Source organism: Dryobates pubescens, chromosome 14 (genome assembly GCF_014839835.1).
Source record: "Dryobates pubescens isolate bDryPub1 chromosome 14, bDryPub1.pri, whole genome shotgun sequence".
NCBI lineage: Eukaryota > Metazoa > Chordata > Aves > Piciformes > Picidae > Dryobates > Dryobates pubescens.
In genome coordinates, this window is record NC_071625.1 from 23,782,559 (window position 1) to 23,853,494 (window position 70,936).

The 70,936-nt window shown below is 47.0% G+C and overlaps 1 protein-coding gene across 1 annotated transcript; it reads left to right on the forward strand.

Annotated features, from left to right (window-relative positions):
• Positions 1–12,678: 12,678 nt before the first annotated feature.
• CRISPLD1 (cysteine rich secretory protein LCCL domain containing 1) lies at positions 12,679–43,477 on the forward strand. The gene is made up of 15 exons (XM_054167411.1): positions 12,679–12,895; positions 13,829–14,151; positions 26,903–27,021; positions 27,315–27,447; positions 29,522–29,637; positions 31,160–31,260; positions 33,864–34,046; positions 34,140–34,200; positions 34,327–34,393; positions 35,423–35,553; positions 37,450–37,493; positions 37,583–37,655; positions 39,070–39,145; positions 41,393–41,523; positions 42,741–43,477. The coding sequence occupies exons 2-15, from the start codon at positions 13,894–13,896 to the stop codon at positions 42,790–42,792; spliced, it is 1,545 nt and encodes a 514-aa protein (XP_054023386.1). The 5' UTR covers positions 12,679–12,895; positions 13,829–13,893; the 3' UTR covers positions 42,793–43,477.
• The last annotated feature ends 27,459 nt before the right edge of the window (positions 43,478–70,936 follow it).

A 70,936-nucleotide genomic window follows, 5' to 3' on the forward strand; every position in this document is an offset into this window, starting at 1 on the left:
GACTTAGTTTCCTTACACCAATCTCTGTAGACATTACCAATGCCAAACCATCTTCCCTGCACTTAACACTGTTTCCTTTCTGTGCCTTTGCCCCTTAATTTGTCTTAAAATCTTGGAAGAAAACTGCTTTCTTAGCATTTTTTTTTTCTTCTAAAGGAACCATGCTATTTATTCTACATCTGGAAATACTGCATTCTATAGCTCCCTCAGAGCATTTTTCTCTAACTCATATTTTGGGACCCTTAGAAATGCCAGTTATGTTGCTAATGATTAGTTAGGGGTAGCTGTGAGCCTTGCTGACAGATCATTTTTCCAAAGCTTTATTGTATGTCAAGGAATGGGTGGTCCTGATGTCAGGAAGTGATTCTGAAGGGAAAGCCTGGCTGAGGAGAGAAAGCATAGAGAGGTGGAATTTGCCCAGTGTCAGGTGGGTCACCACCACAGGCTGGGTGCAGAGTGGGTTGAGAGCAGCCCTGAAGAAAAAGACTTGAACTCCCCAGGAACCAGCAATGCCCTTGTGCAGCCCAGAGGCAGCTGTGTGCTGGGCTGCAGCCAGAGGAGTGTGGCTTCAGAGGTATGGGGAGAAAATTAACCAGTTTTATAATAAATACTCCAAAACACAGAAGATTTTCCTGCATCTTTCTCTTAAAATGTATCTTCAAAGTCATTTAAATAGTGCCATTTTTCTTGTGGATAGTAACCTGCCTGCCATTCACCCCAGGTTCCCAGTGGTTCAGTTGCACAATTATGCTCTGCCAGCCACAGCTTCCCTGGCATCCTCTTTGATTGTGTGCCAGAAGAATATGAGGAAGCCTTCTAAGTCCCTGTCCCCTCAAAATGCCGGCTGTGATTCCAGCAGCCCTCTTGCAGACTGAACATTTCACAGTGCACTTCTTGCATGGCAGCAACCAAACTGAAGCCATATGGAATTTCTTTTCCCAAGGAAGCAAACTTTGAGCAAACATTGTTGCTTCCACTTGGTCGCACTGAATTTTATAGCATGCTCAGCAGGACTGGTCAAAAAGGTCATAGGGCTTTGCAAAATCTATCCTCAGGTTGACCTGCAAACATAACCAGATTCCAAGGCTCTCATCTGCATCAGGAAAGACCTGTTCCTTTACTTCATTTTACAAGGCAAGAAGGAATGGAGAGCTTTGAGGATGATGAAGTGCCTGGAGCATCTCTCGTATGAAGGGAAGACTGAGAGACCTGGGGCTGTTTAGTCATGTGAAGAGAAGGCTGAGAGGGGGTCTGATCAACGTCTACAACTCTTTGAAGGGTGGCTGTCAGGAGGATACAGCCAGGCTTATTCAGTGATACACATGGATAGGAGGAGGGGCAATGGATGGAAATTCGCTCACAGGAGATTCCACCTTAACATGAGGAGAAACTTCTTTAGTGTGGGGGTGACAGAGTCCTGGAGCAGGCTGCCCAGGGAGATTGTGGAGTCTCCTCTGGAGATCTTCAAGACCCATCTGGATGCGTTCTTGTGTGAGCTGCCCTGGGTGATCTGCAAGGGGGTTGGACTGGATGATCCCTGCAGGTCCCTTCCAACCCCTAGGATTCTGTGATTCTGTGAACTGCAGAGCAGAAATACTGCAGTCCATCCCCTCTGAACCTGGCTGTTTTGCATATACAAATATTGGTGCTTTAGGAACAGCAGACACTGGCAGCAGTGTCAGGATGTATGTTTGCACACATACAGATATGGGTCTGTGTGGAGCAGGAGGGCTGAGGAACAGGCACACACCACTGGCACAAAAGGGGAGCTGACCTTTCAGTATTTACCCTGCTGTGTTTTCAGTGGCACCCGCCCGGCTGACGTTGGTGACGCTGCTTTGGGAAGTGCCAGCAGGCTCTGCAAATCTGAAAGCTTCTTTACTAAGCCTTGGCTACAGTGCTGCTTGCCTGAACTTCCTTTGCTGGGGCCTCACATTCTGTAAGCAATTAATTATGTTTGCTAACATAAGCATTCAGAGAAGCAGGCCCAGTGTTTTGATGGGTATAACCTGCACTCCTCTCAAGGTGCTGTTCCTTCACAGCAGCGACTCAAACCCTCCTGCAGCTGAAGTGTAGCTGTGTGGGTTTGCCATCCTTCAACACCTCTTGGCAGCAGGGCTCTGTTTTAACTGTGGGGCAGAGGAAAGAGTTGGGATTATTGGATGCAGAACAGCCGAGTATGGAAGACATGAAATGGGAGATGCTGAGGAGGAAGGAGTTCTCTAATAAACATCCCTTTATATCTTTCAGCCACATACCCATGCCCACACTGCTGACAAATGGAGGAATTATTAAGGCATAATCCACACTACAAGCAGACAAAGCTACTCAGTACTGGTGAGGCTGCACCTCAAATCCTGTGTTTGGTTTTGGGGCCCTCACTCCAGGAAGAACACTGAGGTGCTAGAGTGTGTCCAGAGAAGGGCAAAGAAGCTGGTGAAAGGTCTGGAGAACAGGGCTGGTGAGGAGCAGCTGAGGGACCTGGGGGTGTTTAGTCTGGAGAAGAGGAGGCTGAGGGGAGACCTCATTGCTTTCTACAGCTCCCTGAAAGAAGGTTGCAGTGAGGTAGGGGTTGGTCTCTTCTCCCTAGTCCCAGGGGTTAGAAGGAGAGGAAATGGCCTGAAATTGTGCCAGGGAAGGCTTAGGTTGGAGATTAGGAAAAATTTCTTTGCTGCAAGGGTCAGGGATTGAAACAGGTTGCCCAGGGAGGTGATGGAGTCACCATCCTTGGAGGTGTTCAAGACACGTGTGGCCATGGCACTTGGGGACATGGTTTAATGACCATGGTGGTGTTGGGTTGCTGGTTGGACTGGATGATTTAGAGGGTTTTTCCAACTGAAACAATTCTATGATTCTCATAGGAGAATGTGCCATGTGGATCGATTCCCAAAGCCATCTCTGGCTCAAAAAAAGATCCTGTGCCACAGACCTTTCCCTGATACTGGGAAATAATTTACCCACTGTGAGGAATGAATATTTAGAGGTGCTAACAGTCAAGGCTACGCACTGAATTGTAAATGACTGGCAAATAAGCTATTAATTAAAATAGAAATTGATTCCATCTTGTGGGATTTAAGGAGAAATAAGATTCTCACAAGGTCTCCTCTGAGTGCTCTTTTAGTACAGCTAAAGGCAGCCTTTTAATTTTCAAATAATCCAGCCCTATAATTAAAGTTACATTTTTTTTGCCATATATTTTCAAATATTAATGACACTTGAATAAGCCTGGCTGGAGTGCTCCTGGGCAAAATATAGTAATATGCTAACGAGCACCTTCTTCAAAGATCTGCTTATGAGAGAGTCATATTCCCACTGACAAAGTTCATTGTTTTTCCTTCTCCTTTGTAATGCTAATTAAATCTTCCTGCTGAATGTATTTTTCAAGTGTTCCTTTCTTTCACTTTCTTGGAGAATCCTGGAGGTAATTACATTTGTCTGGAAACTTCCAGGATATATAACAACAACAAAAGGTAACCATCCGAGGACCTTTGTTTTAAACATGGTGTTGATTTTTTTTGGCCATCTAGAACAAGTTGCTATTGCAAACTGAGGTGACATATATTAATGCTTCATAAGTGGATCTCACTCCAAGAAGGACATTGAGGGGCTGAAGCATGTCCAGAGAAGGGCAACAAAGCTGTTGAAGGGCCTGGAGAACAGGGCTGGTGAGGAGCAGCTGAGGAAGCTCAGGGTGTTTAGTCTGGAGAAGAGGAGGCTGAGGGGAAACCTCCTTGCTCTCTATAGCTCCCTGGAAGGAGGCTGGAGCCAGGTGGGGTCTGGGCTCTTCTCCCTAGTCTCAGGTGACAGGAGGAAATGGCCTGAAACTGTGCCAGGGGAGGGTTAGGTTGGAGATTAGGAAAAAATTCTTTACTGCAAGAATGGTCAGGGATTGGAACAGGCTGCCCAGGGAGTCCCCATCCCTGGAGGTGTTAAATATATGTTTGGCCATGGCACTTGGGGCCATGGTTTAATGGGTATGGTGGTGTTACGTCGATGGTTGAACTCAATGATCTTAGAGGGCTTTTCCAATCAAAACAACTGTCTGATTCTATTCTATAACTATCCATAGTGGTGCAATTTGTAAAGACACCAGGGTGTAATTTATCTAGAAGAAGAAAAGAACTTCTAACAACCTGTAAGAAGAATCAGCATTCTGAGTCATGCCAGCCTAACATCAGAACAAATATTCTTCCTGATCCTTGAAGACTGCTGCTTCAGAGTGTTCCAGGTGGAGTGTGGATAAAAGGTAATTTCACCTCACCTTTCAGGTGTGGCAGAATGAGATATTAAAGGACTCCCAGGACTGAATCAGAATTGTAATAATACCACCACCATTTTCCTGCCTGCTCTGTATGCCTGCAGTAGTTCATATTTATTCAGGAAAAAGAAAGAGCTGGCTGAGTAAGAAGTTATTCTGTGTTATCTGAACCTGTCCTGAGTTCTGGATGATCTCTATACCTCCTTTGCTCCTTTGGCTTCTGGTGCTTCTGGAGGCCACTGCTCCCCTCACTCCTTAAAAGCATTGACTTGCTATGATCAGAGGATCAGTGGAATTGTGATGGCTCTTTCAGATTTTGTCCACATTGCAATGACATGTGCTTCAGCTGAAGAAGGCCTGCAAGACTTTATAGGGCCTAAGACTTGTAAATGGAGAACTGGGAAGGGTGGCTGCCACCCCACCAGGCTGTGCTGCCATTCAGCCAGCCCTGGATAGGCTGGAGAATTGGGGAGAAGAACCTCATGAAGTTCAACAAGGGCAAGTATGAGATCCTGCACCTGTGGGGGAACAACCTCCTGCACCAGAACAGGTGCGGGGCTGACCTGCTGGGAAGCAGCTCTGTGGAGAAGGACCTGGGAGTGCTGGTGGACAAGAAGTTCCCCATGAGCCAGCAATGTGCTCTTGTGGCCAAGAAGGCCAGTGCTTTCCTGGGTTGCATGTGTAGAGCATAGTGAGCAGGTCAAGAGAGGTTCTCCTCTCCCTTTACACTACCCTAATGAGGACACATCTGGAGTACTGTGTCCAGTTCTGGGCTCCCCAGTTCAAGAAGGGCAAAGAACTACTGGAGAGAGTCCAGCAGAAAGTCACTAAGATGATGAGGGGACTGGAACATCTACAAGGAAAGGCTGAGAGACCTGGAGCTGTTCCAGTGTTTGACTAGTCTTTCGCTACAGAAATACATTAGACCATTGGTAACTGCAGCTGAGGAGAACCCTATCCTCTTAGTGCCCGTGTGGCTCTCAGACATCATCAATGAGGGTAAAAATCTGCCTTAAGATCCTCCCTCCAAAACCAACCAACTAACAAATTACCTAGATCCTCAGGAAGAGCAAAAGGAAAAGGTGAAGCAAGAAGAGAAATGGGCAGAGGTCAGTGGGAAGGACTTTTTTCTCTTCCTTCCCTTTCAAGGAAGGGATGCACAACCATCTAGGTGTAGCAGGAGATATCATTCCTGGCAATAGCAGCAGTTTAGGTGGTAAATGCTTGATTCTTCTCCTCAGGCTGCAATGACGTAGTAGAGGTTACCACAGCCAGCAGGACCTGCCAGGAGCACTGTCCTTCTACCCTGGCTGGCCTCTGGTGGGCACCAGCTCAGTCTCCAAGGGGAACAGACCACAAACCATGGCTGGCTCACCTGTGCTCCCCATGCAGCCTTCTATGTGGCTGGCATTGGAGACAGGGCACTGGGCTGGATGGACCATTGGTCGGACCCAGTGGGTCCTTCATTTATTCTCACTGTTCAAAGACTTCCCATGCTCAGATTTAGATATTCAGAAGCAAAAAATAAAGTTCTACTAAGAGCTTAAACTCCATAACATCCCTGTGATACTGTTTCTGTGCCAGTCAACTCAGACAAGCAATGAGGATGCCTGGGGACAGGGAATATATTTATCACAGGAAACAAAAAACAACCACAACCAAGCAAACAGAAAAAACCCAACCAACCAACCAACCCCAACAATCCTAAACAAACCAAAACCAAACAACAACAATAAACCCAAAACAAACAAAAAAAATAATCATCATTTCCACTGGAAATGTCTTTATCTGGAGATAAACTTCTCTATGAATTCTCATTTTCAAACACTTTTCTTCTTTTCTGTCTTGATACATGTTGATGAAGATGCAACTTTTACCAGCTGCTGTTCCCACCTTGCTTTAGTAAAAACTGATGAAGATGAACAGGGGGCTGGAGCAGCTCTGCTATGAGGACAGGCTCAGGGAGCTGGGGTTGTTCAGCCTGGAAAAGGCTCCAGGGAGACTTTAGAGCAGCATTTCAATACCTGCAGGGGCTATAAGGCAGCCACAGAGGACTGTTTACAAAGGCCTGCAGTTACAGGACAAGGGCCAATGGTTTGAAATGAGAGAAGAGCAGACTGAGATTGGATGTTACGAACAAGTTCTGCACCATGAGGGTGATGGACCACTGAAATAAGTTGCCCAGGGAGGTGGTTGGGGCCCTATCCCTGCAGATATTCAAGATGAGGCTTGACAGGGCTCTGGGCAACCTGATCTAGTGGAGAAGGTTAGACTAGATGACCTCTGGAGTTCCCTTCCAACCCACGCCATGGGGCTAAGTCAAGCCATACTTTTTCCAGGGAGTAAATAAGGACTTGATGACTCTCACAGGGCAAGATTGAATAGGATTGCACCACTACAATTAAACTATTAAATGTTAAGCCAGTCCAGTATTAAATGCTCTGTTTTAACTGGCAAGAAGGGATTCAGACTTTGGTGTGGTCCTTCATACATGCAGCTCAAATGGTTATGAGACCTAAATTTATAACTAAATTGTCAGCCACATTTAATTGAAAAAACTAAGGAAAAATAGATGCAAATGATTACTAGGTGTTCAAAACTTACCATAACAAACACACACCCCCCACCCCCCATCTTGGAATAGAAATTGGTTTGGGGCAAAATGTTCTAGTTATGTCTCTGTAGCAACATTGAGCACAAGAGCAACATTAAATTTGATTAATTTCATGGGACAAATAGCTGGAGACAATAAAAACCACCAGCCAACTTCTCAGTCCTACTCCAAATCAATCAGCAGCAAAGGGACTTGGAACAAAGTTTTTCTGTGCTTAGGGCTTGAATTTGCTGGAGCTCTCTGGGTATATCTCTTCAGGCAGAAAAAAATACCCAGCCTGCTCAGAAGTCCCTTACCCCCCTAAAACAAAAAAATAAATGAGAGAAGCATATCATAGAATCATGGTTTGGGTTGGAAGGGACCTTAAAGATCATCCAGTTCCAACCCCCCTGCCATGGGCAGGAACACATTCTACTAGATCAGATTGCCTAAGGCCTCATGCAACCTGTCCCTGAACACCTCCAGGGAGGGAGCATCCACAACCTCTCTGGGCAACCTGTTCCAGAGTTTCACCACCCTCATACTGAAGAGCTTCTTCCTAAGATCCAGTCTAAAATTACTCTCCCTCAGCTTCAAACCATTCCCCCTTGTCCTGTTGCTATCAAAAGTCCCTCTCTAACCTTCCTGCAGGTTCCCTTCAGGCATTGGAAGGCAGCTCTAAGGGCACTCCAGCTCTTCTCCAGGCTCACCAACCCCAGCTCTCTCAGCTTATCCTCACAGCAGAGGTGCTCCAGCACTTGGATCATCTTTGTGGCCACCTCTGAACTCACTCCAAGAGCTCTGTGTCCTTCTTAGGTTCTTGTGAACAAACTGCACATTGCACAAACCACTACAAAATGCATAGTGGTGCTTCTTAATAACAGCACTGCTGAGATGCGGTTCAGTTTTGGGGCCCTCACTCCAAGAAGGACATTGAGGGGCTGGAGTGGGTCCAAAGAAGGGCAACAAAGCTGGGGAAGGGTCTGGAGAACAGGGCTAGGAAGGAGCAACTGATTATTTAGTCTGGAGGAGGCTGAGGGGAGACCTCATTGCTCTCTACAACTCCCTGACAGGAGGTTGGAACAAGGTGCGGTCAGTCCAGTCCCTCAAATAACAAGTGATAGGATGAGAGTTTATGGCCTGAAACTGGGGAAGTTTAGGTTGAATATTGGGAAGAACTGCTTTGCTGCAAGAGTGGCCAGAGATTGGAACAGGCTGCCCAGGGAGGTGGTGGAGTCACCATCCCTGGAGGTGTTCAAAAAACATGTGGCCATGGTACTCTGGGACATGGTTCAGTGGTCATGGAGGTGTTGGGTTGACAGTTGGACTTGATGATCTTAGAAGGCTTTTCCAATCTTAATCATTCCATGACTTTATAAAAAGCCAGGCTACCTGATGCATGCAGATTTCCCAGCCATTTCTAGGACTTTGGATACACAACATGGGATCTTTACTAATCTTTTTAACTCTGGTAAATGAGCCATAGGAAAGCCAGGTCCCACTGCTTGTTTTCTTGAGTTCTGTCTCTGATTGACCAACACTGCCGTGCTCCTTGAGCACAAAACAGTTTGTGAGGCCCTCAACAATGGATGTGGCCAAGACATCTTCAGCTGGAGGAGTACATCAATAAAAGATTTTGCAACATTGGAGTAATTTTACTTTGGATACAGGTTTCCACCACACCCAGCACAGCCCCCATGATCATTTCATTTTTTATCCTTGCCAGAAACCTTTTGTAAGAGTTTTTTAAAACTGACCATGCAGAAAAGCAAAAAGCTGCAGAGGATGTTTGGGGAAAAGCTTGAAACCAATTGAACACAATTCCTCCACTTCAGCCAGGGATGGGGATTCAACCACCTCCCTGAGGAGGTTCCAGTGCTATGTTTACATGTCTGTCTGTCTCTCTATCCTTCTTACTTGGTTGCTCTCACTCTTTCTTAATTCAATTCTTCATGCCTGGTGGCCCTGTGAATTATTTCCATTATGAAAACAAATTGAGCATCCAGGGGTGTTTTAGAAGAGCTGTGGTTAGTAAGTCAAGAGAGGTTCTCCTGCCCCTCAACTCTGCCCTGATGAGGCCACATCTGGAATATTGTGTCCAGCTCTGGGCCCCTCAGTTCAAGAAGGACCTCAGGGAACTGATTGAACGAGTCCAGAGCAGAGCCACAAAGCTGCTGCAGGCAGTGGAACATCTCCCTGTGAGGACAGGCTTAGGAAGCTGGGGCTTTGGAGCTTGGAGCAGAGCAGCCTGAGGGCTGCCCTCATTGCTGGTGATAAAGACGTGCAGGGCAGTGTCAGGAGGACAGAGCCAGGCTCTGCTCAGAGATGTCCAAGGATAGGACAAGGGGCACTGGGGGCAAGCTGGAGCAGAGGAGGTGCCACAGGAACAGAAGGCAGAACTTTGTCCCTGTGGGGGTGCTGGAGGCCTGGAGCAGGCTGCCCAAGAGAGGCTGTGGAGTCTCCGTCTCTGGAAACATTCAAAACCCTCCTGGATGTGTTCCTGTGAGACTGCTCTAAGTGATTCTGCTCTGGCAGAGGGGTTGCACTGGATGAGCTTTTGAGGTTGCTTCCAACTGCAAATATGATTCTGTGATTCTGAAGTAAATATTCTTTCCTTGATGACATTGGGGTTTTTTACAGTGATTGCTGGAATCCTTCTCATCATGCCCAGAAAAGATGCACAGATGTGATGCTAAGGGTAGAGTTAGAGAACGGTTGGACTTGAAGATCTTGAAGGTCTTTTCCAACCAAAACAATTCTGTGATTCTTTGAAAACACAAACAGAAGAAGATAGTTTCCCCCTCATATTTAAAATTGTTTAGCCAAATTTTAGGCTAAAAATCTTCTTTTCTAGGATGCTGTCTGTGCCAGATTCTCAGAGCAAGGCTGGTGATCCCTTATGGGTTTCTAAGTGGAACTTTGTTGTTGTTGCTGTCATTGCTGCTGCTACAGGTATTCAGAACAGTGGCTCTGGGAAAGGAGGACAGTTAGTTGTAGTGTCAGGAGATGGAATGGTGTCTATTTATTTCAATTAAGGTCTCACAGGTGACAAGTGGTGTCCCTCAAGGGTCTGTACTGCAACCAGTGCTGTTCAGTATTTCCATCAATGCTATAACCAGGCAGAATGAGGCACCCTCAACAAGCGTGCAGATGATACCAACCCAAGTGCTGTGGCTGATAAGACTGAAGGACAGGATGGTTACTATCCAGCGGGACGTGGACAGGCTGGAGAGGTGGCTGAGGAGAACCTCATGAAGTTCAATAAGGCAAACTGCAAGGTCCTGCACCCAGGTCAGGGCAACCTTCAATATCAATCCAGGCTGGGGGATGATGAGACTGAGAGCAGTCCTGCAAAGAAGGGCTTTGGGGTGCTGGTGGATGAGAAGCTGGACAGGAGCAGTGATGGGCACTGGCAGCCCAGAAGGCCAATGGCAGCCTGGGGTGTATCAAAAGCAGCGAGTTCAGAGATAGAGAGAGGGGATCCTGCCCCTCTGCTCTGGTGAAACCTTACCTGCAGTGCTGTGTCCATCTATGGGACACAGAGAGACATGGCCCTGCTGGAGTGGGTCCAGAGGAGGCCACAAAGATGATCAGAGGACTGGAGCACCTCTGCTGTGGGGACAAGCTGAAAGAATTGGGGCTGTTCAGCTTGGAGAAGAGAAGGCTCTGGGTAGACCTTAGAGCTGCATTTCAGTATCTGAAGGGGACCTACAGGAAGGCTGGGGAGGGACTGTTCAGAAGGGCCTGTGGGAACAGGACAAGGGGCAATGCTTTGAAACTGGAGAGGTAGGCTGGACATCAGGAGGAAGTTCTTCACAAAGAGGATGGTAAAATACTTGAACAGGTTGCCCAGGAATATGATTGAAGTTCTGTCCCTAAAGACATTCATGATCAGACTTGATGTGGCCCTGGGCAATCTGCTTTAGCTAGAGATTTCCCTGCAGATTGCGGGGTGGGGGTGGACAAGATAACCTTTGGGGGTCCCTTCCAACCCAATGCAATCTGTGAGTGTGAATCTGGCCCGCATGCGATGATCTTGAAGGTCTCTTCCAACCTGGTTTATTCTATGTATGTATGTATGTATGTACCTAGAAGTATGGTGGCAATTTACCTCAGCCAGGTGGTTTTAGTGCTTGACACTTGGGAACAGAAACTCACTTCCCAGTGTTGCAAAGGAAAATAAAGATCAGCCAATATAGAGCACAACAAGTTTTGCATGTCACAGTGCCTAAGAGACAAACTGCCTACAGCATCCTGCAAGACAGGCCAGTTCCAAAGTCTTGAAGGACAGTAAGTGGGGGACTTTTGTTTGCTGGGAGGTTGTAGGGAGAGAGCAGGGAGTTGTGTCTTTCAACTGGGATACTTCAGCAGAGCTTTTCATGGTTTAATGGCCATGGTGGTCTTAGGTTGAAAGTTGGACTCAATCTCAGTGGTCTCATCTATGATTCTAAGGAGCCACTCCAAGTAGCTTGTAGATGCTGAGCACAGCTGCCACAGGAGCCACCTTCATGGGTTGCAGCTTCCAAATGGATGGGAGAACATATCTTCCGCGGTAGCATGTAATGGCTGTTCAGTGCTTTGCCTCTTCTTGTAGTCATGGAAGTTGGATTACAGTTAGACTTGATGATCTTAAAGGTCTTTTCCAGCCTTCATGATTCTATGATTCTCTGTGATTCCAGCTGAGGAAGAGAGAGCACAGTAAGAAGCAGTGTGTTACGTGCACAGCATTGTTTCTCTTGGGCCCATGAAACTGGAAGCATTCATAGAGCCAGTCTGAAGCCAAATGGATTCTGATGAATTTTAACCTCAGCCTCTGAAAATGAAAAGGTTTGTAGGCAGGGACAGCAGTCCTGTGAAGACTGGAACCCAGTCAATCCTGCCCTTAGCTCAATGTACCTACTTGAACTAAATAAATGTAAGATTGTCCCCAACAGTATGCCTAAAAAAAACCAGACTACAAAGCTTCTATGAAAATACAACAACAACAAAAAAGCATATATGACAAGAAAAAATGGCCCCAAGTCAGAGCAGAGGTTTAGGTGAATATTACAAGAAACTTCTTCACGGCAAGGGTTCTCAACCACTGAAACAGGCTGCCCAGGGAGGGGGTTGAAAAGAAGCAGAGAGGTGGTGCTGAGGGACATGGTTTAGCACCAGAGACTCGGTAGAGAACAGTCAGACTCAATGACCTTCAAGGTCTTTTCCAAGCAACACAACTCTATGATTCTATGGTACCTAGCCTTGTTGGAAACAGAAATGAGTGGTTACAAGCTTTTGAATTCTACTTCATGAAGAGAAGTGTCATGTGGCTGGTGTAAATCCACAATAGCATTCCAGCCACACAATCCCAGCATCGTGGGGGTTGGAAAGGACCTCTGCAGGTCATCCACTCCAACTCCACTGCTAAACCAGGGTCACCCACAGCAGCTTGCCCAGGATCACAACGTCCAAGTGGGTTTGGGATCACTGCAGGGAAGAAGACTCCACAACCTTTCTGGGCATCCTGCTCCAGGGCTCAGCACCCTTACACCAAAGCAGTTCAGATGGCACCTCCTGGATTCCAGGTTGAGCCCCTTGTCCTACGGCTGGGCACCACTGAAAATAGTCCAGCCCCACCCTCTTTCCCCCCACAGGCCCTTTAGACCCGCAGAAGGTCCGGGGTGCGGCGCGGGGTCCGCGGCGCGGGGCGAACCTCGCCGCCAGCGGCTCCTGCCGCTGCGTCCCAGGCGAGGTGGGGGCGCCGCAGCTACTGCGGGGGGCGGGGGCGGTGCGGCTGCCGGGAGGGGTGGCCGAGGAGCGTCACCGCCGCCCGCGATAAATGCCCGGAGGCGCGGTAGCCGAGAGGAGAAGTGGGGTGGTGCTCGTGGCGGTAGCCGAAGATCAGTGTGGGAGGCAGCCCCCCGGCGCCGCAGCCCCTGCACCGGCTGGACACGTCTGCAAGCGCCGCGCCGCTCCCCCCTCCACCGCCGCGGGCCTGGCGAGGAGGTGGGCGGCGGAGCGAAGCTGGCTGCGGAAAGAGGAGCGAGCAGCCGCCGCCGGAGGGGGTAAGGGCAAGGTGGGGCCCGGCCGTGCCCCGTGGCGGGGGGTGGAGGGAGGTCAGCGGCTTGGAGGCCCCTGAGGGGGCTATTCGGGGCGGACACCCCACGAGCAGAGGGGCCGAGGCTGGGTCGCCGGCCCGGGGTGGTGGCGGCGGCGGGCTGAAAGGGAGCCCGGTTCTGACTCGTCGCGATCGTTTTATGTCCCTGCCAGAGGCTGGGTCCAGCGCGGTCGGTGTGGCGGGATCCAGCGGGATGAGAGAGGGAAGGAGGGAGCGTTTCTTTCAGTGTGAAACCCTCGGTCATGTAGTAAGCGATGCTGGAATACAGTGTTGGAAGTGGTGCCGCTTTCCCTGGGAGTTGTATGTGCTTTCCTTTGTTCGGTGAAGAGAATAACTCCATCGCCTCCCATTTTCTTCTCCCGGGTTGAAAACTTTTAGCTTCATTAGATTTCTTTGCAAATCTCAACCCAAAAGCTTGAATCCAAGTTTTGAGACGTGCCACAAAGGGAGATTTCATACCAACTTCATCGTGGTTTGCATTTCACTTTTGGGCAAAGAATGCAAGCCTTTTAACTTTTGTTCTTAAATTCCAGTACTGCAAGACCTTATCTGCAGCCTAATCTTCACTGCTGGCCGGCTGCTTTTAAGTAGCTCTGCAAAGCATTCTTTCTTGCTTGCATGCAGGCAGTGAAACATGCATGCATGCCAGCCCGCTCTAGAAAACCCCTGGAAGAAGCTGAAGTTCTTAAGGTTGAAAATGAGCTCTCTCTAAATCAACAGTGTAACCTGAGAGCAAGAAATAAAGTAAAAATCCTGGTTTACCCCCTAAAATGACAGTGACAGACTTCAGTTGGTTGCTTAGTAAGATTCGTCCAGACAAGTATTTCAAACCAGTATTTGAGCCTCCCAAGTTACATTACTCTCTCTTCTACATTTACAGCCAACAGACCTGGAAGAAAGACTTTGCCTTGGAACTAACTCCTGAGCATTTTGAGATCATTCATCATGAAGTACGTAGTAGAGGAATGGCTCAGAGTAACCACCTTGCTATTCCTAACTCAAGCAGTTTCTGCCATGGTTCTTCCCAATGCCACGCTCTTAGAGGAACTGTTGGAAAAGTACATGGATGAAGATGGTGAGTGGTGGATCGCCAAGCAGAGAGGGAAAAGGGCTATCACAGACAGTGATATGCAGAGTATCTTGGATCTTCATAATAAATTACGGGGTCAGGTGTATCCACCAGCTTCCAATATGGAATATATGGTAAGGAAAACCTGATAGTGACATGCAGAAAGAAATGTGCTTAGAATAGTTACTGTCACTTTATAAACCAGCAGACTGTCAGTCTTGGCTTGCTTGTTTTCCCATTTAAAGCACTTGTTACTTGTCTGAATTTCGTGTGTACAGGGGTCAACTGGGAGAGAAAAAATGCCATTTGTGGATGGAGTGCCATGTTCTGCTGATATTAATGGCTTTCACCTCTTATAGCTCTCCCAAATTTAAGTGACAATTCCTCAGTGTTAGGGTTTTGCAGGATGCATTACTCAGGGTAGCTGATTGTGGCCTAAGAAGTTGCCATCTAAGAAGAGTACTGAGCGATGAAGTTTCCAAATAACATGGATTCTCTCCTGTGCTTCTAGGTTGGATGGAATTCCTGAGCAAAATGAGGCTCCTATAACAAGAAAGTCTTCTATTTATCTTGGCATGTGTTTAATAGATGAATAATGTCATACATAATTTAATGTTTTTTTTTTCTTTCTTAAAAATCTCTATATTTGGTAGACTTAAATCTTCCATGGTTTGGACTTTGATTTCGTGCCATAGTTCAAGGCTGACTCTCTCACTCCTTGCTAATTAGATCAAATCAGGTCATGAGAGCTCTTAAGAAGTCCAGAAATCTGACAGGAATGGGCAGTTTTTCTTCTGTATTGCAGTTTCTGCAGCAAAGTTCAACAGTTGTTTCCTGTGTCCATGCTGTCCAAGCAGTTTTTTATCTGTCCAGTCAACCCAGGAAGTTGTTTACCAGGAAATCTGTGTTGGATTTGGTATACTTTCCACTGCAGGGTTGTGTAGTTCAAGCAGTAGAGATCGTGCCCAGCTTGGAGTGATGTCTCTCAGCTTGGAGATCTGATTGAATTGAGCATGAAGACAGGCTCCAAGAGTTGGATTGGTCAGCCTAGAGAAGAGAAGGCTTTGGGGAGACCTTAGAGCAGCCTTCCAGTATTTGAAGGGGGCTGCAGGAGAGCTGGAGAGGAACCTTTTACAAAGGCATGGAGTGATAGGATGAGAGGTGATAGCTTCAAACCAGAAGAAGCTGTATTTAAATGAGACCTTAGGAAGAGACTCTTCCCCGTGAGGGCATTGAGGCACTGGAACAGGTTGCCCAGGGAGGTAGGTGTGGAGGCTCCAAGCCTTGAAGTGTTGAAAGCCAAGTTGGCTGGGGCCTTGAGCAGCCTGGTCTAGTGGAAGGTCTCCCTGCCCAAGGCAGAGGGTTGGAACTGGATGGTCTTTAAGATCCCTTCTGACCCAAACTGTTGTATAATTCTGTACATGTGTCCCAGAGAAACCATACTTGCTTAAACCAGCAATAAAGGTTAAGCTTAAGTTTCCCCACTGAAGTTTTACTATATTAGACCAAGAGCCATCAGATAATTAATTCCCACATTTCCCCTCCAAAAAAAATGAAACTCCTTTAACCCTTCCAGTTACAATTGTCTGCACATGCTTAAACTTCACTGTCTGGCTTTTTCAGACCTTAAAGGTGAAGGGTCTGGAGGAGAGGTCTTGTGAGGAGCAGATGAGGGAAGTGAGTTTTTCAGTTTGGAGAAGACTGATGGGAGGCCTTCTGGCTCTCTACAACTCCCTGAAAACAGGGCGTTGGTCTGTTCTCCCTAGTAGCAAGTGATAGGTCAGGATGAAAAGGCCTCAACTTGCAGTAGGAGAGGTTTAAATTTGCCATTAGAAGAAACTCCTTGACTGATAAAGTTCTCAGCCACTGAAACAGGCTCTTCAGGGAGATGATTGAGACCCCATCCCTGGAGGTGTTTCAAAGAAGCAGAGATGTGGTGCTGAGGGCCATGGTTTAGCCCCAGCCTTGCTAGAGTTAAAGAATGGTTGATCTGGATGATCTTTAAAAGCTTTTCCAACCCAAATTATTCCCATTAGTCAGAACAGGACAGCAGCATTTTGGCATAACATCTAAGGGAATTAGGGTCTTAGATGGGCAAGAATTTGGGATTTGTAAATGCAAAAGGGTCTGTGTAAAGGCCTGGAAAAGAAAGAGTGTGACCAGCAGGAACAGGGAACTGACCATGCCCTTGTACTCAATACAGAGAGTGCACCTTGAATCCTGGGTTTGGTTTTGGGCCTCTCACTCCAGGAAGGACATTAAGGGACTAGAGCAGGTCTAGAGAAGGGCAAAGAAGCTGGTGAAGGGTCTGGAGAACAGGGCTGGTGAGGAGCAGCTGAGGGACCTGGGGGTGTTTAGTCTGGAGAAGTGGAGGGTATAGGGAGACCTCATTGCTCCCTGAAAGGAGGTTGCAGTGAGGTAGGGGTTGGTCTCTTCTCCCTAGTCCCAAGTGATAGAAGGAGAGGAAATGGCCTGAAATTGTGCCAGGGAAGGCTTAGGTTGGAGATGAGGAAAAACTTCTTTGTTGCCAGAGGGGTCAGAGATTGGAACAGGTTGCCCATAGAGGTGGTGGAGTCTCCATCCCTGGAGGTGTTCAAGAAATCTCTGGACATGGCACTTGGGGATGTGGTTTGGTGGTCATAATGGTGTTGGGTTAATGGCTGGACTCAATGATCTTGGAGGTCTTTTCCAACCAAAGCAATTCTGTGATTCTGAATAACGTGCCACATATCTGAGTTGATGATGACCCTGATCCAAGTACTTGAAGAATCGAATTTGATTCTTTCACATCTCATTATTTTTTGCTCCAGTCTGAGTCATGAAACTGGCTGAGCCAGGTGAGTGCCAGTGCTGGTATAAGAAGGTGAGGAGTGGGAGTGATGAAGAACCACACTTTGGGTGGGAGCTATTGTTCTATGCCATGCCTGTGATGTCCAGCCTTAGGTTGGGGAGGATCAGAGGGCAATGCCACATTTTGGGTTAAGTTGTGCATATGCAAAAAGCTTTTGAGGATGGAAAAAAAAAAAGGAACCCCAAAAAGATTAATTTCTGTACAGATGGACACCATCCCCTCATGCCTTGATAAAGAGAAAAGGTCCTGGACTGTAACAGTTCAGAGACTTACATTTCCCAGCTGCAGTCAAATCCCCAGTGACTCTCTAATGACAGCGTGTTCTCCTGGCTGGCTGAACTTCACAGATGGAAAAGTTCATCTTCCCAAGTCCTGCAGCTCTGGTGCTGAGCAGTGATGCATTCCTAGGGTTAGAGGGCAGGAAAAGAGCATGTGAACAGAGAAATTCCTGCTTCCAGCACATAGCTTAGGGGCTTCCCCAAGCTGCTGTTGTACTTCTTGTGTTCAGTGGTCTTAGAGGGACATTGAACATCTCTCTTAAGAGAGACTGAGAGCCCTGGAGCTGTTCAGTCTGGAGAATAGAAGGCTGAGAAGGGACCTTATCAATGTCAATAAATATCTGAGGGGTGGGTGTCAGGATGAAGGTGCCAGGCTCTTTTTGAAGGTGCCCTGTGATAGCACAGTGGGTACAAGGTAGAACAAAGGAGGTTCCACCTCAACACAGGGAGACATTTCTTTACTGTGAGGGTGCTGGAGCCCTACAACAGGCTGCCCAGAGAGGTTGTGGAGTATCCTCTGGAGACTTTGAAAACCTTCCTACTTGTGTTCCTGTGTGACTTGCCCTGGGTGATCCTGCTCTGACTGGGGAGTTGGATGAGGCCTTGAGCAACAAAGTCTAGTTGTGAGGTGTCCCTTCCCCTGCACGTGGCAGAGCAGTTGGAGTAGATGATCTTGATGTTCCTTCCAACCTAAGCCATTTTGTGATAATTCTGTGAATCAACATTTCCCACCCTGGGCCCCTGACACCAGCATGGCCTTCACACCACGTCTGAATCAGAGTACCTCTGTGTGGGAAAGATTTCTGAAGCCAGCTGCTGCTGGCAGCAGTCAGTCTGATGGGAGCAGTGTACTGGGGCTCTGCAGCACTGAGGCTGCTCTGGTGTCCTCGCTTCTTTCTCCACTGCTCTGGAGTGTCGCTGTGGGGTTCAGGGCAGCACCCACAGCGACGAGGGTGGAATTCAAGCAGGGGGTAGGGAGCGCCCAGGTCAAGAGCTCCTGCCCATGGCAGCAAGCCCACGAGACTAACAACTGCCTTCATGCAGCTTGCATTCATAACTCTCCTCTTGGTGTGGCTCCAGGGGATTGGTTAACCCCCCCTTCTTACTGGCTGGCAATACTTACTAGGGTAGTGCAGCTGGCTCCTTTCTTATTTGTTAAGCTACCACAGGTGGTTCTTTTCTCATCTCTCCTAGCAGTTTCTCATCTTTTATCATCCAGTCCTGTGCCTGCCCAACTTCCTTTGGCAAAGAATCTTATCACAGAATCATAGATTGGCCTAGGGGTTTGGACTCGATGGTCTTAAAGGGCTTTTCCAACCAAAATGATGCTGTGGTTCTATGCTGTTGAGAGTCCTGGTCCCATACAGTTTCTTTCCAAAGCATGACTGTTTGATGGCTTTTGTGTAGCTCTTGATTTTGAGGGGCACGAAGCTTTGCCTCTCCTTTTCAGTAACTTCACAAAGGCTTCAGGAGAAAGAAATGAAGACAACTGCAAATGTTTCTCATTTAGATTTATTCCTATTAGTTTTCCTCAGGCAAATTCCTGCTGTGTTTAATCCATTGGGCATTGGATTGTGTGGCAGCAGCAGTCAGTTGAGTTCCTGGATGTGAAATGCTCATGTCATCAGAGTGTCTGAGGAAGGACTGAAAGACTTTTCTTGCTCTTTTGTGATGCTTTTAGATCCTCTGATCTGCACAAGCCTGGAAGCTGCAGAGCAGTTTCTTGCTCTATCAGTGCCCCACTGAACTTTTTTTTCTGTAGTATACTTAGGAGAATTGAAAGAGCATTGGAAAACTTAAGGGAAGATCTTGTAGCGGCCTTCTACATTGTGGGGAGTTTTTTCTGGGCTGAATGGCTCACTGGAGAGGTCCCAGAAGACTGGAAGCTGGCCAACGTGGTGCCCATCCACAAGAAGGGCCAGTTGGATGACCAAGGGAATTACAGACCTGTCAGCCTGACCTCAGTGCCAGGCAAGATTATGGAACAGGTCATCTTGAGTACAATTACACAGCACTTACAGGATGGCCAAGGGATCAGGCCCAGCCAGCATGGGTTTAGGAAGGGCAGGTCCTGCCTGACCAACCTGATCTCCTTCTATGATCAGGTGACTGCCTGGTGGATGTGGGGAGGCCTGTGGATGGAGTCTACCTGGACCTCAGCAAGGCCTTTGACACTGTCCCCCATAGCAAACTGCTGGCCAAGCTGTCAGCCCATGGCTTGGATGGGAGCACACTGAGATGGGTTAGGAACTGGCTGGAGGGCCGAGCCCAGAGAGTGGTGGTGAATGGTGCCACATCCAGCTGGCAGCCAGTCACTAGTGGTGTGCCCCAGGGATCAGTGCTGGGCCCCATGCTCTTTAACATCTTTATTGATGATCTGGACGAGGGCATCGAGTCCATCATCAGTAAATTTGCTGACGACACCAAGCTGGGGGCAGGAGTTGATCTGCTGGAGGGTAGAGAGGCTCTGCAGAGGGACCTCGACAGGCTGGGCAGATGGGCAGAGTCCAAGGGCAGGAGACTGAACACATCCAAGTGCCGGGTTCTGCACATTGGCCACAACAACCCCATGCAGAGCTACAGGCTGGGGGCAGAGTGGCTGGAGAGCAGTCAGGCTGAGAGGGACCTGGGGGTGCTGGTCGATGGTAGGCTGCCTGCAGTGTGCCCAGGCAGTCAAGAGGGCCAGTGGCATCCTGGCCTGCATCAGGAGCAGTGTGGCCAGCAGGAGCAGGGAGGTCATTGTGCCCCTGTACACTGCACTGGTTAGGCCGCACCTCGAGTACTGTGTCCAGTTCTGGGCCCCTCAGTTTAGGAAGGAGGTTGACTTGCTGGAACGAGTCCAGAGAAGGGCAACGAAGTTGGTGAGGGGTTTGGAGCACAAGCCCTATGAAGAGAGGCTGAGGGAGCTGGGGTTGCTTAGCCTGGAGAAGAGGAGACTCAGGGGTGACCTTATTGTTCTCTACAACTACCTGAAGGGAGGTTGTAGACAGGCAGAGGTTGGTCTCTTCTCCCAGGCACCCAGTACCAGAACAAGAGGACACAGTCTCAGGCTGCACCAGGGGAGTTTTAGGCTGGATGTTAGGAAGAAGTTCTATACAGAGAGAGTGATTGCCCATTGGAATGGGCTGCCTGGGGAGGTGGTGGAGTCACCATCATTGGAGGTGTTCAGGAGAAGACTTGATGGGGTGCTTGTTTGCATGGGTTAGTTGTTTAGGTGGGTTGGACGCGATGATCTTGAAGGTCTCTTCCAACCTGGTCTATTCTAGTCTAGTCTAGTCCAATAGAAGTGTCCTTGACCTTTCAGACAAAAGTTCTTCATATCTCTGTTTAGTGTTTCCCTTTTGCCAAAACTCTTCAGGGATGCTTGGTTAAAAACAATTCCTGTTCCTTTCAAGCAGAGGACTTCGGTTTGTGGAATCCCTGAAGTGGCTGGAGAGCACTTTGGGTGCCAAGAACAGAGCAGCTCTTGTGAGAGGGAGCCTGCCTGCTTTCCCTCTGCTTTTTCCACTTTTCTGCTCCACTTCAAAGATTGGTGGAAGTGCTTCAGCTCCTTTGCCTGTGTGCAGAGGCCGCTGACACTGCATCAAAGAGCATGGTGACGTTGACTTATCCTCTTATTCTCCCTGGCAGCTTTAGCAAAGGATTCTGCAATGTGAAGTGGCCAAGAAAGCAAGTGGATAAGTCCTCAGTATGACTTCTATTGATGTGATGCCAACAGCAACAACCAAGCAACTCCAAGTACAGAAACTGAAAGTGGAAAGCAGCAGAAAAGGCTCAGTGTCTGCCTGAGAGCTAAGGGGAGCCTTCCCAAAAGGAAACAGGAACACAGACACTCTTCATCTTTTGTTTGTGCTGTCAGAGAACTCCTTCGTCCCCCATATCAAAAAGATCATTAAATATTAATCAGTAGCAGCAGAATCAGAGTTCAAAAGCAAAATGTGAGCTGACCATAGAAAAAAATCAAGGAGATTCACAAAAGTAACACCATGTAGCTCGTTGTCTGTCTGATACCTGCCTGGAAATCTTCCTTAACTGAAGATTTTTTTTGACTGAGAAAAATTATTTCTTTCTTAACATGTGCTATATAGGAATTTATCCTCTTATCTCTAAATGTAGGCTACAAAATTGGATGTAAGTGTAGTGACTATCAGGAGAGTGTGATTCAGTAAGAAGGTTATCTTCTGCCCACATGGAGGACATGATTGGGCCAGTTCTCTTTAATGTCTTTATCAATGATCTGGATGAGGGGATAGATGCACCCTACATAAGTTTCCAGATGACAACAACCTGGGAGGGAGTGTTGATGTGCAGGAGGGTAGGAAGGCTCTGCAGAGGGACCTGAACATGCTGGATTGGAGGCCAGTGGGCTGAGGTTCAACAAGACCAAGTGCTGGGTCCTGCACCTAGATCACAACAATCCCACAAATGCTCCAGGCTGGACACTGCCCAGCAGAGAAAGACCTGGGGATGCTGGTTGACAGCAGCTGAAGATGAGCCAGGGTGTGCCCATGTGGCCAGGAAGGCCGCTGCTGGTGGCCTGGGGCAGCAATGGTGTGGCCAGCAGGAGTAGCACAGTGATTGTGCCCTTGTAACTGAACACTGGTGAGGCTGCACCTCAAGTACTGGGTTCAGTTTTGGGCCCCTCCACTCCAAGAAGAACTTTGAAGGGCTGGAGCAGTTCCAGAGAAGGGCAACAAAGCTGGGGAAGGGTCTGGAGAACAGGGCTGGTGAGGAGCAACTGAGGGACCTGGGGGTGCTTAGTCTTGAGAAAAGGAGGCTGAGGGGAGACCTCATTGCTCTCCACAACTCCCTGAAAGGAGGTTGGAGTGAGGTGAGGACTGGTCTCTTCTGCCTAGTATCAGGTGAAGAAAGGAGAGGAAATGGCCTGAAACTGTGCCAGGGAAGGGTTAGGTTGGAGATTAGGAAAAAATTCTTTCCTGCAAATGTGGTCAGGGATTGGAACAGGCTGCCCAGGGAGGTGGTGGAGTCACCATCCCTGGAGGTGTTCAACATACATGTAAATATGGCACTCTGGGACATGGTACAGTGGTCCTGGAGGTGTTGGGCTTGATCTTTGAAGTCTTCTCTAACCTTTATGATTCTATGACATTGTAAACTGTCATAGATAAAGGAAGATAACAGTTTCTTAAAATGAAGCTGCTTCACTTTTGAAGTCCTGAGACATCTAATTGTTTGTTCTGAGATCCCTGTTGGATCTCCAAATGGTCAAGAACCCCTCTCAGACATTTTCCCAACTCTCTTTTTGGATGTTTTGAGCAACCTGGTCCAGTGGGAGGTGTCCCTGCCTATGGCAGGGGAGTTGGAACTGAATGATCTTCAGGCTGCCTTCCAGTCCAAACCATTCTGGGAATTGATGAATCCATGAACATGATGAAAATTAGAAGAGCTTGACAAGTAGAAGTAATGACCAGGAATCAACAGGATGAAATTGAACTGCATGGGCAGGAGTTTTAGGTTGTATACCAAGGAGATGCTCTTTCTTACAATCAGAGAGCTCCAGAAGTAAATATTCTTCTGACAGTAAATACTCTTCTGAAAGGGCTGGGTTTATCTTTTAAAATGGTAATAATTGGATTCTCTCTCAGTGCCAGAGAGGAATCACTGAGATCAGTCTCTTGAAGTTGTTTCTGGCTGTACCTTGCTGGTGTTTTGTGCTGCTTCTGTGTAGCTGATTTCAGAGATTCGCAGAATGGTTCAGGTCAGAAGGGACCTTAAAGATGATCAGTTCCAAGCCCCCTGCCATTGCAGGGACACCTCCCACCAGCCCAGGTTGCTCAAGGCCTCATGCAGCCTGGCCTTGAACACCAGGAAGGGGACATCCACAGCCTCTCTGAGCAACCTGTTCCAGAGTCTCACCACTCTCACTAAAGAGTTTCTTCCTCATCTCCAGTCTCAGCCTCCCCTCTTCCAGCTCAAAGCCATCACCTCTTGTCCTGCCACTCCCATCCATTGCCAAAAGTCCCTCCCCAGCTCTCCTGGAGCCCCTTCAGGTACTGGAAGGCTGCTGTAAGGTCTCCCTGGAGCCTTCTCTTCTCCAGGCTGAACAGCCCCAACTTTCCCAGCCTGTCCCCACAGGGGAGGTTCTGCACCCTCTGATCATCTTTGTGGCCTTCTGGATGTGCTCCAACAATTTGATCTTCTTCTTTTGGGGGAATTGGAGCTGGATGCATTTCTCAGCAGAGCAGAGATTGCTAGTTCTCAGCTGTCTTTCTGGCTTATTTGCTGCTGGAATTTCTCACTCTGTGTTTCATACTTCCTTTTTTTCCTCCTTACTGTCATTGGTCTGAAAGAATACAGTGTATTGTGTTCCCAAGTAAATAAATGCCCACACTGTGCTGTGGTGTTTGCTCTGCCACTCTCCCCATATATTTAGAGTGCATGCAGCAGTGAGGTATTGATACCATGCCATGGTAAATGTTTGCTTTCAGTGCTCCCCACTGGACTGACTTTTCCAACTCTACTGAGCTTACATTTGTGCTATTTTTTTTTTTCCCTTTCCATAGAGTCCCATTCCACCTGGGGTTTTCCTGCCTTCCCCAATTAAAATGTTATTACTGGATTTTATTTTATTTTTAATTACTGGAAAACATTTTTTGAGCTGCTGCCCCTACCGGTTCGCTTGCAGTGCTGGGTGATATACTTGGTGGATCTCACCTGCTGTGCTGTGTCCAGCTCTGGAGCCCTCAGCACTGGAAGGACGTGGACCGGACAGAGTGGGTCCAGAGAAAGCCATGAAGATGACCAGGGGGCTGGAGCGCCTCTGCTATGAGGACAGGCTGAGGGAGCTGAGGTTGTTCAGCCTGGAGAAGAGAAGGCTCCAGGCAGATCCAATAGCGACCTTCCAGTACAAGGCAGCTACCGAGGGACTGTTTACAAAGGCCTGCAGTGACAGGACAAGGGCCAATGGTTTGAAATGAGAGAAGAGCAGGTACACATTGGATGTTAGGAACAAGTTCTGCACCATGAGGGTGATGCAACACTGGAACAGGTTGCCTGAGGAGGTGGTTGGGGCCCTATCCCTGCAGATATTCAAGGTCAGGCTTAAAAAGGCTCTGAGCAACCTGATCTAGTGGAGGATGTCCCTGCTTACTGCAGGGGCGTTGGACTAGATGACTTTTGGAGGTCCCTTCCAACCCAAACCATTCTATCATGCTATGTCTCACTTATTCTTGTGCTCTTTTGCTTTACAATTCACACAACACAAATGGTGGGATTCATCTCAGCAAGCTTTTGATGTCTTTGGTGTAGATGGCTATGTCCAAGCCCATCTCCTTTCTAATTAGTAGAGAAAAATTAGACTTTCTAAGACACAGTTTATCTTAATTAAAGGTGAGTAGCTAAAATTACCTCCCTCTATAGATGCTTTTTTGTCTGTGTAGCTGCAGAGGTAATTTAGATAATTAGCTCAGAGGTAGGTATCTGCCTTGAAGCTGTTTAAATTCAAGGGAGGTTAATCCCATCTGATTAGTTTGGCTGGTAAGGGATCGTAATTGGAGCTGTGGTATCCTCTGTGAATCATCCTCTCCTCCACAAGCAGAACACTGGTTTCAGTCTGCATGCTACCTGAAGCCCATGTTGACAGAGGTTAAATCCCACAGCTCCTGGTCCAGTCGGTGAAGTTAAAGTGGTGTTAGTTGTGGTTTGGTTTAAGGTGGTATCTTGTACACCAGAGGCTTTCAGAAGATCCATGTTGCGTGCAGCATCCCTGCAGCAAAACTTGTAAGCTTCTGGGCTAGAATCACTGAATCCCAGAATGCCAGGTTGGGAGGGATTCCAAGGATCATCTGCCCCAACCTTTCTAGGTGATGGTGTGGTTGAAATGAGCTGGCCCAGCACCCTATGTCCAGCTAACTGTTCCTATGGGGAAACATTTTCTTCTGGAGTGCAATGGGAGTGTAACCAGCAGCAACTTGTTCCCATCACCCCTTGTCTTGTCCATGGGACTTCTTGTTACAAGGGGAGTCTCCCATCCTCCTGGTAGCCTCCCTTTCTGTACTGATCCATGGCAATAAGCTCTCTCCTGAGCCTCCTCCAGGCTGAACAACCCTAGGTCTGTCAGTCCTTCCTCACATGGCAGGGCTGCCAGCCCTGTGAGTCAGCTGCCGGAGTCAGTAACTGCTCCTGCCCTTGGCTTCAATCTGCCATTTGGATTTTAGCTTCAGCTGGCCTGGTGTGTTTGGAACATCTGTGAATTGCTGGTAGTGCCCTGCCTGTGTGAATGCCTGTGGTGCACTGGGCTTCAGCAGGATCCTCAAGGCAGTGCCTGTGTTGTCAAGTTTTGTGGTGCAGCAGGAGGACGTTGATAGGGCAAAGGAATTGGTGCTGAGGACCATCCATTTATGCTGCCTGCATTTCAAGGGAGTTATTTTGCACTAGGTCTGCTCTGTGTGCACTGTATACCCAGGAACAACTGCAAAGTGTTGAATACACTCCTGAAGCACAGCTTCTGGTATTTTACCTGGGAAGGGTCCAGCTTGTACTGCAAGAGTGTTCTGCAACAGGCAGTGAGTGGCAGTGAGCAGGACCTGGGTTTCAAAAGCATGTTCTACATCTAAATTTAGAAACCCCCACCCTATTCCACTTTGACTTCAGCCATGGTGGTATTGCAACTAGTCTGAAAGATCAGCATTGGGATCTTCTCAAAAGGTGGAGGTCAACAGGATGGGGCTGGGCTCTTCTCAGTGGTGCCCAGTGATAGGGGCACCAACCAGAACCAACTTTGGCCAGCAGGTCAAGGGAGGCTCTCCTGCCCCTCTACTCTGCTCTGGTGAGGCCACATCTGGAGTATTGTGTACAGTTCTAGGCTCCCAAGTTCAAGAGGGTCAGGCAGCTTCTGGAGAGAGGTCAACTGAGATCTGTGAGGATGGTGAGGGCCCTGAAGTTTCCCTAATGAGGAAAGACTGAGAGACCTGGGGCTGTTTAGTCTGGAGAAGAGAAGGCTGAGAGAGGACCATATCAACGTGTACAACTATCTGAAGGGTGGCTGTCAGGAGCATGCAGCCAGGCTCTTTTCAGTGATACCCAGGGATAGGATGAGAGGCAATGGATGGAAACTCAGTCCCAGGAAATTCCATCTCAACATGACGAGAAACTTCTTTAGTGTGAGGTTGCTGGAGGCCTGGAGCAGGCTGCCCAGAGAGGTTGTGGAGTCTCCTTCTCTGGAGACTTTCAAGACCCATCTGGATGTGTTCCTGTGTGAGCTGCCCTGGGTGATCCTGCTTTGGCACAGAGGTTGAACTGGAGGTACCTTCCAACCCCTAGCATTCTGTGATTCTGTGAAAAGGGAAAGAAAATAGCTTTCATTTCAGCTAACTGGTGGTTCTGAGGAGGTAAAGCCTTATGTTGAGAGTGTGCTGGACAAGAGTGTTTATGCTAAAAGAAGTGTGTATGAATAAAACATCTCAGAAGGTAGAAAATTGACATCATTTAGGGTGGGGTGCTGGACTGAGCCTTTCAGCAGGCTTGTGCTTTATTCACTGCAGTGTGGCTGGCCCTGCCTTCCACAGGGAATGCCTTGAAGGGATCACAACTTGTTGTGGGTGGTTTTTTGCCTTGATGAAAAACTCTTCTTCTTCCTCATGTAACACAAATGGGGCACACAGGTGTCAAGTTTCTTCATTCTAGGAGCCTGGTAGCAGAAGCTTTACAAATGGGCAATCCTGTGTTTGTTTGTTTGTAAGTCTGAGCTACACCCTGGGTGGTTCTTAGATCTCCCTTTCTCTTCTCTCGTTTCAGACATGGGACACAGAACTGGAGAGATCTGCAGAGTCATGGGCTGAAACCTGTCTCTGGGAGCACGGCCCTGCCAGCCTTCTTCCATCAATTGGACAGAATCTGGGGGCACACTGGGGAAGGTAGTCAAAGATGATTGTTTTTTTAATATACTATGTAACCCCCTCCCTGGAGGTGTTCAAGGTCAGCTTGAATGAGGCCTTGAGCAGCCTGGTCTAGTGGAAGGTGTTCCTGCCCATGGCAGGGGGATTGGAATTGGATGATCTTTCAGGTCCCTTCCAACCCAAACCATTCTATGAATCTATGATATCTGGGTTTCTTTTTAATCTTACAAAAGTCTGCTTGTTATTTAAAGGAAGAATGATACAAGCTCCAACTTTTGAATGATCTAATAGACCACTACTGGCTTTCATAGGTACAGACCTCCAACATTTCATGTCCAAGCATGGTATGATGAAGTGAGAGATTTCACCTATCCCCATCCTCATGAGTGCAACCCATATTGTCCTTACAAATGCTCTGGTCCAGTTTGCACACATTACACACAGGTATGTAGGTGGCTTTGGGGTTTTGTCAGCTAGGAAAAGGAATGGTCAAGACCTCCAGTTAGGTTGCTGTATGATGAAGGGACCTGAACATCTCTCCTGTGAAGAAAGACTGAGAGATGTGTGGCTGGACAGGAGAAGGCTGAGAGGGGTGTCAAGATGAAGGTGCCAGGCTGTTTTCAGTGGTGCCCAGTGATAGGTCAAGGAACAACAGGCACAAGCTGGAACACAGGAGGTTCCACCTCAACATGAGGAGAAACTTCTTTGGTGTGAGGGTGCTGGAGCCCTGGAGCAGGCTGCCCAGAGAGGTTGTGGAGTCTCCTTCTCTGGAGACTTTCCAAACCCACCTGGATGCATTCCTGTGTGACCTGCCCTGGGTGACCCTGCTTTAGCAGTGGGGTTGGACTGGATGATCTCTGGAGATCCCTTCCAACCCCAACCATTCTGTGATTCTGTGATGCACAGACCAGATGAGTCTTGCAGTCTACGCCACAGCACCAAAGCACCGATGGGTCTGCTTGGTGTTAGGCTGCATAGTTACAAGCACTGAGCACTGGTGTCACAGAGCAAGGTTGCCACACAAATCTATAGGTTCCCTCCTCACAAATACAACTTCTTGAACAGGAGTGAGGAGAAAAGGTCCCAGAGCAGTGTGGAACTGAGCACTGCCGCTCACTGCATTTGGCAGAATCCGTGCTGTAGTATGCTGAAGAAACAGCACATTGGGAACAAATTACATGGGATTTTCCTGGGTGAATTCCTCTTATCAAAACACTTTGCTTTCACTTCAGCAAGGCTTGGAAACTTCTTAAGAACTAATTTCTTTGGTATCTGGCCTGAATTATTCCAAAGAGGCACCAGTCAGGTCTGAAGGAAGTGGGAAGTAGGTAATCATCAGAGTGTCCTAAAATCCACATGGAATTGTTCAACAGAAAACTAATCTAAATGGGTTCATTTGTAAACATTTACTTTTTCTGCTCAACAATTTCCAGTTGTATCTAATTGATTCTATTCTATGATTCTAATTTGAAGACTGAGTCACCTCCAGATTGTTAATTCCCATTCCTGAGAGAATACCTCACTAGTTACACTTCTCCACTCCATCTCAGACCTCCAATACACACATAGAGCTCTTTGTGGTGATAATTTTCCACACTACTTATCTCTTTCAACTTCTGAATCCTACAGGAACTACACTGTTGGCCTATTATGAATGAATACAAACTTAGCATCTTGCATCACAGAGTCACAGAATGGTAGGGGTTGAAAGGGATCTTCAGAGATCATCCAGCCCAATCCCCCTGCCAGAGCAGGATCACCTAGGGCAGGTCACACAGCAATGCATCCAGGAGGGTTTTGAAAGCCTCCAGAGAAGGAGACTCCAGGTGTGGCCTCACCAGGGTAGAGTAGGGGCATATTTGTCTAATCTGAACGTTCCAGCCTGTGTGGTTCAGTTTATTTTGAGATCTGCAAAGAAAATTGTTTCAGCAGAGGAAGAGAGAAGCACAGCCACCCTGGATTGCAGTGACATGAAAGTGTCTTAATTTCAAATCTGTGCCTTGAGTCTTTGTGGTGTGTGAGATTTTTGTGAATAGTCTTATTTTTTCTGTTACCAAATATCTTTTCTCTCGCTCTGACCAATCTAAACCCCTTTGGGTCATTAGGTTGTGCTGGGAACTGCAGGGCAGAGGAACCTGATTTCTCCTGATCTGTATCTGTTACATTGAATACCAAGAACTGGTCCTTCAGGTCATGTTCTGTAAATATTTTGCTATGCTTTCAAATGCTTGCTCAGGCCATGCATCTAAAATCAGAGGCAGATCTTTTGTATCAAGGTGAAGCTTTTCTTTCTTATAAGGAAAAGATAATAAAACTAACCCCATAATAAAATATATCTGAAGATAACTTAATGGCCTTTTGCCACTTCTAATTGGGTCCCTTCCACTCACTGATAACACAGGGGAACAGAGCAGCACTGTTGTGGCTCAAGTAATTAGATGTTGAAGTTTGCAGAGAGCTTTGATTTGATGTCATTCAGCTCTGGTTCTCACCTGCCTTTCTCTTTCCATTTTCACAGGTGGTGTGGGCTACAAGTAGCAGAATTGGTTGTGCCATTAATTTGTGTCATAACATGAACATCTGGGGGCAGGTTTGGCCCAAAGCAGTCTATCTGGTGTGCAATTATTCTCCTAAGTAAGTAGGCTGACACCCAAAAATGTCTTGAGGGGGCAAGGTACTTTATGATAATCCAGGAACTAATCTGAAAGGAAATGAGGCTGGGTTAGTGGTTGTTGTGCTGTTACAAAGCGGAGCATTGTTCTCAAGGCAGACTTTGGCTGCACAAAGGCTCTTGATTTTCTGGAGCTGCAGTCTGGGGGTCTGTGTCTTAGCATGCAACATCAGAGATCTTTGGAGCAGAATGATAGCTGTCTGCAAAAACAAATGGATCTCCCCATCCTGACCTTAAAGAATGTGTCACAAGAAGCACATGGTTAAGGGCAAAATCTACAGGGTATCCCAAATGCCCTTTAAAAGCTCTTGGGTGGAGGAAGAGGAGAGGTTTGGTGTTTGGCTGGATGTTGTTAATGTTCAAGATTTGATATTCAATTCTGGGGCCCCCAACACAAGAGGAACATGGAACTGTGGGAGGTGGTCCGGAGGAGGCCATGAAGATGATCAGAGGGCTGGAGAACTTCCCCTGTGGGGACAGGCTGGGAGAGTTGGGGCTGTTCAGCCTGGAGAAGAGAAGGCTTCATGGGAACCTTAGAGCAGACTTCCAGGACCTGAAGGGGGTTACAAGAAAGCTGGGAAGGGACTTTTGACAAGGACTGGGGGTGACAGGAGGAGGGGCAATGGTTTTGTGCTGGAAGAGGGGAGATGGAGACTGGAGATTAGGAAGAAATCCTTGACAGTGAGGGTGGTGAGACACTGGAAAAGGTTGCCCAGAGAGGCTGTGGATGCCCCTTCCTGAAGGTGTTCAAGGCCAAGCTGAATGAGGCCCTGAGCAGTCTGGTCTAGTGGAAGGTGTCCCTGCCTATGGCACCCTTCTAGCCCAAACATTCAATGATTCTATGTCTAGCTAAAGATGTCACTGTGCACTGGAGTGGGGTCGGGCTATATGACCTTTAAATGTCCCTTCCAACCCAAACCATTCTATGATTCTAAGATTTCATCTAGGAGGGCAGAGCCTGTTTTCATGTAATGAGGAATTTGGTCTATGCCAAGCTATAAAGATCTTACAGCAGCTTATGGCAGTAATTCAGTTGTTTCTTGATGGACTTTGGAATCACCTCCTAGGTGTTTGGTATAGAAGCATGGATTGATTTGGGTTGGAAAAACCCTTTAAGATCATCCAGGCCAACCATTCTCCATCTCTACCAAGGCTGGAGCTAAACCATGTCCCTCAGCACTGCATCTACATATCTTTTCAATACCTTCAGGGCTAGTAGCTCAACCATTTCCCTCTTCCAGTGCTTGATAACCCTTATAGTGAAGTAATTTTTCCTGATAGCCAGTCTAAACATCCCCTGGTGCAACTTCAGGCTGTTTCGTCTTGTCCTATCACTTGTTACTTGGAAATATCCAAACAGTGTTAAGGTCTAAATGTCTGCTGGTTTGCATCAGTTATTTGTCATGGTATTCAATGCTGTTTCATATCAATATGTTCATTTATTAAGACATGTATTGCTAGTGGCTATTTCTTTTTCCTGTGCAGGGGTAACTGGTGGGGTCATGCTCCTTACAAACCTGGCCGCCCTTGCTCCGCTTGTCCCCCTAGTTTTGGAGGAGGCTGCAGAGAAAATCTTTGTTACAGAGGTAGGTACCATTTCACCAGTTACACATGGGAAAAGAATCACAAAGTCACAGAATTATTGAGGCTGGAATAGACCTCTGAGATCATCCAAGTCCAGCCTATGTCCTAACACCACCACACTGACCCGACCATGTCACTAAGTGCCACATCCAATCTGTCCTTAAACGCCTCCAGGGATGGCGACTCTGCCACCTCCCTGGGCAGTCCATTCCAGTGTCTGATTACTCTTTCTGTGAGGAAGTGCTTCCTAGTATCAAACCTAAACCTCACGTCATGAGGTCATCAGCTTCAGGCCTTGCCCTCTCATCCTGTCATGAGTTGCCTGGGAGAAGAGCCTGACCCCCACCTGACTACGTCTTCCCTTCAGGTAGTTGTAGAGAGTGCTAAGGTCCTCCCTGAGTCTCCTCCCAGCTGAACACCCCCAGCTCCCTCAGCCTCTCCTCGTCAGATTTTCCATCCAGTCCCTTCCTCAGGCTGGTCACTCTCCTCTGGACCTGCTCCAGCACCTCAAGATCTTTCTTGAAGTGAGGGGCCCACAGCTGCACATAGTGCTTGAGGTGAGGCCTCACCAGTGCCCAGTACAGGGCAGAATTCTATCCCTGGTTCTGCTGGCCACACTGTTCCTGATACAGGCCAAGATGCCATTGACATTCTGTGCCAGCTGGTCACACTGCTGGCTCATGTCCAGCTGCTGTCACTCAGCACTCCCAGGTCCCTCTGTGCCAGGCTACTCTCCAGCCACTCATCCCCCAGTCTGTAGTGCTGCATGGGGTTGTTGTGTCCAAAGTGTCAACCTCTCCTTGACTTCCAGCTCTCATTCTGCATTAACCTAGTGGAACAGAATATATAATCCATGTGCCCAAAGACCTGGTGGAGACCTACTTGACTGTGATAAATGAGATCATGTACTTCAGATACACCAGAGAGAGTGGAGTGCACTGAAGTGCTGCTGATTTGAGTGCTGCTGAGGGTTTTCAGCATGCAAAGCTGTGGCTGGGTGCTGTTGGTGTGCCTTGCTGTGATGGCAGGGGAGGACTGTGCAGTTACTTCTTTGCAGGGAAGCATCATCTCAGTGTGGCAGCCACATGCATTGCTATAAGAAAACCCAGGAGCAAGACTAGAAGATATTGGTAGTTAACAAAAATGTCAGCTAGCTTTTTGTAATGCTTTCACAGATTGCAGCAGGTTGGAAGGGAACTTCCAAGGTCATCTTGTCCAACGCCCCTGCAGTCAGAAGGGACAGCTCCAGCTGGAGCAGGCTGCCCATGAAACTCAGCATATGATGAATTTACTCTTTGGTTTACTGTGTTCACATGTAATTTAGCAACTGTGGTTCAAGTGAACCATAAAAGCTGCATGAGTGTGCCCCCCAAAAAATCCTCCTTATGGTTCTTGCTTGAGTAAGAAATGTAGATTGAGTCAAACTATTGTCAGAGCATACAAACAGCCCTACTGACCAGGAGAGGTTGGGGACTGATGTGCTATAGAGCAGCATAGGGGAAAAGAACCATGGGTTCCTGGTGGACAGAACCTTGGGTTCCTGGTGGCCCATGCTGCTGTAGCCAAGAAGGCCAATGGCATCCTGCAGTTTATTAGGGTGTGGTTAGTAGGTTGAGAGAGGTTCTCCTCCCCTATACTCTGCCCTGCTGAGGCCACATCTGGAATATTGTGTCCAGTTTTGGGCCTCTCAGTTCAAGAAGGACCTCAGGTAACTGCTTGAACAAGTCCAGAGCAGAGTGACACAGCTGCTGCAGGCAGTGGAACATCTCCCTGTGAGGACAGGCTGAGGGAGCTGGGGCTTGGAGCTTGGAGCAGAGCAGCCCGAGGGCTGCTGGTGATAAAGATGTGCAGGGCAGTGAGGGGAGGACAGAGCCAGGCTCTGCTCAGGGATGTCCAAGGATAGGACAAGGGGCACTGGAGGCAAGTTGGAGCAGAGGAGGTGCCACAGGAACAGAAGGCAGAACTTTGTCCCTGTGAGGCCCTGTGCTGGAGGCCTGGAGCAGGCTGCCCAGAGAGGTTGTGGAGTCTCCTTCTCTGGAGACATTCAAAACCCTCCTGGATGTCTTCCTGTGTGACCTGCTCTTAAGTGATCCTGCTCTGGCAGGGGGGTTGCGCTGGATGATGTTTTGAGGTCCCTTCCAACTCCTACCATTCTGTGATTCTGTGTGAATAGAAAGGTCTCATTTTCAGGTGCATGCTTTTATGACATCAGCTGCCTTAAGGACTCGTTGTTATGAACTTGGTGAAACTCTTCTAATGTTCCACAGAAATATCAGCTTTGTTCTTCTGGCTTTCTGATGACATAAAGATGCTACAGCAGGAACAGTAAGAGCACTTTCATACCTTGCTTGTGCTGCCTGTGCTAGCAAAAAACCTACCTTTTGTCAGCACCAGAAACATCCTTGAGGTGTGTTGTTCAGGCTGAAGTCCTCATTTTGAAGCAGCAGTGGGAAGCTGTCCTGGCTCTCTTGTTTGTGCTCTTCCAGCATTTCATGAAAGCAAAGTCACACTACCCAAACATGGTCAGGGATTTACATTTCACAAATGCTTTTTTGTTTTTTTTCTCCCCTGAAAGATAACTTTTTGCCCCTTTTTTTTGAAACAGAGGACTCAGAAAGACCTTACTCTCCCCATGAACCAGAAGAAGAAACCAACGAGATTGAACGGCAGCGATCCAAAGCCCAGGACGCAGCGGCGCAAAGCCGGCCAAGAGCTCATCCACCTTCTTCAGGCGCCACAGGCACTGAGGACAGTGAGAAAAATGAAGTCATAAGCACACAGCAAATGTGTAAGGAATTTCCCTGACTTGCAAGTGGTCAGCAAATTTGAATTCCTGCAGTATCAAATTCCTTGGAGTGAAATTGCTTTTTGCTTGTTTTAGCTCAGATTGTTTCATGTGAAGTCAGGCTAAGGGATCAGTGCAAAGGAACAACTTGCAATAGGTATGGCAAATTTTACAGTTGTCCTTCTGAGATGATTCTAAAAGGGCTGTGTTTGTGTGTGAGATGAAATGTTTTCCCTTCTTGTAATGCCAGCATTTAAGATGAAGCTGTGCTTTGTTTTCCTAGGTATGAATGTCCTGCTGGCTGTTTGGATAGCAAAGCCAAAGTTATTGGAAGTGTACATTATGAAATGGTAAATATGTTTATGGGTGATTTTTGCACCAGCAGCATGTTTAATGGGATGGATTTTTTTTCTGTTGGGATCTTAATTAAAATCATTTGAAGCATGGAGTTGTGAGAGATCAGCATCCACCAAAGATAAAAAAAAACTGCACCAAATATTCAAGGTAGTTTTGAGAGCTCCTAAGTTTGCATCTGATATCCTGCCTGGACTGTCTGAGTGTGCTTCAAACTTTTTGTACATACACAGAAGTAGAATTTTTGTGTAAATGTGGGGAGGTGCAACTGAATGAAAACACAGCAGTCTGGGGATCACAGGATTCCAGGATGTTAGTGGTTGGAAGGGACCTCTGGAGATCTTCCAGTCCAACATCCCTGCCAGAGCAGAACCATAGAATGTAGTACAGATTGCACAGGAACACATCCAAACAGGGCTGGAAAGTCTCCAGAGAAGGAGACTCCACAACCTCTCTGGGCTGTCAGTGCTCTGGGACCCTTACAGTAAAGAAGTTCTTCCTCACCTTGAGGTAGAACTTCCTGTGCTGTGGTTTCCATCCATTGCTCCTTGTCCTGTCACAGGGCACAAGAGAGTGGAGGCTGTCCCTGTCCCTTCCTTCCTGACCACCAGCCCTCAGATATTGATAGACTTTGATCAGATCCTCTCTCAGCCTTCTCTCCAGACTGAAGAGCCCCAGGTCAGGGATACACTAATCAACTGTTTCAGGCAGAGAGGCCTGCTGATCTAAGCTTAATTAGCTGCACATAGATAATTTACTCTGGGCAACTGAAAAACAGTGGAAGAAAGAACAGCCACTGTGAACACATAAGCTGGAAATGAGTCCAGTTTACCTCTGAGGGAGACAAAGTGGTGCTTGCTTTCTTGGCAATGATACCTCTGAGACCACATCAAACTTTGAGAGTATCTCCCCAGCTTTTCATCGCCCGCTGTAATAAAAACTTGTGGGGTTCTCCGCAAATGAATTGCAGCGTAAAGGAGCGCCTTTGTCTGAGGTGGATTTGCTTGTCCTGCTCTGCTTTTCAGCAATCCAGTATCTGTAAAGCTGCCATACATTATGGCATCCTGGACAATGAAGGTGGCTGGGTGGATGTCACTAGGCAAGGACGGAAGAATTACTTCATCAAGTCGTACAGAAATGGCATTCAGTCAATCGGGTGAGTGTCCTCAACGCTTGAAAGGTCTGACAAGTTCTTCACCCCTTTCTGTTGATCTCATACCAAATGCTTCACAGCCCTAACTTCTTGTTCCTACTTTTTCTGCTAAGGAAGGGGAAAATGATGTACAAAGACCTGTGGGTATCCATTCTTGAAACTCTGCCGGTGTCTAATGGGGGATGGAAAAGTGACACAACAATCACAGTGTGGCTCAGGTTGGAAGGGACCCAGTCTCCTTGTGTCACTATGCTCTACCTGTCTGCAATAGATCCTTTCACTTACAAGTGAATTAATTGAATGCTCCAAGTATTCAGATTATTGAACTATGAATACTAAAGGAGTGCAATATTTTTCCAAATTTTGCATCAAGAAAAAGCCCTGGGGGTGCTGATTGCTGAGCAGCTCCCCAGGAGCCAGCAGCGCCCTCATGCAGCCCAGCAGGCAGCTGTGTGCTGGGCTACAGCCAGAGCAGTGTGGCCAGCAGGGCAAAAGAGGGGATTCTGCCCCTTGACTCTGCTCTGCTGAGACCCCACCTCCAATCCTGCCTCCAGTTCTGCTGTCCCCAGCAGAAGAAGGACACAGAGCTGCTGAGTCCAGAGGAGGCCACAAAGATGATCCAAGGGCTGGAGCACCTCTGCTATTAGGACAGGCTGAGGGAGCTGGGGTGGTTCAGCCTGGAGAAGAGAATACTATGCAGATGCCTTAGAGCTGCCTTCCAGTACCTGAAGGGATCCTCCAGAAAGGCTGGAGAGGGACCCTTTATGAAGGTGTCTAGAGACAGGACAAGGGGGAATGGTTGGAAGCTGAGGGAGAGCAGGATTAGACAGGAGCTGAGGAAGAAGCTCTTCAACATGAGGGTGGTGAGACTCTGGAACAGGCTGCCCAGGGAGGTCCTGGATGCCTCGTCCCTGGAGGTGTTCAAGGCCAGGCTGGATGAGGCCTTGAGCAGCCAAGACTAGTTGAAAGGTGTCCCTGCCCATGGCAGAAGGACACTATAGATGATCTCTGAGGTCCCTTCCAACCTGAGCCATTCTGTGATTATACGACAGCACTAAACAGGTACATCTGGATACCATATCATTACTGAAAAACCAGACTCTGACAGATTAGTGATGCTGGTAATAATTCATCCTAGACACAAGAGCCAAAAGTAGAACGTAATGAAATTTGACAAAAAGCCTGCCAGGAGAATCCCTTTTCAGTGCTGGAGCTGTTTGTAGGAGCAGAACCTTCAGGTAGATGGATTCTTCTGAGCAAGCAGAGATTTGGGGTGCTACGTTTTGAGGGACAAAGAGATTTCATCCTTTGTTCCTAGCACACTTACAGTCCTAGCAAATTAATTTACTGAGTAAGTTTAAAGGGCATTCAAACATATTCACTGGGAGCACCAAGTGAGTTGTGCCATTTCCATAAGGAGATTCAGAACAGGAAAGAAAGCTCTGGGGAGCCTTTAGAGTGGCCTTGCAGTACTTAAAGGGGGCCTACAAGAAAGCTGGGAGGGCTCGAGGTGACAGGACATGGGGCAATTGATTGAGGGAGGCCAGATTGAGACTGGAAATTAGGAAGAAAACCTTTCCAGTGAGGGTGGTGAGACACTGGAACAGGTAGCCCAGGGAGGTTGTTGATGCCATCCCTGGAGGTGTTCAAGAGCAGGTTGGATGAGGCCTTGATCAACCTGGGCTAGTGGGAGGTGTTCCTGCCCATGGCAGCGAGGTTGGAACTGGATGATCTTCAAGGTCCCTTCGAACCTAAACCATTCTATGAATCTATGAATAAAAATTGACTGGGGAAAATACTTTGAATTAATTTCTATATTCTCTGATAAAAATGATTGTAGCTAAAAGAAGTCCCTGAGATGTGTTTGTTTATTGACTGTTTGTCTTGTTTCTTCATCAGAAAATACCAGTCTGCCAATTCCTTCACTGTCTCTAAAGTGACAGGTTAGCATTTCTTTCTTACACATTCAGTAGCACTTCATGGTTTATTCTCCAGAGCACAGATTCATTTATTTCTCTTTTGCTTTCTTCAGTTCAAGCTATCACCTGTGAAACGACAGTGGAGCAGCTGTGCCCATTTCAGAAACCAGCCTCACACTGTCCAAGGTAAAAGTCTTCTGTTCCTTCACTATTTGAGAGTGCTGCCAGTTACTAATTCCCGACAGTTGCATTGACAAAAATGACAACAGCAGCTGGAAAAGTGAAGCCATAAATGTTTTACTGGAATTTTAGTCTCTGGAGTAAGTATGAGTCCAGGTATCTGCAGGCATTTCCATGAGGAGTACCTCACTTTCCTTTGCCCATGAAGATTAGCCTGGAGAAAAGAAGGCTCCAGGGAGATCTTAGAGCAGTCTTCCAGTACCTGAAAGGGCTCCAGGGGATCTGGGGAGGGACTTTTGACAAGAGTTGGAAGTGACAGGATGAGGGGCAGTGGCATTGAGCTGAAAGAGGGGAGATTGAGACTGGAGATGAGGAAGAAATTCTTTAGAGTGAGTGTGGCGAGACACTGGAACAGGTTGCCCAGGGAGGTCATGGCTGCCCCCTCCATGGAGGTGTTCAAAGCCAGGCTGGATGAGGCCTTGAGCAACCTGGGCTGGTGGGAGGTGTCCCTGCTCATGGCAGGGGTGTTGGCAGTAGATGATCTTCAAGGTCCTTTCCAAACCAAAATCATTCTATGAATCCATGAATCTGGCTGTGGCCCCTTGGCAAATCTTAGTTAAGTCATCATTGATTAGACCAAAAGCTGAAAAGCAAAATGCATTTTTATTTCTCATTGCCCACTATAATCATAGAATGGTGTAGGTTGGAAGGGACCTCCAAAGGTTAGCTAGATAACCCCTTTGCAGTGAGTACCTTGGGCAAACTACACTTTGTTGCAGCTTATTTTCCTGTGAAGCAGGTACAACAGAAGAATGTGATGCAAATAGTTGTCACAGAAGTGATCCCCCATGTTTAGTGTGAGCAAATCTGTTTGCAAAACAATTGAAATAGATATGGTTAAGGTTGGGTGTAAACTGCAGCTCAGTCAACAGCTTTAGCTACAGGCACCATTCCTCTGAAGCCTACCTCTGAACTCCTAGAGGGGTTTGTGACACACTAATTTGAGGGAGGAAATCAGTAGCAATTCTTAAAACCACAGATGAGTCAAAGGTTAATGCACTGCATCATGGTTTCATACATTCAGAGATTCAGAGAATAGTTTGGGTTTGAAGGGACCTTAAAGATCATCCAGTTCCAACCCCCCTACCATGGGCAGGGACACCTCCCACCAGCCCAGGTTGCTCAAAGCCTCATCCAACCTGGCCTTGAACACCTCCAGGGAGGGGCATCCACAACCTCCCTGGGCAACCTGTTCCAGTGTCTCATCACCCTCACTGTCAAGAATTTCTTCCTCATCTCCAGTCTAAATCTCTAAAAGTCTAAAAGTCCCTACCAACTCCTACCATGCTGTGATTTGTGTGATTGTGATGCAGTGATGCTCTGCTGCCCTTTCCCCTAACTGTCTGTGTTGATGTTTCAGGGTGTATTGTCCTCACAACTGTCTGCAAGCAAATTCCCACTACGCTCGTGTCATTGGAACCCAGATTTACTCTGATGTGAGTTCAGTGAGTGACAGTGCACTGGGGAAGGAAATGTGCAACTCTGGGAAGAGATGGAATTCAAAGGGAAGAAGACAGAATCTAGATACCCACTTTCCTTCCAGATGCTGGTTTCCCAGAAGCTCTTTCTTTTCAGAGGCTGCCATTTGAATTCTCAGTACTCAGCTGCTGAAGATAAGGGGAAGTTACCTGAGTCAGTGGTGGAGTCCTTTTGACAAGGAGATTTAATTTTTTTTTGTGCCATTCCTGCCAATTCTTTTGTTTCAAAAATGCAGTTCTGTGGGTCTGTGTCTGGGGATGTGTGCACCTCACTGCACTGCTTTTCAGACCTCTTCAGGCAGTAAAAGAAGCAGATTCTGCAGATATATTAAGAAGAAAAATCAACATCAGAGGTCACTACTTTATTTTTTTTGGAGAGCAGGTCCTCTGAAGAGCAGCTGAGGGAGCTGGGGTTGGTTAGCCAGAAGAAAAGGAGGCTGTGAGGAGACCTCATTGCTCTCTACAGCTACCTGAAAGGAGGTTGGAGTGAGGCTGGTGCTGGTCTCATCTCCAAAGTAACTAATGACAGAACGAGAGCTAACAGCCTCATGCTGCACCAGGGAAGGGTTGCATTGGAGATTAGGAGGAATTTCTTTGCTGCAAGAGTGGTCAGGGATTGGAACAGGCTGCCCAGGGAGGTGGTAGAGTCCCCATCCCTGGGGGTGTTCAAAAAACAAGTAGATGTGGCACTTCAGGACACATTCTATTGGTGATAGAGCTGTTGGGTGGAAGATTGGACTTGATCTTAGAGGCCTTTTCCAACCTTAACAATTCTATGATTCCAATACAAAAAGCTCTGTTTACAAACCCATTTTGTAGCCTTCAGGAGAATCTAGTTAAACCTTTCCTCTTTTGGCTTTGCTCTGCTCATTCATTCATTCTTAAGACTCATTTCATATTTCACAGTAACTCTTTTTCCCTCCCTGTTCATGTGAAAGGTTGTTCTCTGGTGTAGCACTCAGGCCCCACAGATTTTTTGCCCTCTTTCCCTCCCATTCTTCTTTTCCTTTGTCATTGCAATGTTTTTCCAGTTTGGTGACCAGGATGTCATGCAGGACAGCGTCAAACACTTTGTACAAGCTCAGATGACATCATGAGTTGCTCTTCCCTTATCCACTGATGCTGTAACTCCCATCATAGAAAGCCACCAAGTTCATCAGGCAGGATTTGCCCTTGCTGAAGCCATGCTGGTTGCCACCAATCATCTCTTCTTCATCTTCCATATAGCTTAGCAAGGCCTTCAGGAGGATCTGCTCCATGATCTTGCCAAGCTCAGAGGTCAGACTGGCTGGTCTAGAGTTTCTGGAGTTTTCTTTCTTTCCCTTGTTGGAGATGGGAGTTGTTTCCCCTTTTTCAGTCAGCAAGGACTTCATCAGGCAGCCTTCCAAATATGATGGGCAGTGGCTTGGCAACTTCATTGCCAGCTCCCTCAGGTCTGGAAGGTGGATGTCATCAGGCTCCATGAACTTGTGCATCCTCAGGTTTAAAGCCCTCCTCACTAGATTGGAAGGCCATAGCAGGAGTACATAAAGATGTTGTCATCCACTGCTGGTGGCCTTCAGTGTATAACAAAACTCTTGCAGCCTTGGGAGGAGAAGTACAGAGGACCATAAATGGCACCCCTTTTGCCGTGTTCAAAACTATTGATAATCACAGAATGGTTTGGGTTGGAAAGGACCTCCAAAGGTCATCCAGTCAGCAGGGACATCCTCAACTAGATCAGATTGCCCAGAGCCTTGTTGAGCCTCACCTTGGGTATCAGCAGGGATGGGGCCCCAGCCACCTCTCTGGGCATCCTGAATCATATTGGCCAATTTTGTCGGGTTGGTTGTGGAGAGAACTACTGCAGTGAAAGCTTCTTCTACAAAACAACTTGGCCTGAAGTGGGGTTTTACTGGAACTGCTTTGCTGTGCTCTCTGTTGCAGATGGGGTCCTACATTCATAGATTCACAGAATGGTTTGGGTTGGAATGGACCTTGAGGGTCATCCAGTTCCAACACCTCCCACCAGCCCAGATTGCTCAAGGCCTCATCCAACCTGGCCTTGAACACCTCCAGGGAGGGGCATCCCCCCTCACTGCCATGCAATAACTACAATGGTTTTATGTCTCTAGAACAAGGGTTCAAGTCTTTTTTAGTTCTCTTATCAGTGATTTCAAAGCAGAAGGCTGACCACAAACTAACCTTCTCCTCCTACTTTTGTAGCTCTCCAGTATCTGCCGGGCAGCCGTGCATGCCGGTGTGGTCCCCAACCAGGGTGGCTATGTTGATGTCATGCCAGTAGACAAGAGGAAAGTCTATGTGGCCTCCTTTCAGAATGGGATATCCTCAGAAAGGTAGGGACCCTGCTTGCAGCCTGCTCTGTGTCTGTCTGGACCTGGGGCAGGGCTGCAAATCAACCAGCAGGCCAAGCTGGGTAGTGTCCAGAGTTTGTGTAACACTGACTCTGGAGAAGTGGTGGTACCAGAGCTGCCTGCCTCCTCTAAGCGCATAAATCACTACTCTAAAAAGCCCCTTAGGACATTCAAGAGCCCACTGGTTTACTTGGCTGGGTCTTTTCCAGCTGCCACAAGGCTTGGAAAGAATATGGCCTTGGCTTTCTTTGGGATCCTGTTAAATCCAGTGCTGTGTTGTGGCCAGCTTAGAGGACTGTCTCTATCAGCGACATGGACAGTGGGACTGAGGCATCCTCAGCAAGTCTGAAGGTGGGACCAAACTGTGTGGCCCAGCTGACATGCTGAAGGGATGGGGTCTATCCAGAGGGGTTTGGACAGGCTGGAGAGGTGAGCCTGAGTCAACCTCATGAAGTTTATCAAGGCCAAGTGCAAGCTTCTGCACCTGGGTTGGGGCAATCCCATGCACAGATCCAGGCTGGGAGAGGAGTGACTTGAGAGCAGCCTGGAGGAGGAAGACTTGGGGGTGTCAGCTGGCAACCCAGAAGGTTGTTTAGTCTGGAGAGGAGGAGCCTGAGGGGAGACCTCATTGCTCTCTACAACTCCCTGAAAGGAGGCTGGAGCCAGGTGGGAGTTGTTCTCTTCTCCCCAGTCTGAGGTGATAGAATGAGAGGAATTGGCTTGAAATGGTGCCAGGGGAGGGTTAGGTTGGAGATCAGGAAATAATTTCTTCACCTCAAGAGTGGTCAGGGATTGGAACAGGCTGCCCAGGGAGGTGGTGGAGTCACCATCCCTGGAGGTGTTCAAGAAATGTGTGGCTATGGCACTTGGGGACATGGTTTAATGGTCATGGTGGTGTTGACTCGATGTAGCCTGCCAATCCTGATGATGACCTATATGTCAAGAGCCACAGTCACCCTTTTTTATGTAAAGAAACAACTTGCTGTGTTTTTAAACAGTGCTGTCTGAAGGGGTTGTTCAGCCTTCACCAAGCACCAGGCCCCTTGCCTGTAACTAAGTGGAGATGTCTTCTCAATTCTTTCTGTGCCAATTGTTTTAAAGAGTTCAGTGGGGTTAGGAGTGGTTTTGTGCCATCAGCAAATCAGCATTAGGGTGCTACAGTCTTAAAAGTAACCCCAAGCCTGGTTTTTGTGTTTCAGTTTACAGAACCCTCCAGGCAGCAAGGCCTTCAGAGTGTTTGCTGTCGTGTGAGTCCAGCAGGTGACTTGTCCAGCAGTCAAATGAAACCAGAGCACTTGGAAGAGAAGAAGAAGAAAGACCATTTCCTATCCTTCCTAAAAGTTGTATAAAGCTGTAACATTACTGTACAGAAGATGTATACTGCTTTCCACCAAAAAGTTTAGATTACTTCTATATCTTAATGACAAAAAACACCCAACCCAAAACCAACCTGTAAAAGTAAACATGGGAGAACAATGGATTTGAAACTCTCCAATGCTCCACAGCAGCGCTTGGAATCCTGTGTTAAGTCTTGCTATATTTTCTTAGCAGTTACTCCTCTCCAGTTAATTCCAAGCTCCTCAGTCTTCTTTGTTTTCTTTATCTGAATATATTATGGTGCTTTCTGTATGCCACTAACAGTAACCTTCACAACTGTACCAGAGGGAGGCCTGAGGGGTTTATTTCCACTGTACAGCAAAGGAGACATCGCAGTGATTCAGTATTGTAAATCATGCCTTCAGGTGAGCCAAAAGTATCTAACTGGGGGTTTACAGCAGCATTGTCCACACAAGCACAAAGGAAGAGTTGGGCTGGTTTCAGTTTCACACTTTGAAAGCAAAGGGGAGATAGAAAATACAGGGGAGTCCTGGCTTATCTCAGCATGTTTGAGACTGGGCCATTTGTGTTTATTTCTGAAATATGTGGCCAAAAAGTTTACCGGACGCTGCCGAGCTCTTTTCATTGCAACAACCAAGTGATTGTAGCTCAGCCCTTCACAGCCACTCAGCTAGCTGGGGATGGGTGAGTGAGTGACAGATGGACAGAACCAGGAAGGGTCTGAGGAGTGGAGGCAGACCCAGGTAACTGTAAAAGGTCTGAGGAGTGGAGGCAGACCCAGGTAGCTGTGAAGGGTCCAAGAAGGATCTGTAATTAAGGACTAAACCATCAGTTCCACAAACAGAAGTGCTTTATTTCTGCCATGTGGCTTCTTCGGTTCACCCAAACTGGGTTTCAGCAGAGGTGTGGAAATGTGGGCATGCATACAAACCTGCAAGCTGGAGGCCTTAAGCTGTGCATGGTATCCATTGTGTCCATTAATATGAGGGCAAATGTCCCCAAAACACTTCCAGAACGTGGTAGCAAAGGCTCACCCTGCTCCTCATGATCTGTCAAATACTCCTGCAGGCCAGGAGGTATCATGGTATGGAGCCCAGTGACAGGAATGTCATCTGGTGCTTCCCCATGGATAAAAATGCCTTTGTGGTGCCCAGCCTTGTGCTTTAACTCTACCATCTCCTGGCAGAAGTCTGGAAGAACATGCAGTGGAGATCCCATGTCTCTTTCTATGAGAAGTGTATTGGTGCTTTTAACACTGAACAGCTGTTCCACTTTCTGTTTGCTAGGTTTCATTTCTCACCTTGACTTGATTTCCATCCAACTTGTGAAGTCCCTGGTAGCCTCCTTCCTTCAGAATGCTGTCCTCTGTTGTGCTACAGGTACTACCTCATGTAGTTAGGCCAGCTCTCCTAGGGGTTTTTTAATCTTGTTTTGAATAAAATTAATTTACATAGTGAAAGGACCTTTGGCAGCCTTTCTTTTGGAATTCTTTATCCTGACTCAAGAAGAAAAAAAGAAGAACAGCTGCCCAATATTGACTTGTTCTGCAAGGTAAATGTTTCCTTTCTTTGGAAGACAGTTAATAAATAATGAATAGTTATATTAAACATTTTCTTAGTGTCTTCAGTTTAAAAGGAGTTTAAGTGGCAGTGGAGGAGGACAGGCTCTAAAAGTACTCTCCAAGTAATTGAAAAAGACTCCACAAAGGGTTGGGACAGAAATACAGAATATAGTGGAAGATTAAATGCAAGCTGCTATTAATAACTACAAGCTACAATGCAAAGCAGTGCAAAAGCAGATGGAATACCCAAAAATCCATAGTCTGGGCTTAACATAGAACCCCATCAGGTCAAAGCCTTCTCCAAAACCTCTACCAAATCAGTAGGTTGGGAGGGAGAGTTGATCTGTTTGAGGGTAGGAAGGCTCTGCAGGGGGTCCTGGACAGGCTGGCTAAATGGGCTGACGCCAATGGGATGAGGTTCAACAGGGCCAAGTGGTGAGTCCTGCAGTGGCTTAATCACTCCCTTGGGCTTGTTTATATGCAATGAAAAGAGCAAGTTGGCCTTGGCTTACATAGAATAGAATAAACCAGGTTGGAAGAGACCTTCAAGATCATCGCGTCCAACCCATCAACCAATCCAACTCCGCCCAAGCAACTAACCCACAGCACCAAGCACCCCGTCAAGTCTTCTCCTAAAAACCTCCAGTGATGGTGACTCCACCACCTCCCCAGGCAGCCCATTCCAATGTGCAATCACTCTTTCTGTATAGAACTTTTTTCTAACATCCAGCCTGTATCTCCCCTGGCGCAGCCTGAGACTGTGCTTCTCAGAAAGTGCTTCTACTGCACAGCCCAGAGTCAAGTTTGAAACCATCACTGTATTAATCTCTCTCTGTAGCCAGTTCCATCTTCACTCCTTCTGTCTGTTGAGGTCCATCTGTTTCAGGGTGCTGGTGGCTAGGTGTTTCTTTTTCCCTTCAGAAAGGTCATGTTTTCTGAATAAGAATTTCTGTTTCTGTGTCAGAAGGTTCCCAAGAGCTGTGAGCTCAGGGACAGAGAGATCATCACATGCCAAAGGACTTAATATGAGATTTGGGACTCAGCCCAGTCCAGCAGACAAAGCAGTGCATTGTATGAACCAATTGAACACTTGCTGGACTGGAGGTGAAGGTCCTGCTCCAGCACAGCTATCGCTGAGCTGAGGGGGTGGGTTTGTGAGGAGCTCTGAGCCCTTCTCCTATCCAGCAACAACTGGGGGGGAAATGAGAGCAACTTGCATTTTTAAATGGAAGAAATAGTGAGATGGATGGGTTTGGTGGCTTGCTGATAAAGACACTGATGGAGATCTGCTGATCTGCTGCTTGTGCAGATGCAGTGATTTGTTTCCTTACTCTGACAGGGACCTACAAGAAAGCTGGGGAGGAACTTTTGACAAGGGCTTGTAGTGACAGGAGAAGGGGCAATGGTTTTGAGCTGGAAGAGGGGAGATGGAGACTGGAGATTAGGAAGAAATTCTTTCCAGTGAGGGTGGTGAGACACTGGAACAGGTTGCCCAGGGAGGCTGTGGATGTCTCCACCCTGGAGGTGTTCAAGGCCAGGTTGGATGAGGCCTTGAGCAACCTGGGCTGGTGGGAGGTGTTGGAGGTGTGTGTTGAAAGTGGATGATCTATTAAGTTCCTTTAAACCATTCTATGAATCTCTGAGTGCAGTTTGTGTCCCCAAAAAGCCACCATAAAGCACCTAGCTTCTTTCACCCTACTGATTCCATGGTATGCGGTGGCTGAGAGACACAACTTCTGGGCTCCACCCTGGAGCTACTCAAGTATCTGTAGAGTTGCAGTTACTCCTCAACACTCAGTCTCCTGACTCAAGCCTAGTGACAGAAGTTACTGAAACACAGGTAGAATGTCTCCTCCACCTAACCCAGCTGCTTTGAGTCTCAGCAAGAGCACAAAGGCCTCTTTTCCTTCCTAGTCAAAGGTGGGAGGTACAAAGAAAGATAAAATCTTGAGAGGCTGAGAGTGGTGGCAGTGCACAGCAGGGCTGGAGGGATAGCAGGTTCCTGGCAGGGCTCTGCTTCTGAGGCTGTTCCTGTGCAGTCACAGAGAGGCGAGGGAGGGAGAGGAGGAGGGGAATAGCCCTGCTGTACCAGGAGCATGGACAGGCAGGTGTGGGAACAAAGGCATCTTTAGCACAGGCCCAGTGCTAACAGCAGAGAGGGTTTGTGTCCTCAGAAAGGCAGCAGACTGCGTTCTGAAGCAGTCAGGGTGGGAATTGTGAGGCACAGTACTGCAAAGCTGGCAGATGAGCTGGCCAAGCCGCTCTCCATCATTTTCCTCCAGTCCTGGCTCACTGGAGAGGTCCCAGATGACTGGAAACTGGCCAACGTGGTCCCCATCCACAAGAAGGGTCGGATGGAGAAACCTGGAAACTCCAGGCCAGTCAGCCTGACCTCAGTGCCAGGGAAAGTGATGGAGCAGATTATCCTGGCAGCAATAACTGCACACCTGAAGGATGGCCAAGGGCTCAGGTCCAGCCAACATGGATTTAGGAGGGGCAGGTCCTGCCTCTCCAACCTGATCTCCTTCTATGATCAGGTGACCCGTCCGGTGGGCGTGGGGAGGCCTGTGGATGTGGTCTACCTGGACTTCAGCAAGGCCTTCCTTTGGCACTGTCCCCCACAGTAAACTGCTGTCTAAGCTGTCAGCCCCTGGCTTGGACAGCAACACTCTGTGCTGGGTTAGGAACTGGCTGGAGGGCCGAGCCCAGAGAGTGGTGGTGAATGGTGCCACATCCACCTGGCGGCCAGTCACCAGTGGCGTCCCCCAGGGATCAGTGCTGGGCCCCATCCTCTTTAACATCTTCATTGATGATCTGGATGAGGGGATTGAGTCAGTCATCAGCAAATTTGCAGATGACACCAAGTTGGGAGCAGATGTTGGTCAGTTAGAGGGTTGAAAGGCTCTGCAGAGGGACCTGGACCAACTGGACAGATGGGCAGAGTCTAATGGGATGGCATTTAACAAGTCCAAGTGCCAGGGGCTGCACTTTGGCCACGGCAACCCCATGCAGAGCTACAGGCTGGGGTCAGAGTGGCTGGAGAGCTGCCAAACAGAGAGGGACCTGGGGGTGCTGATTGACAGCCACCTAAACATGAGCCAGCAGTGTGCCCAGGTGGCCAAGAGGGCCAATGGCATCCTGGCCTGCATTAGGAACAGTGTGGCCAGCAGGAGCAGGGAAGTAATTGTGCCCCTGTACTCTGCATTGGTTAGGCCACACCTTGAGTCCTGTGTCCAGTTCTGGGCTCCTCAGTTTAGGAAGGACATCGAGACACTTGAACGTGTCCAGAGAAGGGCAACAAGGCTGGTGAGAGGCCTTGAGCACAGCCCTGTGAGGAGAGGCTGAGGGAGCTGGGGTTGCTTAGCCTGGAGAAGAGGAGGCTCAGGGAAGACTTTATTGCTGTCTACAACTACCTGAAGGGAGGTTGTAGCCAGGAAGGGGTTGGTCTCTTCTCCCAGGCAACCAGCACCAGAACAAGAGGACACAGTCTCAAGCTGTGCCAGGGGAGGTTTAGCCTCGAGGTGAGGAGAAAGTTCTTCACTGAGCGAGTCATTCGTCATTGGAATGGGCTGCCCAGGGAGGTGGTGGAGTCACCATCTCTGGAGGTGTTCAAGAGGAGATTGGATGTGGCACTTGGTGCCATGGTCCAGTCATGAGGTCTGTGGTGACAGGTTGGACTCGATGATCCTCGAGGTCTCTTCCAACCTTAGTGATACTGTGATACTGTGAAATGAGACACATGGGAACGTGGGGTTTGCTCCAGTGAAATGGTGTCAGTCATGTCACACAGTCCACCACCAGTGAGTCACAGGATCAGCTCAACTGCAAAAGCCCTGAAACATCATCCAGTCCATCCATTCTCTGTCAAGGCTGGGGTTAATCCATGGCCCTCATCACCACATCTCTGCCTCTTTCACACACCTCCAGGGATGGGGATTCAGCCACCTCCCTGGGCAGCCTGTGCCAGTGGGTAAGAACCTTTTCAGTGAAGAATTTTCTTCTAATCGCTAACCTAAACTGTCCCTGGTGCAACTTGAGGCCATTTCCTCGCTTGTTATTAGGGGGAAGAGACTAACCTCCACCTCACTGCAACCTCCTTTCAGTAGCTGTAGAAAGCAATGAGTTCTCCCCTCAGCCTCCTCTTCTTCAGATTAAACAACCCTCAGCTTCTCCTCACCAACCCTGTTCTCCATACCCTTCACCAGCTTCCTTGCTCTTGGAGTGATGGCCCCAAAACTGAACCCAGGACTCAAAAGTGTGGCCTCCCCAGTGCCCAATCCAGGGAATTAGTCACTGCCCTGATCCTGCTGGTCATGCTGTTGCTGATCCAGGCCTCAAATAGAGCAGAGCTTGGCTACAGGGTCAGTGAGTTCAGTGCAGGGATTAGTAGGGATTAGTTGATGTTTCTCATTCTTTAGGTGGGGGCAGTCTACAGACACACAATCACAGAACAGGCTGGAGGTGAGGAGAAAGTTCTTCACGGAGTTCTTCATCATTAGAATGTGCTGCCCAGGGAGGTGGTGGAGTCCCCATCCCTGGAGGTGTTCAAGAGGGGATTGGATGTGGCACTTGGTGCCATGGTCTAGTCATGAGGTCTGTGGTGACAGGTTGGACTCGATGATCTTTGAGGTCTCTATCAACGTTAGTGATACTGTGATACTGTAACAGTAGGGGTTGGAAGGCACCCCTGGAGATCATATAGTCTGGCCCCACTACCAAAGGAGTATCACCTAGAGGAATTCACACAGGAAAACCTCCAGGAAGGTTTTGAATGTCTCCAGAGAAGGAGACTCTAGAACCTCTCTGGACAGCTTGCTCCAGGGCTCCAGCACCCTCACAGTGAAGATTTTTTTCCCCTTATGTTTACACGGAGCCTCCTGTGTTCCAGTTTGTATCCGCTGCCCTTTTCCTGTCACTGGACACCTTTGAAAAGTGTCTGGCTCCATCCTCCTGACACTCACCCTTTAGCTGTTGATCAGCATTAATGAGGTCCCCTCTCAGAGTGCTCTTCTCCAGGCCAAACAGCTCCAAGACTTTCAGCTTTTCCTTGCGAGGTCGGTGCCAGCGGCACAGGTTGCCCAGGGAGGTTGTGGCTGCCCCCTCCCTGGAGGTGTTCAAGGCCAGGTTGGATGAGGCCCTGAGCAACCTGGGCTGGTGGGAGGTGTCTCTGCCCATGGCAGGGGGTTGGAACTGAATGATCTTTCAGGTCCTTTCCAACCAACCTATTCTATGGAGCTGTAATCAGTTCTTAGGGAACTGTTTCTCTTCTGTGGCTTCAGTTGCAAACGGGTGCCATGCACAGGTATTGGACCTCTAAATGTTGCTGAGGTTGAAGGACTTTTCTAATGTATCCAGCAAGCTCAATGCAGACCCTGCCTATGGATTTTATTCTTAGCCTATGAGTTAATCACTAGAACTCCTTTAGACACCAGGGGGTGAAAAGAACCATCTGCATGGCCGAAGAGCTCCTGTGCAGGCCTTGAGCAGATGATGTGTGCTCCCTGCTTTCTCAGGATGATTTTGGGAACAGCATTCTCAAGCAGCTTTTCCATCCCAGCCAATTTTTCTCTTTTTTTTTTCCCCTTTTTTCTTACAATCCAGGTCCTGCCCCAGCAAAGTACTGCCAGAATGATTTCCTAGTGTCAATAAATTAATGAGACTTTGCCAGGACACATTTCGCTAGAGGAGCAGCATTTGTCACTTCCTATATACTTGAAGCCATGCTTTAATTGTCATGAGCTGTTAGGTATTAGGTAATAGGTTGGACATGATGATCTCTGAGGCCTTTTCCTACCTGGTTGATTCTATGATTCTATGGAGGTGGCTATTAAATGCCCTGAGGTGACTGAGGGGAATCAAAACCCAACCCAATCCTGAAAGAGAAGAATTGCTTACAAAAGACTTTATACATTCAGTAAGGACACAGAGATCTGAAGCAGAAAGGTTCCCTAAGGTGCATAGACCATCTCTGAGCAGCTTGATACCCAATCACTGCTCCTTCAGCATGGGATTTAATTAGCAACTCACTCCAGCAACAATGCAGATGCTGGGTGCATGACATCATCTGAACTTGTCAGTGGCTGTTGAGCAAATAGCTGTGAGCAGCGGATGCAATTGCATTATGATTTCTTTCAGCCCTTTCAGAAACTCCCAGGCATGGATTTAACAAGGAAGCTGGTGGGATTTAGCCCCTTCTCCCCTTCTACCTTCCACCCTCTCCTTCTCAAGAAGGCTGCTCCAGCACACAGGTTGCCTGAGGCCCTGAGCAACCTGGGCTGGTGGGTGGTGTCCCTGGCGATGCTAGAGGGGTTGGAACTGGATGTCCTTTGAGGCCCCTTCCAATCCAAACTATTCTATGAATCTGTGAATCTATGAACATGCCCAGGTGGGACAGTCTCTGTCTGGTAGAGGCAAGGTTAGCTGCATTCACTCTTGCCATCAAGGCTTCAGATGACTCTTTCATATAAATAGGTTTGACTTGCTTGATGTTCTTGATTTCATGAAGAGCAGCAGACTGTCTGTTGACTCTAAAGTGCCTTTACCCTTTCTTCCATGTTGGTGTTTCATGGGAGAAAATAATTCTGGGATCTCTTCTGGAATACATGGTGGTAAATTTGGATATGGGTTGGAATTTTTCTGTAGACAGCAGATTTGCTGAAAGTTCATTGATGCTATATTCAGACAGGCCACTGCTAATTCAGCTGGCTTCATGGATGCTAGGAAGAAATTCTTCATAGAGAGAGTGATTGCCCATTGGAATGGGCTGCCCGGGGAGGTGGTGGAGTCGCTGTCACTGGAGGTGTTCAGAAGGAGACTTGATGGGGTGCTTGGTGCCATGGTTTAGTTGATTAGGTGGTGTTGTATGATGGGTTGGACATGATGATCTTGAAGGTCTCTTCCAACCTGGTCTGGTCTGGTCTGGTCTGGTCTATTCTATTCTATTCTATTCTTCTATTCTATTCCATTCCATTCCATTCCATTTGACATCACTTGTGGAGGAATGAGACAGGATCTGAAGAATATTTAAGCAAAGCTTGAGGATTATTTGGTAAAAGCAGAAGTAATTGGGCCCTAGTTGTGGAATAGATGCCAAGCCTTAACATTCTGAAGTGAATACTTAACTCTCAGGGTTTTGTGCTATACTACAGATCCTCAAGGCTATAACTGGCAGTGGATATTTTCTTGCTGGCTGCAAAAGCACAAAGGTCAGCTTAACACCTCTTCAAAATTTTGAAAAGAACAGAGAATTTAAATGGCAGCTGGAGAAGTTAAGGAAATGAGAGAGTAGACTCTTCTTCCTTGGAGATGTGCCACACTGTGACAAAAATGAGAAGCTCAAAATCCATCACCACTGACTGACTGACAAGTGAGTTATAAAATGCAAGATGCAATTCCCTTTGAATTTGAATTGAACACGTCGGTGCCACTCCAGAGAAGGCTGTAACAGAGCACTGTGCTTGACTTTAATAGGTGAATTTGTATTTTAAGAAGAAAAAGGTTGCACCTCTGGAAATACATTCTTAATTCAAATAATCATAGGATCATTTAGGATGGAAAAGATCTCTAAAGTCATCAAGTCCAACCATTCTCTAATTATACCAAGGCTGGGGCTAATCCATGTCCCTCAGCACCACATCTCTGCCTCCTTGACACCTCCAGGGATGGGGATTCAACCACCTCTCAGGGCAGCCTGTTCCTGCAGTTGAGAGCCCTTTCAGTGTAGAAATTTCTTCTAATATCCAACCTTAAGCACCCCTGGTACAACTTGAGGCCATTTCCTCTCCTCCTATCATTTCTTACTAGGGAGAAGCAGCCAACACCCACCCAGCTCCAACCTGTACAACTCCAACTTTCAGGGAATTGCAGAGAGTGAGAAGGTCCTCAGCCTCCTCTTCTCCAGAGCAAACAACCCCAGTTCCTTCAGCTGCTCCTCACCAGACCTGTTCTCCAGATCCTTTACCAGCCTTTTTGTCCCTCTCTGGACACACTCCAGCACCTCAATGTCTTTCTTGTAGCGAGGACCCCAAAACTGAACCCTGTACTCAAGGCGTGGCCTCACTATTTGTTTTGCATGAAGTTCATGCATGAAACTACCTCAGAAGCAGCATTTCATAGGCTTTTTGCAATGAAGAAAGTGAATATCATAAGGCACCCTGCTGCAGGGAGGGAAGCCTGTGCAAAAGCAGAGAGGGAATTTGCTAATGTTAGCCGTGTTTATGCTGGCAAGCTTGCATGTAAACTCCAAATATTTCTGTTTACTTTGAGGGTCTTAAACAGGGCAAATTTTATGTCCTTCAATTACTGCATAGATGCTTGCAAAATTTGCTCTTGAACTCTCAAAAGGCTGGATGTGTTTCAAGAAAGGTCATCTGGCATCAAGAGAGCAAGCAGAAGAGCGAGCGGATGTCCCTGAGCTTCCTCTGGAGTGTGCCAAGAATTTATTGTATTACATTTCTGCATACCTAGGTTGTCTTCTTCCACATGTAGTCTCTTTAAAGGAGAGTATGAAACATCTTTGGTTCCAAGCATGAGAAATTTATTTGAGTTTGAAAGGAAGATTAGAGCATAGAACCAGAATGATTTGGGTTGGACGGAAGCTTAAAGATCATCTAGTTCTAAGCCCCCTGCCACATGCAGGGGCAGCACCTAGTAGGCAAGGTTGATCAAAGCTCCAATCAGCCTGCATTTGAGCACTGCCAGGCTTGGAGCCTCCACAACTTCTCTGGGCAACCTGTTCTAGTGCCTTACCACCTTCATGGAGAAGAGTTTCTTCCTAATGTCTCATCTAAACTTAGCCTCTTCCAGTTTGAAGCCACATAGTGGCTGCCTTGCCATGCCATGCCTGTCTGAAAACATTCACAGAATTATTTTAGGTTGTTGTTTAGGACATGCACAAAACACTGAGGGGTGAAATTTTAAGAAGTTGTGAGACTGTTTTTCTTTTCTTGGTCGCTCATTTATATGTTGAGAAGTTTCTTGCCCGAGTAGCTAGCGACAGGATGAGAATAAATGGCCTGAAATTGTGCCAGGGGAGGTTTAGGTTGGAGATTAAGGAAAATGTGTTCGCTGCAAGAGTGGTCAGGGATTGGCGCAGGCTGCCCAGGAAGGTGGTGGAGTCCCCATCCCTGAAGGTGTTCAAGAAATGTGTGGCCATGGCACTTGGGGACATGGTTTAGTGGCCATGGTGGTGATGGGTTGATGGCTGGACTCAATGATATTAAGAGGTCTTTTCCAACTTTAATGATTCTGTGATTTTAGATGTGGATAACTGATCTTTCATTCCGAGTGGTGCACAGTGAATAAACTAGGCTTAGCTGTGGACCTGACTTTAATTTCTCTTTTCTCTATGGTGAAAGTGTCTGTCTGCTTCTGTGATTTTAATCTGAATTGTGAATTTTTCAGTCTCTTACTTCCAGTGAACAAACTAGCACATTACTAAAGACCTTCTGATGATCCTAGCAGTCGGTACTGCTGACTGAACTCAAAAGAATGTGATATTTGTAGGCCAAGTTATTTGGTCTTAAGCCAGAAACATTTTGGAAACATTTCAAGAGATCAGAAACACCAGACACTTAAAATTCCAGTATCCCTAATGGGAAACAAGTAGCAGCAGATCACATTTAAAAACCTCTCAGAAACTGCTGTTACCTTGGAATAAGACAAGAAGAATTTAGATATCAGAATCAAATATCTAATGGGACTGTGGTATTAAAGGTAGCCAGGAAGACATCAATACCCTATTTAGGTAAGAGTAAACTCTTTGCATGCATACCACATCCACACATTTTTTCCTTTATGAGTCCACATCCTGAGCTCAACTGGCCAAAAGTGCCCCTGAAATCAGCACTGGATCCAAGATCTTTCTGTTTCATGTGAAGGCATCCATTTCTTCTTGGCAGACACCTCCAAACATGCATATTCCCAGTGATGTATATATTCCTCTCTATTACATGGAGAAGAATTCCCTCTTCTCTTCAGCATGGTGTCCTACTGCTGTCACATGGCCTACCTGACATAAATAGATGGGACCTGTCACCACACGGTGCGTCACCATAGGCACAGGAACAGATGTGCTGTTCAGAGCCCCGTGGTTAAACTGTCTGTAATGTGTGAGTAAAGAAATATTTGTTTTTCAAAAGGAAAAGACTTCCTCCCCACAAAAATGTTGCTCTGCTAAAGCTCAGGTCTTTCAGTGCTAGGTGCTTTTAATAACGATGGTGAATATTCTACCATAAAGCTTCCAGCACCTGAAAGGGGCCTATGAGAAAGCTGGGGAGGGACTTTTGGCAAGGGCTTGTAGTGATAAGATGAGGGGCAATGGCTTTGAGTTGGCATAGGAGAGATTGAGACTGGAGATGAGGAAGAAAGTCTTTAGAGTGAGACACTAGAACAGGTTGCCCAAGGAGGTTATGGATGCCCGCTTCCTGGAGGTAGAATAGAATGGAATGGAATGGAATGGAATGGAATGGAATGGAATAGAATAGAATAGAATAGAATAGAATAGAATAGAATAGAATAGAATAGAATTAACCAGGTTGGAAGAGACCTTTGAGATCATTGAGTCCAACCTATCACCCAACACTTTCTAATCAACTAAACCATGGCAACAAGTGCCTCATCCAGTTTCTTCCTAAACACCTCCCTGGGCAGCACATTCCAACGGCCAATCTCTCTTTCTAGGAAGAACTTCTTCGTTACATCCAAGCTAAATCTTCCCTGGTGCAGCTTAAGACTGCATCCTCTGGGTTCAAGGCCAGGTTGGATGAGACCTTGAGCAACCTGGGCTGGTGGGAGGTGTCCCTGCCCATGGCAGGGGGGTTGGAACTGGATGATCTTCAAGGTCCCTACCAACCCAAACCATTATATGATTCCCATTGGCTAAACTCTGCTGGAATCAGGGTCATATCTTTCAGAAAATTAAAGCTATCAAAATAGATTTCAGGCACTTGTGTAATCATCTGAGCCTAGTTGTCCCCTTTCCTTAAGGGAACCTTCAAAGATAAGGCAAACTTTGTGCAAAAAAGAGTGTAGTGGAATTTAACTGGTACACCTGTATTTCATCGAATGGTTTGCGTTGGAAGAGAACTGAAATATCAGCTGCCACGGGCAGGGACACCTCCTACAAGACCAGGTTGCTGAAGGCCCCATCCAAACTGTCCTGGAAAAGTCCAGGCTTGGAGCCTCAAGTTCTCTGGGCAACCTGTTGCTTTGCCTCATTTACAGGTGGGGAGAGTAGAAGCAGAGAGCCAAAGCAGAGAGGAAGCTTCTAAGGAAACAGAAACAATTGCTACATCTTCTCAACAAGTAAATGTAAAGGTTGTTTTTTTCTGCAAGATCTAAAGGGTTTTCACTCAGATTTTCTTTAATACTCCAAAGTAATTTTATTTCATTCTTTGACTTTGAAATGGAAAGATGTTCACTGTTGAAGAGAAGCCAGGATAGTAACATTAAAGTGATGGGATCTAAGCTTTTGAGTTATTACTGATAACTGGATGTATCTTATCCATCTATCTTATAAACTACCTCATGCTTCTTCAGAGAAAATGCCATCCTTGTATATCACCATGGATTATGTTCATTACTCATGAGCAAAATTTGAAGGGGAAAGAACCTGAAACCCAGAGATTTCTTAGCTCTTGAAGAAAAAATAATGAATAGGCCCTAAGCTTCCCAAGTGATATAAAGAATCACAGAATGTTAGGGGCTGGAAGGGACCTCCAGAGATCATCCAGTCCAACTCCCCAGTCAGAGCAGTATCATCCAGGGCAGTCACACAGGAACACATCCAGATGGATCTTGAAAGTCACCAGAGAAGGAAACTCCACAACCTGTCTGGGCAGCCTGCTCCAGGGCTCCAGCAACCTCACACCAAAGAAGTTTCTCCTTGTGTTGAGGTGGAACCTCCTGTGCTCCAGCTTATCCCCATTGTTCCTTGTCATAGAATCATAGAATCAATAAGTTTGGAAAAGACCTCAAAGATCATCAAGTCCAACCTGTCACCACAGACCTCATGACTACTAAACCATGGCACCAAGTGCCACATCCAATCCCCCCTTGAACACCTTCAGGGACGGTGACTCTACCACCTCCCTGGGCAGCACATTCCAATGTCCTATCACTAGGCACCACCAAAAAGAGCCTGACACCATCATCCTGACACCCACCCCTCAGTTATTTATAGACACTGATCACATCCCCTTTCAGCCTTCTCCTCTCCACACCAAACAGCCCCAGGGTGCTCAGTATTTCTTCACAGCAGAGATGTTCCAACCCCACAATCATTCTCACAGCCCTTCAATGGACTCTGTCCAGCAGATCCCTGTCTCTCTTGAACTGAAGAGCCCAAAACTGGACACAGTATTCCAGCTGTGGTCTCAGCAGGGCAAAGTAGAAGGGGAGTACAGCCTCTGGTATGTACTGGTGTCTGGCATTGTTAGTCCCCAGATGCAGGACTCTGCACTTGTCCTTTTTGAGCTTCATGAGGTTCCCCTCTGCCCAGATCTCACAGAAGGGCTGCTCACCCTTCTGGTGTGTCACTCATGCCTCCCAGTTTGGTACCATCATCAAACTTGCTAAGGATCCACTCAATCAACACATTCAGGTCATTGATGAAAATATTGAACAAAACTACAGCCAGTATAAATCCCTAAGGAACACCACTGGCCACAGGCCTCCAACTGGAATCTGAGCTACTGATCACAACTGTCTGAACTCTGGTCTTGAGCCATATAAAACAATCATATACAATATAAAATCCACCTCATATACAATAATTATCTTTCTAATTCAAGATAATTAATACCTTACTCAATTCTCTTTACTGTTTTGCACAGAAATACCCAAGCACAGATAAATGCTTTGCCACAGGAGATGCAAGAGATGTGACAGGAGGGTGATGGCAACTCTTGTGTTCCAAGTGTGACAAGACCCAATGCAAAGTAGACTAATGACTCAGAGTGATGTGCCCTGACATTGCTGGAAACCAAAGAACAGAATAGAATAGAGTAGAGTAGAGTAGAATAGAATAGAATAGAATAGAATAGAATAGAATAGAATAGAATAGAATAGAATAGAATAGAATAGAATTAACCAGGTTGGAAGAGACCTTCGAGATCATCGTGTCCAACCCATCATCCAACACCATCTAATTAACTAAACCATGATACCAAGCACCCCATCCAGTCTCTTCCTAAACACCTTCAGTGACAGCGACTCCCCCACCTCCCTGGGCAGCCCATTCCAATGGGCAATCACTCTCTCTATGAAGAATTTCTTCCTGACATCCAGCCTAAACCTCCCCTGGTGCAGCTTGAGACTGTGTCCTCTTGTTCTGGTGCTGGCTGCCTGGGAGAAGAGACCAACCCCCACCTGGCTACAACCTCCCTTCAGGTAGTTGTAGAGAGCAATAAGGTCTCCCCTGAGCCTCCTCTTCTCCAGGCCAAGCAACCCCAGCTCCCTCAGCCTCTCCTCATAGGGCTTGTGCTCCAACCCCCTCCCCAGCTTTGTTGCCCTTCTCTGGACACCTTCCAGCAAGTCAACATCTTTCCTAAACTGAGCAGCCCAGAACTAGAGCCTTCATGTCCTTTACCACAGTGCCTATTAAGTGCTGAACAATGGAACCATCTTGCTTGGCAGGCAGAAGAGACCATCTGAGTTATCTTTGCCCAGGAATGAAATGGAATGTTTCTTGCTGGGAAGAATTTTCCATTTACTCCATTGTTCAGACTGCACTGATTCAGACAAATTGTCTCTGTGGTAACCATGCCAAGGGATGGCAAACACTAAGTTCATTCATGATGAAGATTCAGGAAGTGACTTTCTGGAGGCACTCAGAGGAACTTCTGGAGGCATCATAACAACTGCAATACAGTGGGTAGGGAGTGGACTTCTTCATAGTACTGGCTATGAAATGGGAGTCATTTTCTTTTTGTAATGTAAAAGTTCTCCCCACATGCCTTTAAATTAGGAAACTCTCTGCAGATTAATCCCTGGACATGAAGTCTTCCTTCCAGATCCAAACTTTTCCTTTAGCTTAGCCAGTTATTGGTCAAATGACCTTAAGCTTTGCACTTAGTTTGACAAAGGTATTCTCCAAAGACCATCTTGGAATTCATTACCTCCATAGATCAGGATTATAAGCATTGACTTGTGAGGCTCATTCCACTTTTAAGCAGAAGTTTAATGCATTTTCCCTTCACATTCTATTTAGTTTGTTCTAACCCATCTGTCATCTTGCTCAGCCTGTACTTCCACTGGTGACAGTTACACACAGACCTGGTGCAATAAACAAATGTTTCATGTCAAGACCTTGGTTAAAACAATTTAGGTTGCATCCTGGGCTGCATCCAAAGCAGTGAGAGCAGCAGGACAGGAGGGGATTCTTCCCCTCTGTTCTGCACTGCTCTGCTGAGACACCACCTGCAGCACTGTGTTCAGTTCTGGGATCCCCAACACAAGAAAGACCTGGAGCTGCTGGAGCAGGTCCAGAGGAGGCCACAAAGATGATCAGAGGACTGGAGAACCTCTGCTATGGGGACAGGCTGGGAAAGTTGGGGCTGTTCAACCTGGAGAACAGAAGGCTCTGAGCGGACCTTAGAGCAGACTTCCAGCACCTGAAAGGGCTACAGGAAAGCTGGGGAGGAACGTTTGACACGGGCTGGGAATGACAGGATGAGGGACAATGGCTTTGAGCTGAAAGAGAGGAGGCTGAGACTGGAGACGAGGAAGAAATTTTTTACCACACAACATTTACATGGTGGTGAGACACTGGCACAGGTTGCCCAGGGAGATTGTGGATGCCCCCTCCCTGGAGGTGTTCAGGGCCAGGTTGGATGACGCCTCATCAATATGATCTAGTGGAAGATGTCCCTGCCTGTGGCAGGGGATTGAAACAAAATGATCTTTAAGGTCCCTTCTGACCCAAACCATTCTACAATTCTAGGTTGCACAGATGAGGAGTTTGATGTTTACAAGAAGCACAGCCTGATTTTTTTCCCTTAGAGGGAGCAGGTCTGTGGATAATGGATGCAGGCTTTCAGTAGGTGTGTTTTTCTTAGTTACCTTTCTTGGACCACTTGTGGTCCACGGGCTTTCCCCAATGACTCTAGGCTATAATTTGAAGACCACTTATTTTAGAAGCTGAGGCATTGTGCCACCTAAAGATGTTGAAACAAAGCTATAAGAGAATGGTATTAGTTGTCTGATTAGTTGAATCACAGACTCACAGACTGATAGGGGCTCTAAGGGTCCTCTGGACATCATCAAGTCCAACCCCCCTGCCAAGGCAGGATCACCCAGAGAAGGTCACACAGAAACATGTCCAGGTGGCTTTGGAATATCTCCAGAGATGGAGACCCTACCACCTCTCTACGCAGCCTGATCTTTTTTGTGGCCTCCTCTGGACCTGCTCAAACAGCTCTGTGCCCTTCTTATGATGGGGACACCAGTTATATCCAAGTTATCACATGCAGTTCAGAACTCAATCACCTCAGTTAGTCAAATTATGTAAAATTATACAACTAGCCTGTTTGATAACCTTGCTTTTGTGATACCATGTCTCCAAGCAGCCTTATGCAGTTATTTGCTTTGCTTCTGTGAGTAATTTTATTGAGTCATTGAACACCAGTGGGAAAGGACCCCAAGGATCCTCTGGTCCAAACCTGCTTGGGAAAAGTGTGGTCATCATTTCACCCCAAACCTCTTTGTTCCCATCTGTAGGGATGTTGTTTCCTACCCAAGGGACTGAGAAAAAACAATGGAAGGATGAAAGCAGAGCGCTGCCCACCTTCAGTCTCCCAGCCCAGCACTGCAGGAGGGCTTGGCTGCCTTCACCTCCAGGCTCCTGCTCAGCTCTGCAGCCAAAAAGCATGAGATGGGGATGGAGAAGACACTGCATATGAATGGAAAAGCAAAACAAAACGAAACCAAACCAACACATAATCCCTATAAAAAAAGATATTCATTACAAGTCCAAACCTCACAGATTTGTGCACAAAGCAATGGTGGTTAACTGCCAGTTTGAACCTCTCTCTTGCAGGCCAAGCTACCAAGAAGAGATGTCACCTATCAAACCACTCAGTGCCAGTGTAAATTTGACTCTGAAAAAAGAGAAAGAGAAAAAGGTGTCCCTTAGCCCACCTGCCTCAAGGTCCATGCCTATTAGACATGACCTGATGAGGTTTTGTCCTCCAAGGACAGAAACAGACCAGCCTCATCCCACATGGCCCCTTAAGATGGAGCAGACTGCCCAGAGAAGTTGTGGAGTCTCTACCTCTGGAGGCATTCCAAACCCACCTGGATGTGATCCCGTGTGTTTTACTCCAGGTGACCCTGCTCTAGCAGGGAGGTTGGGCTAGGTGATCTTCAGAGGTGTCCCTTCCAACCCCCACCATGCTGGGATTCTGTGATAGTGCTGCCAGTACCCTCAGGATGCAGTTTTCATCTTTTACTGCTCATTAAATGAATGCCTGTTCCTGGGAAACTCAAACTCTAGTGACCTCTTTAAGCCATTGTCCAGATTGTAATCACTAAATTCATTCATTCAGGGCAAATAGCATGTGACATAGGAGAATAATTACAATTAATGAACACAGCTTTAATTTGAATTACCTAAGGCTGAAATACCAAATGAATGATCAATCCCTGGTGGGGAAAAGCTCATCAAGCAAGTGTGAAGGATAGCTGACTAAAGAATAAGTGAAGGAAATTCCACTTCTCAGATGAACACTAGCTGCACAGAGAAATATGTGCAGTGTGTGAGACAGCAAATAATTGATTGGGGAAAACAGATGTTTAAAGATATCTGAATATTTACAACCACAAACACTGTCCTGCCTGGGCCTCATGAGAAGATTCCATCTCTAAAGCAATAATTTAGCACATTCCTTCTTTGAAATAATTCTCAGTCCATTTAGACTCTATTCTAGCTAATAAAGCTGAGTACCTTTATTTAGTCTGACCAGATAATTCCAGATAATTTAGTCTGACCAGATAAAGCTCTGAATAAGTTGTGTAGGGGAAATCTCTTCGTCTGGGCAAATCCAGTGTGGCAGTTTGAGCCTAAAAATGCTAAAGACTGAAATATTCTTTTCCTGTTAGAAGATTTGGTACAAAAGAGGTGAGATATTCTCTTGTGCTTGTGGAATAGCAAGTTCCTATTTCCAGGCAGAAAAGGCACTCTGTGCAGTAATACTGCTTTGTCCCCTTGCATGCATTGAGTTCCTTGCATTCATAGAATCCCAGAACCACTGCAGTTGGAAAAGACCTTTAGAGATCATCAGGTCCCACCGTTTGTGTCTGTGGAAATGCTCTCCCACAAGATCACAACAACAAAACAAATAAAAGGAAAAACAACCCCCCCAAAAAACCCTGTAAGCCTCAGCCTCTCTCAGAAGTTCATGTGGTTCCCACAGTCAAAAATAGGTCACTTTGGCTTTAGGTCATTCCTCTGGCCACCAATTGTTTATTTTATTTCTGAGTTCATAACACTGAGGAATTCATCATGGAACAGGAATTTTGCTCCTGTCATTGCCACCAGCTTTTGGACATAATTAGTGCTGACTCCTGCTAACTGTGCACTGCTTATTTACACTTAGAAATTGCTCATAAGTATTCTTAGCAGTCTTCTGTGTTACAAAAAGCCCCAGTTAAACCAAGTAGCTTGAATGTTGTATCCCCCAACAAAATTTGCTTAAAGTTAAGAATTCACTTCTGCTCAAGCCAAGATATGCATCACAGTCCTGTACAATGAGAGTGGTGAAATAGTGGAACAGGTGGCTCAGGTATGAGGTTGAGGCCCCATCCCTGGAGACATTCAAGACCTGACTTGATGTGGCCCTGAGCAGCCTGTTCTAGTTGGTGTCCCTGGAGACATTCAGCACCAGACTTGATGTGGCCCTGGGCAGCCTGATCTAGTTGGAGGTGTCCTTGCTGACTGCAGGGGAGTTGGACAAGATGACCTTTGAGGGTGCCTTCCAACCTGATGCAATCTGTGAACAGAACTGGCACAGCTACATTGTATTGGTGAAGGCAAGGACAGTCATGTATGTGGGTGTAGGCAGTACAGACTTTCCTTGAGGCATGGACATCTGCCATCTGGGGGTATGTTATCACAGAACCACAGAATGGTCTGGGTTGGAAGGGACCCCCAAACATCAGCTAGTCCAACCCTCTGCAGCAAGCAGATCCAGCTAGATCCAGTTTGTGGGAGTTGGGGCTGTTCATCCTTGTGGTAGTTTTAGGCTGATGCCTAGGAAATTTTCCACAGATCTTGAACAAAACATGGTGGAGTGTAAAGAAATTACCATTGGATGCAAAAGAAAAATAGTGATAAGGTCTAGATAATCTCATTGATCTGATAACTAATATAAAGTGAGTTGTATAAATTCACTTTGTCACTTCTTGGCTTCTTCACTCTAGCTGATACCATCTGCTGGCTTTTGCTTGGCTGTTGCTGACCTTGGCTGTGCTCTTGTTGTGGCTAAGTACTAACAAGCTACCATCTGGTCTTCTCTCTCTCTCTTTTCCCTTGTAGAGGGTGGGGGGAAGGGAGCAGAGAGAGGGAAGCTGTTGGTAGCCCCCTGGTTTTGTCCAGGGGGGTCCTTGTGTTGTCTCTAAATTGTAAATACCTGTGAATGTTGCATATTTTGTACACATTCATTGCATTTCACATTTCTAGATTGTAGTATTGCTTGTAAATGCAGCTTCATTTGCTTCCATCTGAGCTGGTCTGGCAATTTTATTTTGGGGATAATTTCAACCCACCACAATTCTGAGGAAGAGAAGGCTCAGGGGAGACCTGGGGGAGAGACTTTTTTACAAGGGCTGGGAGTGACAGGATGAGGGGCAATGGCTTTGAGCTGGATGAAGAGAGATTGAGACTGGAGATGAGGAAGAAATTCTTCAGAGTGAAGGTGGTGAGTCACTGGAACAGGTTGTCCAGGGAGGCTGTGGATATGCCCTTCCTGGAGGTGTTCAAGGCCAGGCTGGATGAGGTCTTGGGCAAACCAGTGTGAAGGATCATCAGTTGTCCCCATGGAAGCATAGCTACTAATGTATTTATTTGCCAGGCATCCAAATACTCTTTGAATGATCAGTCATATGTCAAGTTGTATGTCCAGGGTAGGGTGAAGACCACACCATTCATGTCTCTTGACTTAGATTCATATAAGAAAACAAATACAGAAAGAATTTGCATGAGACGGGCTCCTGTTGTACATTATCTGGAGCCAGGCAAACTGAGGCCTCCTGACACTCAAAAGCAGCAAGTGTGAAATGAAATAACATAAGAGAAACTACATGGGAGTGACTGCTTCAGAGTTACTCCTCAAATTAAAGACCGAAATACACTTGGAGTGTGCAAACTCTTGCAAAGGACATTTACTTGAATACAACTCTTAAATCCAGCTCAGTCCTTGCTTCTGAAGTCCTTGTCCTGGCTTCTTGTAGCACCAAGGAAGGTCAGCACTTCCAGGGAAAAAGAAACAAAGCTGCCATTCCTAGAATGCTTTTGTGTCTGAACCACTCATTCTCTGCTATTTTGAGGTAAAAAATGCTTTAATCATGCACCAAGAGCTGTGCAGTCCCCTTGCAGGGGCACAGTGCTGAGGAAGTGATCTTTAGATTGTCACCATCAGATCACAGATTGTTTTTCTTGGAAAAGACCTTTAAGATCCTTGAGTCAAACCATTCTATAACTCTACCAGGGCTGGGGCTAAACCATGGCCCTCAGCACCACAGTTCTGCCTCTTTTAAGCATCTCCAGTGATGGGGATTCAACCACCTCCCTGGGGCTCCTGTTTCAGTGGTGGGGAATCCTTGCAATTAAGAGGTTTCCACCCTAAATTTTGCCTGGTGCAACGTGAGGCAATTTCCTCTTATCACATCACTTGTTACTTGGGAGAAGAGACCATCTCCCACCTGTCTCCAACCTCCTTCCAGGGAATTGTAGAAATGCAATGAGTTCTCTTCTCAGCTTCATTTTCTCCAGGCTAAACAACCTCAGTTCCCCCACTGGACCTGTTCTCCAGAGCCTTCACAGGGTTGTTGCCCTTCTCTGGACACCCATTCAATGTCTTAGCGAGGGCCCCAAAACTGAAGGTAAGAGAATGACAGAATCAATGAATGGTTTTGCTTGGAAAAGCCCTTTATCATCACTGAGTCCAAACACTCTCTAGCTCTGCCAAGGCTGGTGTTGAACCATGGCCCTCAGCATCACATTTCTGCCTCTTTCAAACACCTCCAGGGATGGGGATTCAACTACCTCCCTGGGCAGCCTGTGCCAGTGGTTGAGAATCTTTTCAGTCAAGAAGTTTCCAACCATATCCAACCTTAACCTCCCCTGGTGTAACTTGAGGCCATTTCCTCTCACCCTGTTTCTTGCTACTAGGTAGAAGCGATCACCACCCACCTCACTGCAACCTCCTTTTGGAGATTTGTGGAGAGCAATGAGGTCTCCTCTCAGCCTCCTTTTCTCCAGACTAAACAGTTCCATGCTCCTCAACTGCTCCTCACCAGTCCTGTTCTCCAAACACTTCTTCACCAGCTTCATTGCCCTTCTCTGGACGTGCTCCATAGCATCATAACTGAGGACTTCTTATTTTCAAAGCTCAATTATTTGAAACACAGTGAAAATAGGTAAATATAAAATAACTTCAGCCCTTGAAACTGGTGCTTGCTGATAACTCCCATGTAGACAACAAACAAGCATGCTGTACGGTGCAGCTCTTCTGTGCTGAATCATCTTTCATCAATGCCTGTTTAAACAAAAACAGAGGTGGTGCCAGCTCCTTGGGACCGACGTCATTGGGGTCTTTAGTTTAGTAGGGTACAAATCTACCCTAAAATTAAAGTGCAGAGCTGTGTTTATTTCTGCTCTTCGTGAAGCAGTCCATAAACTACACAACAACATGGGCTCTCTACGAGTGTTCCAATGTCAGCTGCTCCTGTGGCCAACTTTAACCTGCTCTGAATGGCTTCCATTTAGTTTCGCCATCCTCGGTACACAGTAGGTGAACTATCCAGGAACTGTGTTTTATTTTCAGCTGCAGTTTCTTTTCCACTGAAAATGAAAAAAAAATAAAATATAAAAACAAAACCCAAACAAAACTGTATTCATCCCTCTGGGCTCCAGTGTTAGAGAGCTTTAAAATAATATGAGATTGATGGAATATCAGCGAGGGGGCTTTGCAGAGCCTAACACAGAGGTGCCTCTTTAGAGCCCTCTGAAGTGAGTGGAAAACTAAGACCCGTTTCACTGGACACAGTAATGCCACAGAGCAGTTCCACACCTTGCATCCCACACTAATAGGGTGAGGTTGAAGCCTTAAACCAAATGGATTCTACGGAAAAATACTGCACCTTCTGGAGGGGAGCAGATCTGCAGGGTTGTGAGTACAGGGCAAGGTGCTGTGGTGACAACACCTACAACTTTGGGAGTGGCTTTAAGCTCGAGGAGGAGAGATAGAGACTGGAGTTCTTTCCAGTGAGGGTGGTGAGACACAGGAACAGGTTGCCCAGGAAGGCTTTGGCTGCCCCCTCGTTGGAGGTTCAAGGCCAGGTTGGATGATCTTTAAGGTCTCCTCCAACCCAAACCATTCCACGAATGCTATGAATCTATGAACTCTCCCTTTGAGCTAGTAAGAATTAACAGATGCACAAAGCATTCTCCTCCCTATTGGTCTGGGAGAGGTATGTTCTCATATCTTCTATTGCCTCAGATGATGAAAAATAAATGTGGAATTAGGACTAGGGCTTGAGGGAGGTGAGGTGGGAAACAGTATGGACTTTCCCTACAAACCCCTTCTCAAGTGGCAGCTGCAAACAGCAGGTGCTGCTGTGTAAAGCTTCATCAGACATGGAAAATAAAATCACATCTGCTGCAGATGTGCACAGCTGCCACATTCTATTGTGGCTTTGCCTCAGTTCTGTCATGAAGATTGTATCTTTTCACAGTATCACAGTATAACTAAGGTTGGAAGAGACCTCGAGGATCATCGAGTCCAACCTGTCACCACAGACCTCATGACTAGACCATGGCACCAAGTGCCAAGTCCAATCTCCTTTTGAACACACATTCATTTTCAACACAAACCACAATAAATCCTCTGCCCATACCTTGCATCATGTCCTAAACAACAGTATCATAGAATGGTTTTGACTGGAAAACACCTTGAAGATCATCCAGTCCAACTCTACCAAGGCTGGGGCTAAACCATGGCCCTCAGCACCACATCTCTGCCTCTTTGAAACACCTCCAGGGATAGGGATTCAGCCACCTCCCTGGGGAGCTTCAGCACAGGAACTCAGCCAGTTTGAGATGTGGTGCTGAAGGACATGGCTTAGCACCAGATCTGATGGAGTTAGATAATGGCTAGATTTATGTCCCTTCCAGACCATTTTTTAGAGGGACCAACAATGGCACACCATGATGACAACCTGGGTTTTCCAAGCCAGCTTGCAGCTCTGCTTGGGAAAGGCCAAGGCTGAGAACAAGAGTGGTACATCAGGTTTTTCTGGGAAGGTGACATAAGGGAGGGGAGTGAATCCTTGTGGACTTCTCCTTACTGCAATGTTCCAAGTGATGTACCAAAAAACTTTTAGATGCAGAAATATTCCACTCTTAGCACCTGCATTTCCTCTCTCCTTTTTCTTTCAACATTAAATATTTTGTTCAACATCTCTGATACTTAATTTGTACCTTTACATTAGGGACTATTAAAGCAGTTTTGATTGACTTTGCTTGGTTGGTTGTGTGCTTTTTGCTGGGGTTTTTGTTTGGTTGGTGGTTTTTATTGTGTTTTGTATTTGACGGTTGGTTTTGGTTTGCTTTGGCTTTTAGTTTGGTTGATTTGGGTTGTTTTGCTTGGTTTGGTTTGGCTTGGCCTGGGAAGGAAAAATGCCACTTCTTTGGTGTCCTTTTATTACAAGCTGATTCATTCTTCTTCTTGGGTTTTTTATTCATCTATTCCTATTCCTTTTATGAAACAAAAAAATCATAGGCAAAGGAAGCGATGCTTGGTGATGAATTTATTTACCTCTGTCTTAACTTTCAACAACCCCCAGACTTGTAGAAAAGTCTCAGTTATGGAAAAGTCCTTTTGCTTGAGCTGCATTTCCATCATTTGTTATAAGAAATTCTTAGGCAGGGTAGGAGCAGAAGAGCTTCTGCTAAGTCTTTGGAAACACTTCTTTGGCGACTTCGGATGCGGTTCTTTACAGTACGCCCAACAACTCTTGCTGAAGTCAAAGGGAAAAAGAAAACATGAACATTCTCTTTGCCAATACTCAGTGTGACTTTAGGAGATAAAAATATTTCCTTTTCTACCTGAGGAATGTTTTAATACCTTGAAGATTAATGCTCAGGCTCCGTTAAATTCTCTTCTGTGGTTCCTATTGTTGACCGTGAGATTAAATGTTCATGGCTAGAGGGATAATGAAATTTGCAGTAGGAACCTTGAGCTGGGTTTACAATATGGGGACAGCAAAAACCTATGCAGAATTCTGGAGTACAGAACAATTGAAATAGCAGTGAAACTTTAAATTAGATCTTTGGAGGGGGTTGGTGGGTTTGGTTTGATTTTTTTGGGCAGGGGATTGGGGTTTTTTGGGGGGGGGTTGGTTTGGTTTATATATATATATATTAGGATTTATATATGTGTGTGTGTGTATATGTATATATTAGGGTGTTTTATATAGATATATACAAGGATGTGAGAGATATATATATTTTTTACATTAGGTTTAGGATCAGGTTTATTAACCTGAAATCCTAAAGCCTTTTAACTGCATCTCTAAATGTATTCCTTATAAAAGGTTCCCTGCCTTGAAATTCTGCTCACTGCTTACAATTCAGAACCACTGCTTGGAAGAAGAAATGAAAGTCCAGTCTTACTTCTCAGATGAATGCCCCACTCACACCTTTCATCCTTAAATCCTTTCCCGTGGCCATATAATTCTGACAAGAGTAAAGCCTTGAACAGAATGCAGATGGACAGTGACAGAAGTGCTGCACTGAGTTTTGGTGATGTGGTTCTGAGGAGCAGCTGAGGGAGCTGTGGTGCTTTTCTCTGGAGAAAAGGTGGCTGAGGGGAGACTTCATTGTGCTCTACAACTCCCTGATAGGAAGCTGGAGCAAGGTAAGTGTTCTCTTCCCAAGGAAAAAGTGATAGAATGAAAGGAAATGGTCTCAAGTTGCCCCAGAGGAGGTTTAGGTTGGACAACAGAAAAAACTCCTTCACTGAAAAGGTTCTCTATCACTGGCACAGGCTGCCTAGTGAGGTGGTTGAATCCCCATCCCTGGAGGTGTTTCAAAGGGGCAGGGATGTGGTGCTGAGGGACCTGGTTTAGCTCCAGCCTTGGTAGAGTCAGAGAATGGTTGGACCGGATGAGCTTGAAGGTCTTTTTCCATCTGAAATCACAGAATGTCAGGGATTGGGAGGGAGCTCTGGAAATCATCCAGTCCAAACCCCCCTGCCAGAGCAGGATCACCTGGAGCAGGTCACACAGGAACACATCCAGGTGGGTTTGGAAAGTCTTCAGAGAAGGAGACTCCAAACCTCTCTGGGCAGCCTGCTCCAGGCCTCCAACACCCACACAGTGAAAAGATTTTCCTCCTGTTCCTGTGGAGCCTCCTCTGTTCCAGCTTACACCTAATGCCTCTTGTCCTGTCCTTGGACATCCCTGGGAAATGATTCTGTGAGTCCATAGTTTACAGGTGTCTCTTAGAACTATTTAAAAATGCTCACATAGGAGTGAAAGCAGCAGAGCACTCTGGTATAGAAATGTTCTCTTTAGGCTTCTCTTGTGAAATGCAAACTGAAAAGTAAGGCAATGGATCTTTCCTCTTGAAATTTAATTCCATCTCTTCAAGAAATTCTGCCCCATCACTGTGCTTAAGCATTCTGCTTTCTTGGATGTCACATCATCAGTATCCTATAGGAAAGCCTTCCGTTGTCAGAGGCCAACAGGGTGTTCATCTGTGTTGTGTATCACTGTCATCAATTCTGCCGGTAGCCTGAAAGCAAGGAAATGAGAAAGGAAACAATATCAAATACAGAAAAGGCTTAAAAGGCTCAGTCTATAATGGCAGGGAGCTCAGGGCAGAGGAGTTTTCTCTCTGCAAGCCCCTCTTGAGAGCCTTAATGATCTCACCAATAAACTGGAAGTTATTGGAAAGGGTGAATGTGATGGTACTGTGTAGCCACCATGGCTTGGATTTTTCCAGCAGTCTGGTGCTCTGCTTAGCTCTTACCTAGCAGTGCAACAGCAGAATGCTTAGCTATGCAATAAAACTCAATGATACCAGAAATGTCAATGAGAAAGCTGGAAAATAAAAGATGAGAACAACATCTACAAGGAATTCCAACAGCCAGCTTTTGCTTTCTTCTCCAAATTCTGTTTCCCACTTAATTTCACCACTGTATTTTTCAATGCTGGAACAGCAGTTATTGCTTCTGAGTGTTGTGATAGACAGAAGAGGGAAGGAAAAGATGCCAAAGTGCCAGCCTGGAGGGGAAAGGTAGGGGGTTGGAAGGGACCTCCAGACATCATCTAGTCAAGCCTGCTGCTAGAGCAGGTTCACCTAGATCAGGTTGTCCTGGATTGCATTCAGGTGGGTTTTGAAAATCTGCAGAGAAGGAGGCTCCGCAGCCTCTCTGGGCAGCTTGCTCCAGGGCTCCAGCACCCTCACAGTGAAAAAGCTTTTCCTAGTGTTTAAATGAAACCCCCTGTGTTCTAGTTTGCTGGCCCTTGCCCTGTCATTGGGCATTTTGGTGGGTGCCTCTTTGGAACAAAGTGATAAGGCTGAATTTGGCTTGAGGGAGGGTTAGGGCTTTAGACTTACTACCAGCAGCAATGTGCCCCTGTGGCCAAGAGGGTCAATGGCATTGTGGGGTGAATTAGAAGGGCTGTGGTCATTAGGTCAAGGGAGTTTCTCCTGCCCCTCTACTCTGCCCTGGTGAGGCCACATCTGGAATACTCTGTCCAGCTCTGGGCCTGTCACATCAAGAAGGACCACAGGAAACTGCTTGAGAGACTCCAGCACAGAGCCACAGAGCTGCTGCAGGCAGTGGAACATCTCCCTGTGAGGACAGGCTGAGGGAGCTGGGACTTGGAGCTTGGAGCAGAGGAGCCTGAGGGCTGCCCTCACTCCTGGTGATAAAGATGTGAACGGACAGAGCCAGGCTCTGCTCAGGGATGTCCAGGAATGGGAGGGCACTGGGGGCAAGCTGGATCAGAGGAGGTGACGTGGGAACAGAAGGGAAAACTTTGTCCCTCTGAGGGTGCTGGAGGCCTGGAGCAGGCTGCCCAGAGAGGTTGTGAAGTCTCTTTCTTTGGAGACATTCCAAACCCACCTAGATATGTTCCTGCGTGACCTGCCCTGGGTGCTCCTGCTCTGGCAGGGGGGTTGGACTTGACAGAATGGTAAGGGCTGGAAGGGATATCCGAAGATCATCTAGTCCAATGCCCCTGGTAGAGCAGAGTCAGTCAGACTAAATC

Bases quoted from the DNA above. Each gene is read 5' to 3' on its own strand.
- CRISPLD1 (XM_054167411.1), top strand. From the start codon at position 13,894: ATGAAGTACGTAGTAGAGGAATGGCTCAGAGTAACCACCTTGCTATTC. The intron at 34,394-35,422 runs GTAAATATGTTT...TCTGCTTTTCAG, and splicing joins GAAGTGTACATTATGAAATG to CAATCCAGTATCTGTAAAGC. The intron at 37,494-37,582 runs GTTAGCATTTCT...TGCTTTCTTCAG, and splicing joins CACTGTCTCTAAAGTGACAG to TTCAAGCTATCACCTGTGAA.